General features: G+C 42.8%; 1 protein-coding gene across 1 annotated transcript; it reads right to left on the reverse strand.

The window, feature by feature from the left end:
• Window positions 1-35,074: 35,074 nt before the first annotated feature.
• Window positions 35,075-56,360, reverse strand: RUBCNL (rubicon like autophagy enhancer). The gene is made up of 15 exons (XM_080612742.1): window positions 55,488-56,360; window positions 53,291-53,399; window positions 50,420-51,088; window positions 46,879-46,964; window positions 43,510-43,729; window positions 42,594-42,689; window positions 41,094-41,136; window positions 40,568-40,700; window positions 39,893-40,038; window positions 39,108-39,172; window positions 37,792-38,030; window positions 37,188-37,249; window positions 36,333-36,486; window positions 36,121-36,211; window positions 35,075-35,625 (listed from the first exon to the last, which is right to left on the reverse strand). Exons 1-15 carry the CDS (start codon window positions 55,557-55,559, stop codon window positions 35,513-35,515), a joined length of 2,298 nt encoding a protein of 765 aa, XP_080468868.1. The 5' UTR covers window positions 55,560-56,360; the 3' UTR covers window positions 35,075-35,512.
• Window positions 56,361-72,089: the final 15,729 nt, after the last annotated feature.

Genomic DNA, 72,089 nt, shown 5'->3' on the forward strand with positions numbered 1-72,089 from the left:
CACTATAAAAAAGTTGTCCTTAGCGGGACCCTATGGGCCAAAGGGAGTTTAAAAAATAAATACTACGGTTAAATGTATCCACTAAGCAGTTTTTGACACAGAAAACGATGCTGAGTGATCAGAGACTGTGTAACACAGATACAGACTGCTCATCAGTCCCTAAATGCAACCTAATGAGACCATTTTCGGCTAACAGAGATGCTAAAACTGCCTCCAATTCGGTATCCCAGCCTTCCCCATCCCATCCAGTCCCTGCTCCACATTTCCAAGTCACTTCCAACAGACTTTATAAACAGGCGAGATTTCTACCACGCTTGATCAAACGGGGCTTGCTTGAACCAGGAGTGCAGCGCCGGGTCCACTGCTGAAATTAATTATACTTCCGCGATTAATTGGAGGAGGCTTGGCCCAGCTCGACCCCGCTCGGCACGAAGAATACCATGTTTGCGCCTTATCCCACCCGGGCTCCGGGCAGGGCGTATGACTCACAGCACCGGCGCCCCGCTTCCAGCCCCTCCGACGATGCACGATTGCCCCTGCGCGGCTCCACTCCCGCCCCCCAGCCCTCACACCGTCTCCGCGAGCCCCGAGAGAGGAAACCATCATCATCATCGCCACCATCACCAGTTAATTGCAATGAGAGTGTAGTTACCAGCGAGGAGCGGCGCCGCAACAGGCGATGCGGGGCAGCGGCCGGCGCGCTGCCGCAGACCCCTCGCGTGCTCCCGCCGGCCGTGCCCCGCCCACCCCCGTGGCCACGCCCCCTTCCAATGGTCTCTCGCGCTGCAGCAGCGGCCGGCTCTGAGGCGGTAGAGGGTTGCGGGGAGCTGGCATCCCGGGCCGCCGCCGGCTCTCTTCGGGCTGCACTGGCCTTACACCAGGGTGCGGGACGCCAGTCCGGTTAGGCCCGAGTGTCAGAGGTTTGTGGCTGAGCTGCTCATGTGGAGGGAGGAAGGTGAATCTGCTGTGGGCCACGGCCCAGAGAGCGGCTCGGCTCCCAGCCTGGGGGCCGGCAGCGGAGTGCCCGGGGCAGCCTGTGAGGGACGGGCAGCAATGACTGAATCAGAGAATCATAGAATCAAATAGGTTGGAAAAGACCTTTAAGACCATCAAGTCCAGCCATTACCTCAGGACTGCCAAGTCCACCACCAAACCATGTCACTAAAGGCCTCATCTACAGAGTTTCTGAACGCTTCCAGGGACAGTGATGCCACCACTGCCCTCGGTGGCCTGTTCCAATGCCTGAGCACCCTTTCGGTGAAGAAATTTTTCCTAACACCCACTCTAAACCTCCACTGGTGCAGCTTGAGGCTGTTAACTCTTTCTTGTTCTATCACTTGTTACTTGGGAGAAGAAACCAACCCTCATCTCACTACAAATTCCTTTCAGGCAGTTGTAAAGAGCGATAAGGTCCCCCCAAGCCTTCTCTTCTCCATACATCCCCAGGTCCCTCAGCCGTTCCTCATCACACTTGTGCTCCAGACCCTTCTTCACCAGCTTTGTTGCCCTTCTCTGGATGCACTCCAGCACCTCAGTGTCTCTCTTGTAGTGAGGGGCCCAGAACTGAACACAGGATTAGAGGTGCAGCCTCACCAGTGCCAGTACAGGGGAATGATCCCTGCCCTGGCCCTGCTGGCCACACTATTGCTGATACAGGGCAGGATGCCATTGGCCTTCTTGGCTGCCTGGGCACAAGCTGGCTCACGTTCAGCTGTCAATCAGCACCCCAGGTCCTTTTCGCTTGGGCAGCTTTCAGAGTGAGAAGTCCCCAGCGTGTGTGTACAGCGTTCACAGATGCTGTGGCTGAGCTACTGCACCTTAGATTAGAGGCAGAAGCCAAGTCTGGTCAAGGGTTCCTATGTTCTCTGTCAGACAGTGCTGTGCAAGGCACCTGTAAAGGTGTAAAAATGGTAATAAGGAGAACGGAAAATTTCATCTCAAAGATGGGAAAGATTTATGGTGAAGAACAAAACCAAGCGTGATGTTGTATCTTACTGGTATTTTGTACTGTACAGTTATTATACTGCTCAATAAAATAAATTTTTTAAGGGTATCTCTGTAAAGACTTTTGCTCAAAGCTAATATACAGAACAGATGCTTTTTCCTGATCAGCATTAACTTGGTTTTGATACCATACAGCAGAAAGTTCCTGATACTTGGCTGTGCTTAGAGCAGGATACAACTGTATCAAGGTTTATTTTGATCCATTCCTGAAGTTGCCCTGTGTCTTTCTTCCTCTTCATGATACGTTTGTTGCATATTGTTCCCTCCACCCCCCTTCTGCCCCTGACTTCATTCTTCTCCCCTAGCAAGGTCTCAGCCTGGAAGGGTTCATCATCTTCTTCACTACTATATCTTTCATTCTGTTCCTGCATATTCATCGGGCTGAACTTCCCCACTGCTCATTTTCTTCTTCCCTCCTTAAGCATTGATGAGTCTTGTTGGCTCAACTGTCTGGTGTCTTGAACTAAATTGCACCTACATTACTGACCACAGCCATGCTTCTGTGACCACAGCCTTTAGACTTCTCAGTTCTGCTTTCATTTTGATTTTTACATAGAACCTTACCAACTATAATTTACATAGAACCTTACCAACTATAATTAATAAACAAAAATTATAAACTATAATCTTATCTCATTGTCCTGGTTTAGCAGTAGCAGTCATTTTTTCTACTGGTGCAGTGCTGTGTTTTGACTTTTGGCCTGGGAATAATAATGATAAAGCCGATGTTTTCAGTTGCTGGTCAGAATGTTTACCCTGAGCAAGGACTTTGTGAGTCTCATGCTCGGCCAGGGAGGAGGAGAAGCCAGGAGGAAGCAGGGACAGGACACCTGACCCAAACTAGCCAAAGAGGTATTCCATACCACAGCACGTCATGCCGAGGATGTAGAACTGAGAGTTCCCGGAAGGGCTGGATCATGGCAGGGTGGGGGTGAGGTACCGGTTGGTGAGCGGTTGTATTCTCTTGCTTGTTATTTCCTTTATCATTATTACTATTAGTGGTAGCAGTAGTGATTTGCGTTATACCTTAGTTATTAAACTGTTCTTATCTCAACCCGTGGGAGCTGCATTCTTTCGATTCTCCTCCCCGTCCGTCCAGAAGCAGAGGGAAGAAAGGTGGGGGGGGAAGTGGACTGCATGGTTCTGATTTACGGCCTGGGCTTAAACCACGACACTCATGAGAAAATCATGTTCCCTCTCTCCTTGGCTTGCTTTTATCCTTCCTGTCTCTAGCAGCTTGAACAACTCTATCTTTCTCTCCTGCCAGAAACACTAGGGTTTCTTATCTGTGCTGCATTTGCACCAGTCTGCTTTCCTTCTTACCCACACTGCTCATTTTTGTAACTTCAAGTTTCCTCTGGTGCTTTTACCTCTTTCCCTGACTCGGAGCCAATTGAATGTGCTGTGTCCACTCAATGTCAGGAGTTCTTTCACTCCATTTTCATCCTAGTCCTTCATTTATTTACAGTCTATTCTACCCCCATGTAATTTGCAGGCAGTGGTCCTCAAGGCACTGATGATTTCCTCTTAACTGTATCTGTGAACATTTCTTACGATTCTTGATGTCAGCCAGTTTTCACACACATTATCTATAAATGAGAGAAAAAAAACCATTTATCTATCTTCAGATGTGTGCCCTAACCAGGTGTGCACTCTATGTTTTGATTTTTATCAATGTTGGAAGAAGGCCCAGAGGTTGCCCAGAGGGGTTGTGGGGTCTCCATCCTTGTGTAAAGCTCTAAGTAACCTGCTCAGACTTCATAGTCAACCCTGCTGTGAGCAGGAGGTTGGATTAGAGACCTCCTGAGGTATCCACCAAGATGAATTATTCACTATGCTGTTATCCATGTGTCAGGTGCCAGAACCCTTATCCTGAAGAGTGAAAGACTCTGATGATAAGATGCAATGAATCACCAGGGAAGTCCAGACATAGCTATAGAATGTTTTGTTCTTGTTCCTGAAACTCGACTTCTTTGCCTTTTTAAGAATTCCTTCATTGTGGTTTTATTGATGTTATTGGGGTTTCTATTTGTTTTGTTTTGTTTTTAATATTATATTCTTCCTCCTGTTCCTCCAGTTTATTGCAAGGATGTTGTCGCTAGCCCCTGGTTAACATCATTAATCATGCCAGATTCCAGTTATTTTCATGCAGTGGTCACTCATCTTGCTGCAATGTTTGACCATTTATTCAAACCCGGTATGGTTATAACTGAACTCCAGGCTTCCTTTTCAAACTTCCCCTGCTTCTTTTTTTCCCCATCCCCTTATTTAACTGTCATTCAAGCACGTTAGTGAAGTGTCAAATCAGAACTCGGCCCTGTTTACATAATTCAGGACTGTTTGTTCTTTTCATCACAGTATTTTTTTCTTTTCATCACAGTTTTACATAGTGCTACACTCATTTAAATTAATCTTGTCTACATGCAAAATTGCACTGAAGCTTCAAGTTTATCTACTTTAAATTACTGAAATATTTTTGCATAGAGAAGTCCTTGCTTCTAGCTGTATGTGACCATTTTTCAAACCTTAATAAATCTTCCTGTGAACCATTAGTTTCCTGATGGCACTTTCTCTTCAAAGTCACCTTCATCAGTGCTTTCCCTTCTGTGTTTTCCTTCTGATTTCCAGTTCTTTAGTACCAGATCTTTATACTGTGTGATGTCTTACATGTTTTTAGCCTTACAAAACAAAACAAAACAACTCCGCAATTTAGCATGTAGATAATCTTGAAAATTACTGTGAATCAGAGATTTGCTAAACTTGGCTACTAATAAGAGGATTTTTGAAACCAAATCAGGATTTTTTTGATTGAAACCATTATCATTGCACGTATTCATAAAATAAGAGGAAACCACAAAGAAGCATAAAATAGCTACTTGAAGAATCAGCCTTTACAGGGGTTAAACTGTTGCTCTTATTAAATCTGTTTATCCAGCAGAAAACTGTTTCTGGGAACTTTTAGAAAGCTTGACGTTGAGTATTTCTCTATTTTACTGTTCCTCCTTTAGATCAGAGACTAAAAACTCCAATTGCCCCACCTTTTCTGACAGAGGTACTGAAAAACATTCCTTACTGCAAGTAAAGCTAATTACTTTCTTTTTTAATCACAGATTTATTTCCTGAAACACTAATGATAACTAGAGAAACTGTTGAATTGGTTGTTAAGTGAACAAATGCTCTTTTTTGCTCTTTTTGTCCACTTCTCCACTTCTCCTGTTTTATAATTCTTTTATCACCTGGTTTATCTGAGCAGACATTTATAGCTCAACACCTTAAACTAGAGATGACTATTTCTTTTATTTGTCTTGTCAGATTCTTCTGATTTTTTGAAATATCTTCAGTCATCCATCAGGAACAAGGGCAAAGCAGAAAATGACTGAGCAAACTGCTTTGTAGACCTCTGCATCCTAAGCTGTCATCTGAATTGAGGGAGAATTTTGGTAAAGGTAAATTGTATAAAGACAATTCTTGTAGTGCATAGTTTCAAATTCCATGTGTTCTGTAAAATTTACATAGAAGATAGACTGGAAGTTAAGCTACTAGTGCAAATCAGTAAGAATAAGACTGTAGTGTGACCTGTGACCTGCATATCTTTGGGAGGCTCTTCATGTAAACAATGGAAAAGTCATCAAGGCAGGTTCTGGAACTTAGGTCTTCCACCTATCAAACTTGAACAGTATCTGCTGGATAAGAGAAGCATTCCCCCTCACTCATACATAGATATGAGAGAATGTGAAAAACTGGTGGCATCAAGAAAAATTAAATTAGATCACATGGAGTCACACCATAGGGGAAGTGAGATACAACTCAAATGAAGATGAAAAAATTAAATGAAAAAAATTAGGGTTTACTAAATACATAATCTATAAATAGCATCCATCACTAATAGGTACTGCTACAAGGAGAACCAGAACTTTGTTTCAGGATAAAAGGTTTATCTATCACTTTTGAAATGGTTGGGGAATGGTCCAGCTTTTCTTAGAATATACATCCATGAAAAAAGCCACATGTTGGTTTATATTATTTTAAAGGCATCAAGGCTTTCTAATTAAAACAAAGGACTCACAGTGTAGTATGGTTCATAAATAACTGGGCATTTTGTGAGCCTATATATGTGAATGAAAAGCTCTTTCCAGTTTATATAAAGTAGCTATTGCTTAAATATTTAAGGACTAACCTTTAAAAATGAAAGTGAAAAATAGTAACATGAGCTATAATAAAACATTTTAACTTAAGTAATAAAAAAATAAGCTAGAAACTAGGCACCAGTCCTGGAAACAGATCTGTAGAGAAGGATCCTGGCACCTGAAGTCAGGTTCACTGACTTCTGTCAAAAATGCCAAGCCCCAGAATCTGCTGTACAACTGCAGCATACAGAAATTTTACAGTGTTTTTTGTAAGATCAGCACAAAGTGGTAGCATGAAAAAACAATGCTGTTCCTACAAACTGGGTTAAAGACGCTGAAGCAAGCTTTTTTTCCATCTAGCCTCTGTAGTTGTGTTAAAAGTATCTAAATAGCTAAAACTCCTCAATTATGACATAGCCAATAAAGCAGGCAAACAGAAAGAAAAAAAAATGTTATGTTTGAAATAAATGGTAATTGATGTTTTGTTAGAATAATGTCATACTATATTTGTTATCATTATGTAATATTAATTTAAAAGGAAAAACAAGAATATACTAAAAGTAATACCTTTGTAACAGCATTTAAAATAGTAAAAAAGTTGCAGTTAGAGAAATAAGGTTGAAAAGTCAGGTGATATAGTTATTCCACCCTTGATATTAGTAAGCCCTTCCAAATATTATTTTGAAGGGCTGGTAAAATCTCCTTCTGTACAATACATTTCCAGTCTGGTGCTGCCTGAACAGATGTAAATATTTCTGACTCACTATCAGAGCTGTGCTTCAGTGATTTAAACCATTTTAAAAGTGATAGATAAACCTTTTATCTTGAAACAAAGTTCTGTTGTGATGCCTTTCCTTGTAGTAGTACATACTAGTGATGGATGCTATTTATAGATCATGTATTTAAATAGTAAACCTGACACAAATCTATGAGCTGCCCAGTAAATTTTGTTCCAGGATAGTTTCTCCAAGCGGAACCATTACACCTGAAAGATATTTATACAACAGCATGCCCATTGATCAGCAAGCAGTTCTTCAGCAGTGGTAGCTCGATCGTCTTGGTGGATGGAATTGTTTTGTGCTTCATGAAGTGTGAAACTGAGACCTGACAGTGGGAGCCCCAAGCTAGGAAAAGAAGATGGTGTGGTGTGGCATAGAAGTCCTTTTCTCTGCAGGGGAGTATACAAAGCGAGGATGTAACACAATGAAGCAGCTGGCTGAAAAGGCAGCAGAAATGTCAGGGTGAGGACTGTGCCCAGCACAGGGGTGGAAGCTGTTGAACACTGTGGTGGAGGGCAAGAAAGCCAGGGAGATAAGTCAATAGTCCCAGCTTTCTTTGAGAGCTGAGTTGTAGCAGAGAGCTATAAGGAGTAAACTACCCCCTCAGCAGGTCCCTGGAAATGAGTTTCCCTGACAAAGGGAACATCTCCCTAACAAAGGGAACAGAACATCAACCTTGTGGAAATACAGAAGCTGAATGCAGGATAATTTACTAAGCATTTCTTTGTTGATAAAAATGTTCAGAACTAAATGACCTCTAGCTGCAGTACTGTTTAGAAATTTGGGACCATCTAAGCAATCAGCGGAACTCTAGAATAAGGTCTTTGGGAATAGCCCAGGTAGCAAAGGCCAAGTCCAGTTCTAGTGGGAGGTGTATGAAATGAATCTCTACATCAGTGGTGTAGGACACTAGGGCTCAGTGCAATCCCACCACAGTCATTGAATGGAGGTGAATAAACTAAGTAAATGGAATTTATAAGCCTTTTGGTAATCAGCAAAGAGAGGTAAGCCATTTCACTGAGTTCAGCTGTCTGAAGATTTGATTCACCCTTTGAAGAGTCTTTCCCCTCTTCTGAAGAGAGGAGTCATATCTCCATGATCGGCTGCAAAACTGCATAAAGAGCATGATTCTGAGCCATATGTATAAAGGAACTTAGTTTTTGCACATGCAGCGTGTCTTCCACTATTATTTTGCACTTCTCTTTAGAAACAGTCTTGTGTGAGAAAAATATGGTTCACCAGAAGAACTTTTAGGAGATGAAAAGAAAGAAAAAGTATATACTAGGTATTACTAAAAGCTACCTGAACCTGAAAAGGAAGGACCCTTTACAGACAGGATCAAGCAGTATGTGTCACTTTTAAGAGAGAAACTAGGTGGATGACATTGTTTGACAGTCATAAAACTGCATTATGGGAAATATTACTCATGTTGCTGCGTGTAAGAGTCAGTAGCAGCTTTCATGCAAAGTATCTTTTGGCTTTGTAACCTCATCCATGGAAAAATTACCTTAAATTTCGTACTGTGCCACTGCATGAAAAAGAAGTGTTTAGAATGATTTAAAACTGTTTTGTTAACATTAGAGTAGCTGCAGGGATAACTGATTTACATGCTTTTCTTCTACAGTTCTCTTGCCTTAAATTCTTCATTGTTTATTTATTCTTTTCTCTTGTCTCACCTTCGTTTGCCATTTCCTCTGTACTTTTACTGTTACTAGTGTTCTTTCTGATGCAGCCTGCATAATTCTCTTGGCACTTGCTTAGCACTGTACCTATTGCCAAAGTGTAATTCAACCCAAGTTATGTCAGCATCATACAAAGTAGCTGTCAGATGCGGAAAATGAGAGAAGGTGCCTCTTGCTTTTGGTAAGGAACCAGAGATTTAATATTTCATGGTTTCTGGGAATTTGCCTGCTGGTCAAAACTTTGTCCATTGGTGGGTCTGAATCAGCAGTTTAGTCTTGCTAGCTGAACAAACCAGAGGAAGCGTCATTCAAACTCCCATGTGGGATCCTCTGCCAGAAGTTATGTTTTTGCCTTCATAGAGGACACAAATCCCTGGAAGCTGGCATGAGGAAATGGTTTTCTAAGCCACTCTGTTATAAATGGTTTCCAGGCTTCACCCAACTGTCTGCTGCAGGCTTCCATTAGAATAGCAGCTGTTATTTGGATAAGCAAGCTCCTCCTTAGAGGTACATACTACATTTCACATATTGATTTTAATAGCTCAGAGTAAATATACTGAGTGAGAGGGTGGATCAGGAATAACTGATTAGAGATTTTGGGAATAATTCTAGCTGAATACATTCTGCTTTAAATGAACCTCAATCTTATGCTCTGTGTAGATTAACTGTAAATATTCCATTCATTTTTCCGTAATCTTGAAAGAATTGTTGTTACTGCTCTCTTTCCTGTATCTATCATCTAGAAAACCTGTTGAAATGTCAATTTTCACAGTAAACTTTCTCAGTACCTGAAAATGTTATGCTGTGCTATGTCTGTATTTGTAAGCTGTGATAAGAAGTATTCCATGTTGTAGCAATTTGGTACAAATTTTGTCTGATACCTATTTATTTTGGGGTTCTCTGGAACAAGTCCAGAGGAGGGCCATGAGGATGATCAGGGGACTGGAGCACCTCCTGTATGAAGATAGGCTGAGAAAGTTTGGACTGTTCAGCCTGGAGAAGAGAAGGCTGCGTGGAGACCTCATAGCAGCCTTCCAGTATCTGAAGGGGGGCTACAAGGATGCTGGGGATGGAATTTTCATTAAGAACTGTAGTGACAGGACAAGGGGTAATGGGTTCAAACTTAAACAGGGGAAGTTTAGAAAATTTAGAAATTCTTTACTGAGAGGGTGGTGAGGCACTGGAATGGGTTGCCCTGGGAGACTGTGGATGCTCCATCCCTGGTGGTGTTCAAGGCCAGGCTGGATGAAGCCTTGGGTGGCATGGTTTAGTGTGGGGTGTCCCTGCCCATGGCAGGGGGGTTGGAACTAGATGATCTTAAGGTCCTTTCCAACCCTAACTATTCTATGATTCTATATGCAAAAGAAATTTAATTGTCAAAACAAAACAGGTTATGTCACTTTATTAACCATTTCTGCAAGTATGACCAAAATAGAAACTGGCAATGACAGAGATGGAAATACCAGAACCACCATCACATGCAAACAAACAGTGCTGGGAGTTCTCTTTCTGGTACTATAAAAACCACTTATTGACTTTTCACGTTCTTTCCAGTGATACGCTTATGTTGCTGTAGAGAAAAGTATTTATAGGTCTTTTTTATCTTTGCTGAAAAGTGTACAGTATATAAATTCCTCAGCTATACTAATAATCTCTAAAGCATCAAATCAATGAAGCTACTCCCCACTTTACCAGCTGAGATCTTCAAATGACCCCTCTCCTTATTTTATTCAACTTCTCTACACTTTGCCTGCTGTTTATTAAGAGAATTATTTGCTAACAGCACTATTGTTATTCTTTTTAGAGGGGAAAAACCAGTCTTGTCAAGTTATTTTTAGTAGACAATCAGGCCTTGCCACATACTAAAAAGATTCTTGGTTCATGGTTATCACTGATGAAGTCTTTGCTGTGCTGCATCCATTCTTTTTTTGAGGCAAGCTGCTTAAATTACATTAAATTATTTAAAAGTACTTAAGTACAGCAGCATTGTCCCAACCTTGTGAGGTCTTACTCATCTTTTGTATGTTGCAGAGAGCTCCAAGCTAGCCTTGAGTGGGCTGACAGATCCACACAGTGAGATGCAGCTACATGCAGGGACACAGATGGGTCTGCAGGACAGCAAGGTCAGTGCAGCCCTGCCTCTCAGCTCATGCAGAGCCCTACAATGCTGCGGTTGTGCTGTGTCCTCTTCTGGAGCAGGCTGACTTCCAGTTATTCCTAGAGTCTCTCCATTGCTACCTTATTAGACAGTCTGCACATCTTGTAACTTTATGCAGCATCTAAACACAATGATCTCTGCAGCTTTGCTGAGGCTTCCAATAAGGTAAATAAAGACCTGTCATATCGCATGATTTTTGTCTATGGGAGAACTGAGAGGCCTGATGCAGTGCTGAGGTTGGGGTTCTGTTCCTGAAAATCCAGGTTTCTGTCCAGAAACTCCAGAAATCTGTGTCACTGCATGCTGCAGTGAAGATCTGTGTGTACAGAAATTTCAGAGTCCTGTGTAAAGAAGCTGGCAGTCATGCCAGAGATTAATGGAAAAAACTGGGGAGGTACCTCATTTCAGAGTCAGTATTCTGGTGTTCCAGATGCTTCTTGGCCACCATTAAAAAATGGTCCAAAATTTTCCAATTTAGTTGAGTTATAGAAGTAGTCAACACTTTCAACTTTCTTTTAAATGTCTTTATTTCTGTTTTCAAAGTGTATTTTTTATTTGTCTAAGGCACATTGCCTTTGAAATGTCATCTTATTTATTAAACAGAAGTGTAGATTCATAAAAAGATTAAACAATAATACCTTCCTAAATTATCAAGACATTTCAATTTGCTCAGTACAAAACAATCCTACATGCTTTTGACATCGCTTTCTTTTGGGAATGGGAAATATATTTCAACATCTTAGAAATGTGTTAGATAGGAAGGCAGATTTTCATGCAGCTGTACAGTAAGTCTTGCTTTTGTGCTTGAAGGTGTAATTACAAACTCCAGCAAAAACAGTACTTTAAGTGAGCGATATATGATCTTAGTTTGTTGTTGCTAAAGAAACACCATCCTACATTTACCTTGCTTTTAAGCGTTCATAATCCTATCAGCAGACTAGGACCAAAGTATCCAGCACGCTATCTTGTCCTTGAAGAAATCAAATAAACGTATCTGTCTGAATGAGGAATAAGACCAAAGAGCCAAACTGTCCCTTGTACACAGGACCCAGAAGCTGTTGCCTCCAGAGCACATTCTGGATGGGGGAGGAGGGCCAGAGATGCAGGGGCTGCCAAAGGCATACCAAGGGCAACGCGACACTGCATCAACGTTTCTCTATAAAGACCTTTCTCATCTGGGACACCCATTTGGCTGGAGGACATCAGCCTCAAAACCAATGTGCAATACAAATTATGGTTCAGATTAGGGTTAGTGTTCAGATATCCACAAAGCCCACAGCATCATGGATACTGGGGCTGACAAAATCATTCCAAAAGAAGCATGGCACTGCACCTACATTGCTCCTTCAACAAGTTTATCATCTTTGACACCCATCTGGATGGAGAAAGTCAGCCTCAGATCCAGGATGCCATGTAAATTAGGCTTAGGGTTAGTGTTAGGGGTAGGGTTAGGGTGCAGAGAGGAAGAAAGCCTAAAGCTTCAGGGATACTGGTGCTGGCAAAGGCATTCCAAGGCAAGCACGGAACTGTACGAACATTGCTCCTTCAACACCTTTCTCATATGGCGCACCCATTTAGCTGGAAGACGTCAGCATCAGATCCAAGATGCCATGCAAATTAGGGTTAGGGTTCAGAGAGCCAGAAGGCCAACAGCTTCATGGATACTAGGGCTGAAAAAAGCCTGCAAAGGGGAGCATGGCGCAGCACCAATATTGCTTCTTTTTCATATGAGACACCCATTCGGCTGCAGGACGACAGCCACATATCCAAGATGCCATGCAAATCAGAGTTAGGATAAGATTAGAGTTCAAAAAGCCACAAAAGCCACAACTCCAGGGATACAGGGGCTACCAAAGGCATGCCAAGGGGATCACGGCACTGCATCAGTGTTTCTCTTTAGAGACCTTTCTCATATGGGACACCCATTTAGCCAGAGGACATTAGCCTTAGATCCAGTATGCCATGCAAATCAGATATAGGGTTAGGGTTAGCGTTATGGTTCAGAGAGCCAACGAGCCTAGAGCTTCAGGGATACTGATGCTGCCAAAGGCATGCCAAGGGAAGCATGGCACTGGACCAACATTAGTCTTTCAACACCTTTCCCATCTAGGACACACATAGAGCTAGAGGACATCAGCCTCAGATCCAGGATGCTATGCAAATTAGAGTTAGGGTTAGGGTTCAGAGAGACACAAAACCTACAACTCCAGGGATACTAGGGCTGCCAAAGGCATTCCAAGGAGAGCACAGCACTGCACCAACATTGCTCCTTCAACACCTTTCTCATCGGGGACACACATTCGTCTGGATTACATCAGTCTCAGATCCAGGATGCTATGCAAATTATGTTCAGGGTTATGGTTAGGGTTCAGATAGCTAAAAAGGCTAGATCTTCAGGATACTGATGCTGCCAAAGGCATGCCAAAGGAAGCACGGCACTGCACCAACATTAATCTTTCAACAGCTTTCTCATCTAGGACACACATGGAGCTGGAGGACATCAACCTCAGATCCAGGATGTCATGGAAATTATGTTTAGGGTTAGGGTTAGGGTTAGGGTTCAGAGAGACACAAAACCTACAACTCCAGGGATACTAGAGCTGCCAAAGGCATTCCAAGGGGAGTACGGCACTACACCAACATTGCTCCTTCAACACCTTTCTCATCTAGGACACCCATTCAGGTGGAGGACGTCAGCCTCAAATCCAAGATGCCATGCAAATTAGGGCTAGGAGAGGGTTAGGGTTCAGAGAAACACAAAGCCTACAACTCCAGTGATACTGGGGCTGGCAAGTCATTCCAAGGGGAGCATGGCACTGCACCAACATTGCTGCTTCAACTCTTTTCTCATCTGGGACACCCATTCGGCTGGAGGACATCAGCCTCAGATCCAGGATGCCATGCAGATTAGGGTTAGGAGATGGTTAGGGTTCAGAGAGACACAAAGCCTACAACTCTAGGGATACTGATACTGCCAAAGGCATTCCAAGGGGAGCACAGCACTGCATCAGTATTGCTCCTTCAATACCCTTCTCATCTGGGGCACCGATTTGTCTAGAGGATATCAGCCTCAGGTCCAGGATGCCATGCAAGCTAGGGTTATGGTTAGGGTTAGCATCAGGGTCCAGAGAGTCACAGGCTGAGGAAGTTGATGCCTTTCAGACTGGAGAAGAGGAGGCTGCGTGGATTCCTCATAGCAGCCTTCCAATATCTGCAGGGGGTTGACAGGGATGCTTGAGAGGGACTCTTCATGTTGGACTGTAGGAATAGGACAAGGGATAATGGGTTCACGCTTAAACATGTAAGCAGTCAGTGTGCACATATGCTACTCTTTTCCTCATGACCTGTAGCCAGGAATTTCTCCTTGAGTGGATAAATTTAAGAGAAAATCTAATGCTGGACTGTGTGCACCTTGAAAAAGAGAACAGGTTATCTGGATTTGATGGAAGGGAGTAGGAATGGCAGTGAAGTATTTTGTGGCATGGGGCAAGGTGGTCTGGGCTTTGAGATGCTAATGTGGCCTTCAGGCCAGGTATCTTTGACACTGCTTAAACTGACTCCATCCACAGGGGAGTCAAACTGTATTTCTGGCTTTGTTTCATGATACATCAGTGATTCCTGAGGATTTTTTCTTAAGGATCTTACTTTTTTGCATTTAAATGAAAAGTCTGAGAGGCTTCTTTAAGCAGCTGATCCTTTTTATGTATCTTTTAGGCCTTTTTTTGTTTCACCTTCGCACACTGACCCCTTTAATGGATACCCTGGTCTATCTTAACTTGTCATTCAATAATTTATTCTTTTTTCTATAACGGTATGTGCTGCTTATTTTCCATGACTTCACTAAAATGATGTAAGGCTTTAATTTTACAGTTTAGATATAAAAAATAACTTCCAAAGACTCACAATGTAATCAGTGAGGCAAATGGCATAGCACAGATACTTATAAGACATGAACAATAATAATTTACAATATTCAACTTCTTTACCTTTTTGATTATTTGGAATTTAGGAAGAATCACAGGAAGAATCAGAGGGGTCTTCATGGCTGCCCTCCCACGCTCCTGTCTGCTAGCATGGGTCTTCCTGTCCCTTATCTACCACCAGAAAATGAGCTACAGTTCCCAGTGTTCTGGTGCCCAGCTCACTAAGGTTCCCAGACATGATCTGCAGCAGCTAAACACCTGCAGTTGCTGGGGAGATCTAAATTAGAGCAGGCTTAGTGTAAACAGAATTAGGAACAAGTAGCTACTAAAATCTATAGGTGTGGCTGGATCCACTCCTAGTCCCAGACTTGGTCGATGGTTTATGTCTAATGGAATATATATATATATATATGCACACAATCAATCCTTTCTATCACTTAGTCAAGATTTCAAAGATTAACATGCTATTAGTCTCTGTTGTGGAGGCCCACAAAATTGACTTGGGTAGGTTACAAGCCCCAAAGGAAATTTATTCAATTCAAAACCCATTTAATACTCCAATAACATCAGTAAAATACACGTTCTAGATGCCAAGTGTAATCAAATACTATAAGACCAACTTAGGTTTGAGTTTTAAAGGGAATTAACTCAAAACACATTTCACTCGCCAGTCAAGGTGAGGGCTCTCAACCGCAAGGAGCTACCTCAGGCAGCGTCCTGACCCAAGAGGAGAGTCCTTGGCTGCAGACCTGCTGCTCTAAGGAGGACTGACTCAACTCTTGCCCTTTGGCAGGACCCCATTTATACCCTAGTCAAATCTGATCTGTGATCAAAAATATGGTCTGAGGGTTCTTGGCTTTCAAACAATGTGTGGGTTTAGCAATAACCAGTTGTGACCAAAATCAGCAGATGATTACCAAAATCTGAGACAGACAAAAGTCAGTGAATATCTGTTAGAACTAGCAGATATATTTTTACATTCCAGCAGAGACAAATCAGCACATGTATCTATTAGCAATTATTGTGGTTCAACAGCTCTTCATTCAGTGTGGGTACAGCTACCACACCTCTTAAGGGTTTTAACATTAAAACTTCACAAGTCTTGGTGCTCATGAACAACTTCATTAGAAAAATCCCTAATGACATTCACACACTGAAGACATTTACAGTTTCCTTCAATTTGCTATGAAGGAATGTATCACATTTGTTATGAAGGTATATCACACCTTACATCTGGGTAAGATATCTTGCCGTATTTAATCTTCACTGCATAAATGCATTAGTCAGCTGTGGCTTGTTTTCAGTAAATAGGCATTCTACCTGAACACATTTTGAGAAAGAATGCTCTTACGGCTTCCATTTTTAGCTCTACTGCCTGCCTTTGAGTAACAGTAAAAATAGGCAGCATTTTAAAACTCAGTCAATACACTAAATTTCTACTGACCTGTGTTGATTCTGGGGTATAGAAGTCCCTTTTTAGAATATTTTTGAATGCTGTACCCTACCTTCATCCTCTTGGCTTTAGATACTTAATTAAGGCACCCATCTCATCTGAGGGAAGAGAATACCTCTAGAGGTCATTTCAGCTCATGTAAGAGCTGAACCACAGTTTTGGATGCTGAAAGTAGGCTAAGCCACCATACTTTTCCATACTAGATAAAAACCATTCACACCTACATACTGTGTAGCAGTTAGAAATGGTTTGAGCTGCAGAGTTGGACTAGATGACCTCCAGAGGTCTCCTTCAGTCTAAATTATTCTACCTCCATGATTCTCTGTCATTTGTGTTTCTAATTCATTATTCTGTTTTCTTTCATTGTAGATTGCTTTTATTAGAAGATCTCTAGTATCCAGGTGTTGCCTGTAATGATATTAGCTTTATTCCTAACGAAATCAAGAACCTCAGGTGTATAAGCAACATAAAATGAAACCAGCTCTGTACATCATAATGCTGTGGACCATGCTTGGATATTAATTGTGTCACTGAATACAACAGGAAGATCCACTGCACCATCTCTCCCCCTTCTGAATCCTCTCTTATGTGAGAGGCTCATTTAAATAAAACCAGTAAATGGTAATGGCATACCTGAAATAGATGTGGATAGAGTAGAACCAGACATTATTTGCCAGCATCTTGATGATAGCTGTAATTCAAATATCCCTATGCAAAATACAGTCATTCTTTCATTTGGACCACGTATGTGTGCATAGACTTGATTTGCATGATAAAGAAAGAGAACATATTTCTAAACTATGTAGCGTTGTTTTCAAGCAGTGTGAAGTATTGGTGAGATAAGAATTAAAATGTGGTTCTGTGGAACCCACCCAATGGAAACAGTAGAAAATGAATTGTCCATACATAAGACTGTGTTGCTTTTTGTTGCCCTTAATGTTGGTGTTTTGTGTGTACGCATGTAATGCATTCAGATACACCTACCTCTGTCTTTCTAGATAATCCAGGTATTTAAATTATAGTTAGAAAACTGTTGCATGTACAATTGTGTCTAGAATGCAACATGCACCATGAGAAACACATAGAATGTGTTGCAGGGACCACGAGATGGTCAAATTCGAGATCCTCAGGACAGTGAGAAGAGCGTGCAGCAAGCTCACTGACCTGAACTTCAAGAGAGCAGACTTTGGCCTCTTCAGGAACCTGCTTAGTAAGGTTCCATGGGATACAGCCCTAGAGGGCAGGGGTGCCTGAGACTGTTGGTTGTTATTCAAGGATCACCTGCTCCAAGCTCAGGAGTGTTGCATCCCAACTAGAAGGAAGTGCAGCAGGAGGGCCAGGAGACCTCCTTGGATGGATAAGGAGCTGCTGAGGAAAATTCAAAGGAAAAAAGAGGCTTATAGAAGGTGGAAGCAGGGACAGGCAGCCTGGGAAGAATACAGGGATGTTGTCCAGGAAGCTAGGGACCAGGTGAGGAAAGCTAAGGCCCAGTTAGAATTGAACTTGGCTAGGGATGTTAAGGAAAACAGGAAAGGATTCTATAGGTACGTAGCGAGTAAAAGACAGACTGGGGACAACGTAAGCCCCCTCCGGAAGATATCGGAAGAACTGGCTACCCTGGATTTGGAGAAGGCTGAAGTTCTTAATGACTTCTTTGCCTCGGTCTTCACTGGCAAAGTCTCTGACCGCACCACCCAAGTCTTGGAAGGCGGACGCAGGGACTGTGAGAATGAAGACCCTAGGCCCACTGTAGGAGAGGATCTTTTTAAGATGTTTGAGACCGTCTTAAAAACCTGAATGTGCACAAGTCCATGGGACCTGACGAAATCCATCCACGGGTCCTGAAGGAGCTGGCGAATGAAGTTGCTAAGCCACTGGCCATCATATTTGAAAAATCATGGCAGTCAGGTGAAGTTCCCGACGACTGGAAAAAGGGAAATATAACCCCCATTTTCAAGAAGGGGAAAATGGATGACTCGGGGAATTACAGACCAGTCAGTCTCACCTCTGTGCCTGGCAAATTCTTGGAGCAGATTCTCCTGGAAGGCATGCTAAGGCACATGAAAAACAAGGAGGTGGTTGGTGACAGCCAGCATGGCTTCACTAAGGGGAAATCCTGCCTGAGCAATCTGGTGGCCTTCTATGATGGGGCTACAGAACTGATGGACAGGGGTAGAGCAGCTGACGTCATCTACCTGGACTTGTGCAGAGTGTTTGACACTGTCCTACATGACATCCTTGTCTCTAAATTGGAGAGACATCAATTTGATGGGTGGACCACTCGGTGGATAAAGAACTGGCTGGATGGCCACACGCAAAGAGTTGTGGTCAATGGCTCAATGTCCACTGGAGACCGGTAACGAGTGGTGTCCCTCAGGGATCGGTGTTGGGACCGGTCTTGTTCAACATCTTTGTCGGTGACATGGACAGTGGGATTGAGTGCGCCCTCAGCAAGTTTGCCGATGACACCAAGCTGTGTGGTTCGGTTGATATGCCGGAGGGAAGGGATGCCATCCAGAGGGACCTCGACACGCTTGTGAGGTGGGCTGATGCCAACCTTATGAAGTTTAACCATGCCACGTGCAAGGTCCTACACCTGGGTCAGAGCAATCCCAGGCACAGCTACAGGTTGGGCAGAGAAGAGATTCAGAGCAGCCCTGCAGAGAAGGACTTGGGGGTGTTGGGCCATGAGAAAATGAACATGAGCTGGCTTCAGTGTGCGCTCCCAGCCCAGAAAGCCAACCGTATCCTGGGCTGCATCAAAAGGAGCATGACCAGCAGGTCAAAGGAGGTGATCCTGCCCCTCTGCTCTGCTCTCGTGAGACCTCACTTGGAGTATTGTGTGCAATTCTGGTGTCCTCAACATAAAAAGGACATGGAAGTGTTGGAACAAGTCCAGAGGAGGGCCACGAGGATGATCAGGGAACTGGAGCACCTCCCGTATGAAGACAGGCTGAGAAAGTTGGGGCTGTTCAGCCTGGAGAAGAGAAGGCTGCGTGGAGACCTCATAGCAGCCTTCCAGTATCTGAAGGGGGCCTACAAGGATGCTGGGGAGGGACTCTTCATCAGGGACTGTAGTGACAGGACAAGGGGTAATGGGTTCAAACTTAAACAGGGGAAGTTTAGACTGGATATAAAGAAGAAATTCTTTACTGAGAGGGTGGTGAGGCACTGGAATGGGTTGCCCAAGGAAGTTGTGAATGCTCCATCCTTGGCGGTGTTCAAGGCCAGGTTGGATGAGGCCTTGGGTGACATGGTTTAGTGTGAGGTGCCCCTGCCCATGGCAGGTGAGTTGGAACTAGATGATCTTAAGGTCCTTTCTAACCCTAACTATTCTATGATTCTATGATTCTATGTTCTATATACATGCCATGGTTTCTTAATTCATCAAATGGGAATTAAGACATTATATAACTATGGTCAAAGTAGGTTACAGTGTTAACAGCCTATAAATGCCTGATGGTCCTTCAAAATACAGAAAGCTCAAATGTTTGGACATTGAAGTTAACCAGCTCTCTGCTTTGCCATCTGGGATTTTGACCTTCCACTAAACTTTCTCAAAATAGAAAATAAATTCATACATCCCTTCTTGTGGAATGAAAAGTTTCAGAACCAGCTTCGGAAGCTGACTCATCTGGCTGCCCTTTGCCTGTCCAGAAATAACCTAAAGGAAAGATACATAGATATCACAGAAGATATAAAGAAAACACTGGATGAGTAAGTAGTATAGAAATATGTCATGTTCTTTTGCCACCCCCTTAGGAGTATTGTGAGCAAGAAATAGGCATAGTCAGCCTCTGATCAGTAATTTTGCAAGTATTAGGAGAGTGAAAATTAATACTTGTCCACTTTTTCACATCAAATTAATGTTGATCAAAGGTTGCCATGGGGTGAAAAATGGTTTCCATGCAGGCATGCTCAGTTCAAATCTTGAATGTATCTGAGTGAACATTAAACTACTTTTAAGGGAGATTTGTCCATCATATCTGAAAAATCATGGCAGTCAGGTGAAGTTCCCGACAACTGGAAAAACGGAAATATAACCCCCATTTTCAAGAAGGGGAAAATGGATGACCTGGGGAACTACAGAGCAGTCAGTCTCACCTCTGTGCCTGGCAAAATCTTGGAGCAGATTCTCCTGGAAGGCATGCTAAGGCACATGAAAAACAAGGAGGTGTTTGGTGACAGCCAGCATGGCTTCACTAAGGGGAAATCCTGCCTGAGCAATCTGGTGGCCTTCTATGATGGGGCTACGGAACTGATGGACAGGGGTAGAGCAGCTGACGTCATCTACCTGGACTTGTGCAGAGTGTTTGACACTGTCCTACATGACATCCTGGTTTCTAAATTGGAGAGACATCAATTTGATGGGTGGACCACTCGGTGGATAAAGAACTGGCTGGATGGCCGCACACAAAGAGTTGTGGTCAATGGCTCGATGTCCACTGGAGACCGATAACGAGTGGTGTCCCTCAGGGATCGGTGTTGGGACCGGTCTTGTTCAACATCTTTGTCGGTGACATGGACAGTGGGATTGAGTGCACCCTCAGCAAGTTTGCCGATGCCACCAAGCTGTGTGGTTCGGTTGATACGCCGGAGGGAAGGGATGCCATCCAGAGGGACCTTGACACGCTTGTGAGGTGGGCTGATGCCAACCTTATGAAGTTTAACCATGCCACGTGCAAGTTCCTACACCTGGGTCAGAGCAATCCCAGGCACAGCTACAGGTTGGGCAGAGAATAGATTCAGAGCAGCTCTGTGGAGAAGGACTTGGGGGTGTTGGGCCATGAGAAAATGAACATGAGCTGGCTTCAGTGTGTGCTCGCAGCCCAGAAAGCCAACCGTATCCTGGGCTGCATCAAAAGGAGCATGACCAGCAGGTCAAAGGAGGTGATCCTGCCCCTCTACTCTGCTCTCGTGAGACCTCACTTGGAGTATTGTGTGCAGTTCTGGTGTCCTCAACATAAAAAGGACATGGAAGTGTTGGAACAAGCCCAGAGGAGGGCCACGAGGATGATCAGGGAACTGGAGCACCTCCCGTATGAAGACAGGCTGAGAAAGTTGGGGCTGTTCAGCCTGGAGAAGAGAAGGCTGCGTGGAGACCTCATAGCAGCCTTCCAGTATCTGAAGGGGGGCTATAGGGATGCTGGGGATGGACTTTTCATTAAGGACTGTAGTGACAGGACAAGGGGTAACGGGTTCAAACTTAAACAGGGGAAGTTTAGACTGGATATAAGGAAGAAATTCTTTACTGAGAGGGTGGTGAGGCACTGGAATGGGTTGCCCAGGGAGGTTGTGAATGCTCCATCCTTGGCGGTGTTCAAGGCCAGGTTGGATGAGGCCTTGGGTGACATGGTTTAGTGTGAGGTGCCCCTGCCCATGGCAGGTGAGTTGGAACTAGATGATCTTAAGGTCCTTTCCAACCCTAACTATTCTATGATTCTATGATCCTATGATTTATAAGGCATGCAAATACTTTCTTGTATTTAGGGTTCCTAGGGCTTTACACTGCCACCTCTTCTCCAGATAAAATATGTGTTGCAGCTTCACATTGTGTCTAATCAAGCCAGTCTGTTCAGAAGGGAGATGAACCTGTAGCTCACAGCTGAGACAAAAACGGTATTAGTTCCATTTCTGGGAATTGCAGAATCGTTTTCTTCCCTCTTTCTAAACCCCACTCCACTGTACAGTACATCATTCTATTTTTGATATGTCTGTCTCCTTCTTCCCCATGGGAGCCATGCAGACTGTGCATTAAGGCCAGAGTAATTACTCCTTTGCAACAGTGTAAGCCTCCACTAAAATAGAGCTGAGGAAGTTAAAGCACCTTCTCCAACAATGAACCATAGTCACTTGGAGGCCAGATGATTTCTTTAATTTGCATTTGTGAGTGACAGAGTTGAACTGCTGTGAGTGTGTATATAGTCTTAGAATGATGACACAAAGTTTTTGACCAGTTTCTTCCCCATTGTAGTTTTACTGTCTGTGATTGCTGCAGTGTACCTCTGTATGGCAAAGGACTTTAGCTCATTCAGCATTACAGAACATATTTAGCCTTGGAAGGCTTCCCTTTTACTTCCATGCCTGCTCATCATCATGCCATATAAGCTTCATGTCCCACACTGAGGCTTGACTTCAGTACTTTGTGGAAAGTGATCTGAATTGCAGCAGAGCAAATGAGATAAAATAGAAAAGAAAGACAAGATCTCATGTTATGCTATTCTGTTGGACAACCTGTGACTCAGCTGGAGCAATGGAAATCACTTGCTGTGTACTGTTAAAGTGCTTTCAGCTCTGAATGGTCTGTTTCATATCAATGAATATGTCATTGACTCAAAATGAAAGGCAGACGCAGCCCTATGTAAAATCAATGAATTTACGTGCTGACCCTGTGTTTCTTCCAGTAATACCTGGCGAGGGATCAGATTCTTCCCCACTGCTAGCAATATGTCACTTTACATCATAATACCTGTCGTCTAGGACTGATTTATCAAAACAGCAATATTATGCAAGCTATAGAAGATCTTGTAAAAACATTTGGTATTTCTTGTAAATATATTTTGTTTGCTATAGGAAAAAAAGAACATAATTCAGTGAGTTCCAGTTCCCAAATCTGAAATGCCTGATGTTTTCATAAACATAAAAACCAAACAAATAAAAAACCCTTGCCTAAGTGACTTGATGATGAAGACAGCCTGCAACAGAACTGGGATCATAGCTCCAGCTTCTGATTTGGTATCTCTTAAACCCCAATACTGTTCAATAGGGGCTTAGTTGATGCTTAGTATTGTTTCCCACATTGTAACAGTTTACTTCCTGGTAAGTGCTCCAACCTCTGCATGGTTGTGCAGGCAGTTTCCCTTCTACTCTTCTCCTCAGCAATTTTAAGTGAACTCATTGTTTTCTCTGTGTGGTTCCCACAGAACGGTAACCCACCCAAATGAATGCAGCAATGAGTCCTCAAGTGCCTCATGGAGCTAAAATGAGAATTTAGGTGCCTGTGGATGAAGGCCAAACCCAGGATGCAGCTCTGTTAGCTCCTGAAATCTGGTTTGTGCAGAGGGTGAAGGTACCTTTGTGACTTTCTCCACTTGCTATACATACTAATTGTCATAAAAAACTCAAACCACTATCTCTTTGCTGGGATTTTTACCGGGATCAGTTAATTCAGCAAGTACCTGGCTAGGGGCTGCCAGAAATGGGAATAGGCAGCAGTATGGACTGGGAGCGAAATCAGAGAAATTTAAATGCAGAAGCAGAAGTGGATATAGCAGAAAGAGAACTGAAAGAGGGGATTCAGAGGTTTAGTAGAACTCCTAGGCTTTACAGCGAAGAGAGAAGATCTGAAGGAGTTTATGCAAATGATAATGAGAACCATTCAAACACAGAAAACAGAGAAATGTGTCATTTGCATGAAGATTGCAATTTGCTAAGTGTTAAAGCTTAACATACAGAGTAGAAAATTGTTTTAGACACCACACCAGTTTCAATGCCTACTATAGAGTAGGTGGTCTGAACAACCACCCCATAATTCTGAGAGGAGCCGGGGAGCAGGAATGGAAAAGCTCCATGGTACCAAAGGAAGGGAGATTCTTATCATTCTTTAAAGTTGTTTGGGACTGATGTAGATTTTTGCAAGCTGAAGAGCTCATGGTTGAAATTCAAAATCATCATCAAATCCAGGAACTAGCAAGAACCCCAGTAAACTTGTCACCAGCCTTTGGCTTTGTCTTCCCTCTTCCTGGCTGCTCACAGCAAGGAAAATGACCTCAGAGTACAGTAGATGCTTCTGCAAGGAGGGTTGCAGGCTCAGATAAATATGGACATGTATAACCTCCTGTGTTCTGGTGAAGGAGGACCTGTGAGCTGCAGTTACATTGTCTTCCATGCAAACTGATAATATTATCATCATCATTGTCATTGTCATTAATCATCATCTTAAGTGCAGCACTGCTTAACTCTGGTTTCCAAGTGAGAGCTAGGCTGTGCTAGACTGGCATGGAGGAAGTGTTATGTGTCAGTTCCTGCCTGAATAGATAGACCTTTAAGGAACAGCAGTCCTGTGTATCCCTAAGAAAAAATGTTTTCCGACATTGAGCTGCTCAAGAGATAACTTTAAGCGGTTCCTTCCATTATTTCAGGAATGGCTGTGAAGCTTTCCAGGACTAATTAATAGAAAGCGTCTCCAGACTGAAAGAGCTCCAAATGTATTTAGGGTTTCTGGACCAGACTCAGAGTCTTCCACCAGGCAGGGGCAGAAGACTGTTCTCTCTGCATTGCTAACTTGGCAGCAGCAGAGTGAGTTGGCATTCAGTGTGTCTTTCACAAAATGGTAGCAGTAGGAGTTTAGGGAATATAGGAATAAAGGTGAGCAAGCTTGCAGATGTGAGAATGAGGATGCAGAGCCTGAAGTGAACACCTGGTGCAGCTGTGTTCTGCAGACACTGGAACTGCCACTGTGCGTGAGTGGCTCTGCAGGTGCACCTTCGGAGCAGAGAGCAGCACAGACAAAGTGATGTGACATTGCTGAGGTTAGCACTCTGGGCTCTGGTCCTGGCTCTGGGCAGGTTTTGCAGTTTATGTGGCTACAGCTACACTGAGGTATATTTGCACAGGCTGCTGCTGCCCCATCTCTGGCAGTGTTCAAGGCCAGGTTGGATGGGGTTTTGAGCAACCTGGTCTAGTGGAAGGTGTCCCTGCCCCTGGGAGGGGGTTGGAACTAAAGGATCTTTAAGGTCTCTTCCAACGCAAACTATTCTGTGATTCTATGATTTGGGCTGCATTTTGCAAATATCTGCAGTGGTATTGAGGCACCGAGACAGCAGTCCCGGTCCCTTATCCTGCAGTGCAGAAACCTGATTTGAGTTGTGTACAACCAGCCCCCTCTAGTGGTACTTTTCCAGTGAGGTTTTAATGCTTTGTGAAACTGCGTTGGTTTTTACATTTATATAATACATTTGGCACAGTGAGACGAGATAGTGATAAGATCGAGGTTTAAAATGTTTGAATTCCTCACAGTCTCTCTTACCCTGCAGAGCAAGGCATAGGGAGCAAGTCACCTTCTGAAGTTTCTGTTACAGAGTGAAATGAAAATGGTGATCAAACCATTCAAATGTGAATGCAGCTTTTCAGTTCAACACTAATGATTCTCCCTGTGAAAGTCTTCAAGCTTCCCCTGCTTTTCTTTTCACCAAGGCACTTCCAAACAAGCCTTTAAATGTAAAGTTAGTGTCAGAGGAGATCCACCCTCTAAAACTATGCTCGAGTATTTTACTGACAGTATTGTTGCAGTGGAACTTAAGACACCCAACCCACATGCTGGAGTACAAGGCGTCATATTTTACACGTGATGGCCAACATACAGAGCTCATGCTTACACAGTTTCTCAAAGAGAGGACTGGAAAAACTTAAAATTACAGTGAGCTTGTGCTGGAGGCCTCAGGTTCATCTTCCCACTGACCCTGGATTTTGAAATTGTGCGCCTTGGAGGCAGAGGACAAAGCTTCTGGTGAGGTTAGAACAAAAACCATTGCCTGTTTTATCAAAAGATCATTAAACATATGTCTCTGACTCTCACATCACATTTAGATAATGCAGCAATAGTGTGTTATTGGGTGATCAATACACAGCATTCCTGCTTCTCAGATGTGGCCCTATTTGGAAACAAGAGGTTGTAATTCAGCCAAAGTTAAACTTGGCGTTTCTTGGTGGGTTTGCATTGGTCCTTGCTCCCTACGTGTGCACGCGCACATGTGTGTGTGCATGCGTGTACAAGGAGATGTGTGTAGACATACCTGTACAGGCAGGCAGGTTTTGAGGTGAAGGAACCTTGTCATTGAAAGTTCTTTCTCAATTCACTGCTCCAGTCAACTGGAAGGTGGCTTAATGGTGCAGGTAATACGGATGATGGAGCGTGACACTCGAAGAGTGCTTCCCTTTTCATGCAGAGGATCAGGTAGCTGTGAGTGACATCTGCCCATGCAGTAAGTCGGGAGGATTTGGGCCACAGATAATAACTGCCAGGCGTGTCCTTTGCTATTGCTTACAGAGGAAAAGACAATGACTGAGGACTGTGTACTACATTCCTTGGTTATGTGACTACACCCGTCTCATTTTGTATCTGTAACATACAGATAGGTTTCTGGGCCAACACACAGGGCTGGCTGTTGACCCAGCTGCAGGATGTGGTGCAGTTGTCTAGTCCATTGAGGATTGTGTATCGTTCTCCCAGGAAGCAACTGCTTGCCACAGCGCAGTTGTACATTGGCAAGCACAGGAAAGATGTGTGTGCAGGAGGAGTGAAGTGAAGCTCAAAATAGGAACAACCACAGTGATCTGCACTTAACAGTACCACGCTGTTGCCCTGTTGGATTTACAAAACTCCCAACAGTCTTGCTCCTGCTCTTCTGAGCTTTTGCTTTTCACTCTTACCTGTTCCTCGTTTTGTCCTCTCTCTGAGCTCAGCACACTTAGATACTTTCTTGGCTATTTCTGTCACCTGCAACAGCCCCATCTCCTATGCCATCTACATTAAGCCATCTCCTGGAGTCCAGCTGAGCAAGCATCTTTCACCTCTCACAGTGAGAGGAAAACTGTGGTTTCTGCTTTACTGATTGAGACTTGGGGAAAGGGAGGTGGTGAACAGATGCAAGTCACTGCTCCCCTTGATCTTCCTGCCTGTGAACTGTGAAAAATCCTTTTAGAGCTCAAGGCACATCTTTCTGATCAAATACTAAAAACAACCCCCTTCATTCCTTTCTTGCCACTCGTCTTGGCTGAGGGCAGAGTCCTCAAAAAGACCTCAAAATTGAAGTGGTATCTTCTTTTTCAGGGTCCAGTGGCTTGCAGCTGAGCAGCCCAGGACCAGGCATGACAACATACTTCTTGTGCAGGCACATAGTGGGCCCTTAAATACCAGGCTGGCTGCGTGGGTTTTTTTACCAGCAGCTTATAACCAACACACTCATGGATATACTTCACAATTTCCTGCAGCCTCAGTGCCTGAACTGACATACGGTGAGTCATATGCCGTGCTTGAGTGGCACCTTGGCACCCTCTCCATTCAGCCTCAGCACAACCCTGGGACCTCTTTCTCAGTCTGTGACTCCCAGGTGCCAAACGCTGTAGTACTGCATGTCATGGTGCAAATGCAGGGATCAGAAACCTCCCCTCCCCTTTCTGATGCCTGCTTAGCAGAGAGGATGGAGGGGACAAAGATCTTTTTGCAAAATGCAGGAAATCCCTGGGTCAGCTCTTACTTCACTGGGGTAGAAAGAGAAATAATTCAGTGTCAGGAACTTCCCTCTTGTTCCTCCTTCCCCTGACTCAGGCAGAGCTCTGGGGAGAATTCTTGTGTAGCCACAGATATCTATTCATTAGACAAGGTTTTGTACAACATCCTTGGTCTGTCAGGATGAGCTAGCAGCAAACAGTAAATACCATCTACCCCTTGTCCCTGCATGAGCAGTGCTCGACATGATCTATGACATAGCAATGGCAGGGCGGCAGATAAGTTTTATGCCATCTGCTTTCCAATTTTTGTTTGAGAAATCTGCCCTTAGGCACTGGCATGGTTTCAGCATTTGTTTTCCTGGTAAGACCCAGTGCACATAAGACTAGAAGACTTGTCGACTTGGCAAACAGCACCCTATGGACAGTCAGATACTACAGCACATGTGGTCACAGGCCACCTTTAAAGACAAAGAAGTGTCATGTTTTTATGACCCATGGTAAATGACATTTCTAGATCTAGAGCAGGTGTGATTCCCTGGATTATAAAAACTGAGGATTTACAATCAATTCCTTTTTCTGAGATGAAAGCATGTGCTTGTAGTCTGTCCTCAGGACAACGTGAGAAGCAAAAATGTGCACCAGCTCAGTTTTACACCATCAGAAAGAGGGCTTTTTCCTGTAAGCTTGGTTGGAATACTGAACTCCTTGGACTGGGAAGTTACATAGGTGAACAACGGTCAAAGGGAAAGAGAGTCATAGTTAAGTTGTTGAAAGGTGTTTCAGGCTTTACTGGAAGTCAGGTCAAGTTGGAAGAAAGGGCAAGTGGTGAAAAGGTGCTTGGGAGAGAGCAGTGTGGGTTTCAGACCTAGGGAAAGTGAAGTCTCTTAGTAACAGTCAAAGGCTGATTCACGTGCTAGGTGCTGGAAAATTAGTTTTAACTAAATCAAGTTGCTCCTCTGGAGGAGGGACAGGAATAAGAGAGCAGGGGAGTACTCGGTCCAGAGATGAGTGCCCAGGAAAGACAGTGGCTGGAGGCACCAGGCTGGAGGCACCAAGGTGCACCTTCTTGGCAGGTAAGGTGTGAAGGAAAGAATGCTTAAGACTGCCAACCACTGCTGGCAGGTGCTGGAGGAAGAAGGGAGGAAAAGTTAGCAAGAAAAGGTGTGGCTGTGGAAGCTAAGAACCCTTGGGAAGGTAGGAGTAAATGAGGTGTCCACAGGAACTCAGAGACAAAAGGATGGGGTAGGATGGCCTGAAGAGTTTCTCCATGGAAAGGAGATATGGGAAGACAAAAATATGAGGAAAATTGCTGGGACAATATGAGAGTATGGTCACCGTATTCCTTTGGTGAGCACTCAGCACATCACTGGGAAAAGACCATCATGGAGACAGGTCCTGGACCCAGCATTAGAGGCCAGATCCAGAACCATCAGATGGGTTGTTTATGGATTTCACTACCTTCTGGCAGGAGCAACTGAAAGGCTGACCTGGGGGAGTTTCATGGCCATCTCCAGTCAGCTCCTCCTGGAGCAGCAGCTGTGCACATTTCCTGTGTAAAAGGGGAAGCATATGTGTTCACTAGCCAGAAAGTGCTCCTGAAATCAGAGGCGTATACAATATACTGGTAGTTATTTCTGCTTTCCCATCAGCCTGTCAAATACAGAAACCCTGGGGATTGAGGCTTAAGGGGTCCAGCCCCTCTAACTCTGGTTCAGGCCCGTGCCTGTGCTATTGCAGCCAGAAGTTACTAGGTTCTGAGTTAGCTTAGGAAATCTCTGCTACAGGAGAAGCATGGATATATCCTCAGTGCTGTGTTTGCACATAAACTACTACTCACATTCTTTTGTCTCAGCCATGAAACATGTAGGAGGCCTGAAAACATACTCTATTCCAGTAAAACCATTCCTGCTTTGATTTAGTTTCACCTTCTGAAAAGCCAGGGAGGGGGAACTTGATGTATAGAAACTGTTGGCCCAAGCTGAGAACACAGTAAAATGTCTCCCAGTTCCAGGTGAGGCAAATAAATTCTCCTTTCCTGCACCATGCTCCTTGATGCACAACAGCAGCATTTCAGCAGTCAGTGACTTGCTTTGAAGTGACCACAACACCACATTCCTTTTGCTTTATGCAAGGCACTGTTATTCCTTCTGGGGAATGCTGCTTGGTGTCGTCTCCTAAGGCAGCAGGCAGGCCTTTCCAAGGATCTGTCTGTGCTACTCTGCAACACTTCTTCAGGCTGACACCACCTCAATGAATTTGCTTCCTTTTGTTTTGGTGGTGTTTTTTTTTTGTTTGTTTGTTTTTGCTAACGTCTTCCTCAGTCATCCTTAGGTTATGGAATAACAAAAGTATTTGACTATATTATTTATTATAGGGAGCACATCTCATGAAGAAATTCATGTGGGCTGTCAAGAGGTAAGAATGGTTTAGAAAGTGAATAAAAGAGGCCTAGGAGAAGAGGGGCTGGTACTGCTGGAGCTTTACCTCTCAGTTTCATTTTCCCTTCTATTTTAATCAAGAACCTTCCAGTTGTCTATAGAGGCAAAAGAATCCAAGAGGAACTGATGCTGAGGGTGCTGCTTGGGGAAGAAAGGTGAGTTAGATCATTTCAGGTAAGTGACACAGGGACAGCAGGAGCAGCTGTCAAGTGAGTCCAGCTCGGCTCCTACAAACATCCATTGTCCAAACAGCTCTGGGTGCATCCAGATCCTGCACTATTCACACCATCAGCAACACAGTGCTGGGGCACAAGACAGGCACTTGAATAAAATTATGTTTTCAGCTAAGAGCTGACACTGAAAGATGCTCCACAAGCATTTCATCCTGTTCCCTGAGCTCTCTTACTGCAAGCATCTGTCTGTCACTCAGGCACAATTTCCCATTTCCAAATCCCAGGCAGGCATACACAGGAAACTCGAATCAGACTAGGTAAATTCTGGGTCTGATGAGGAGGAGACTTCCAGGGAATGGAAAACTTTTTACTTGAAAGGATTGAATCAAGGCCCCCATAAGATGCCAATATTTACTCAGTTCCTCCCTCATCCCTATTTCAGCACTTTTTATGGGATCCAGGCCATTGGCATCTGGATCCTTTTCAATGCACCAATATTCAAGTGTCCACCCCAGGTCCAGAGAAAGAGCACTGTCATCACAAAACTCTGTGCCATGGATATAGCTCCTATAGCAGGACACTCAGTTACTTTGGTGTCTATGTCTTGCTGCCTTCTTGTGTCAGATTTCCCTGTCTGTGTGGCAACCTGCTCATACATGTGTGCCTGCACCTACACAGATACTCCATTCTATTTCCACAGATACTCACCCTTAGGCCTGTGAAAGTCATTGAGAATCTGGCTCTTGTTTGCCAGAAACAGCTGGACAGTTCCTCAACTGTTTATGATTCTTCCGTATAAACCAGCTGGTTTTTTCAGGCAGAAGGTGCTGTATATCCAGCAATCAGGGAACCCATTTGGCCCCCAGATCCTGCTGCTATCCAGCCCCACCCTTGGAGCAGCCCTTATTAGGCTGGCACTGGGTTTGGTATTGTTGCAAATACATGAACCTGAAATGATACACTGAGGGGAAATCTGCACACCAAGGAGAAAAAAATTACTTCCTTGTTCTTCTGCCTTCAGCTATACTCTATCAAACCCCCCCAAAATAACAAACCTGCAGAAGTCTGCTGGGGAAAAACAAATTTAGGAAGATGCCGCCATTTTATGGAAGGTGAGCAACTGGCAGCTACCAAGCTGTAACCTTTCTGAGCATACAAGCAGTCACACTAACCAATGACAGCCTAACTAAACCATGGACATCTACACTGGCAAACTGTAAACACTAAACAGCACAATCCTGGCCCATGACAGCAAACAAATACCAGGAGTTGGCATGGACATGGGCCATTCAGAACAGGCATGTTGGATTAGGTGAACAAAACCATGGAATATTTGAGCTCGGCCCATCTCCACCATTTGCTTTCAGTACCCAAGACCAGCCCCGGGCAAGTTTAACTTCACTGGTAACAGATTTAACCTAGATTTTTATTTTCAATGTAGTCAAATGTATTGTCATCCTTTGTAGACAGAATGGATTATTATATGATGCAGAACTTCTTTTGCTGCTGCCAGTCTTGCTCAGGTCTCTCCACAATCCACTAAAGTGTATGCAATCCAAGCCTTTCTTGTAAATCCATCCCCTAAGCTCTCCTTTCCCTCCTTTACTGATTAGATTTCCCTTAATGATCTCCTGGCTTTGCAACCTTCAAAAGACATTTCAGTCTGCGATGAGACAGATACACAACGTGTGTTCTAACCTGGCATTCACATCTAGAGTGAAAGGGTCTTGTCGCTTTATTCTGAATCACGAGGGAAGGCAAATACTCAGGACCAAAGGATACTGATGATTGTGTTAATAGCGAACCACACAACTGATACCCTAGAGAGAAGACTTCAGGTGGTTTTGAGAGTATTCAGATTGCTGGCCAAAACCAAACCTGTGTCAAGCAGCAGTCATAGAGCAAATATGGTGAAATAGTGGTAAATTGCCTTTTTAAAAAATTAAAAGCATGAAAATAGGCACATCAATAGGTGAAAGGGTTCTGCTGAAGAAGTTCGTGTACTCTGTGTGCAAAACCAGATAAAACATCATTTCTCATAAAACACATGTTTTCTTCAAGTGAATGGGTGTGACAAACATCCTTGGAATTATATGGGCCCATAAAGCTACCTAATTACTTCACATACGTGCTTACAGTTGCAACAAGTCCTGTATTTGTGAGTCAATACTACACCTGGCAATTAGTATTATTCTATTATTTACAGTAACAGTTGTATGATGTATCGTGAAGGATCCTGGCTGCAATGTACCATACACAGACAACTCACAAGTGAAACTAAGAGGGGAAAATACAACAAATCAGTATAAAGAAATAACTAGTGGAAAAGAAGGTGAAATTGTTAGCAGCAAGAGTGAAGTACTGTCTTGTGTTCCTTTGAAAACCTTCTCCTATGGAAATTTCTAATAAAAGTGCTTTGACCTGAATTCTGCCTGCTGAGTGAGGCAGGCAGTTAACTAGGAGTAGGTTTCTTGGCTTCTTATGTCCTTCAGTGCTCCTCCAGGAGGGTCCTCAGGTGCTCCTATTGCATCCACATGGCATCATGGAAACCTGCTGTCAAGAATAAGCATTGGTCCTCATTGCTTAGGCAAACAGAAAGGTGCATGAGGTCTCTAATCACTGTTCTCTGTGTAAGGATAGTGCTTTCTAGCTAGCGGTCACCTTATTTGGAACTGGCCCAGCTCCTTGGTAAGAGAGTCTAACCCTTCCATACCTTCTCCTCTCAAAAAAATTCAGAGCTTCCACATGTTGGATTTTACTTCCTGTGAAGTTCATTGTAGTTACATAGCTTTTCTTTCTTAGAAAGTTCTTACCTTGGATCTGCCTTGTCATCCAGTGTAACGTTGGAAATGGTCAAACTGAGTACTTATCCATTGAGTTATGCATAGATTGCATATAGATATGCATTGATTTAAGAAGCTTAATCAAAACTTGATTCAAGGAACATGGCTACACCCTAGACACCTAGAGGTTTGTAGCACAGAAGTCACCCTTCCTGTCCAAGCCACTTTATCACCAACAACAGAAAGACACAGCACATGCTTTCAGTTTTATTGTGGTTGTTTTATGCTATTCCCAGGATAGCAGCTGATAAGAAGAAACTCATCTCAGCAACACTGAGAACACCTCGTGGCCACAGGTCTAGTCACCAATGCCTTCCTTCTCACCAGAGAAGAGCTCCAGGGTGTTCACCCCATTCACCTCAGCATGTTCCCGTGGTTTCTTGTGCTGGCTCATCTCACAAGAATGTGGTTTTGGTCTGACCCTCCTCCAGATCTAACAGTCAAGAGCACCACCCCCTCAAAAGCAACAAATAGCAGTTTCCTTCCAACTTGTGACCAACCTCACAACTTGGCACCTCACAACTTGGTCCTCCTTACTTTACTTGCAGCAGCAGAACATTTTAACTAGTTTTACTTGGATTATAGGCATGCTGGTCCTCTTGAGTCTTCTGCTTTCCACCAGCTACTCAAACTCACTAAGAGTCTTCTCTTGCTGCGATATACATTGTGGTACGTAGCAGTAACAGTCAGGATAGGCCGTACGGGCTCTATGGAGGCCTGGACTGAACTGAGTGGATGTAAAGTATCAACACTTGATGCATGAAACTCACTGCCTGATACTCCCCCTTTCCTGCTTACGACTATTGTTTAGTGAGACTTGAACATTTGTGAAAGACACAGCCAGAATCCAGATCACCTTTTCTAAATTCATGAGTAAGATGTATTCAGTTGCCCTACAAGTTTTATCCCACAGGATTATTCAAGTGAGCTCTTTTGTAAGCAGAAAATCCCTACAGCAAGGTCTTTCATGTGATTCAGTTTTAGTCGTGCACCCAACTTGAGAATTTACTCTTGCATAACATTAATTACAGTCAGCTGCATAAGCAGGCTCTTTCTCACCAATGTCATACCCAGCATCAGTATCCATTTGGGGACTTGAGTAAGAGATGATAATCTCACTTCCAAGCAGTAAGTAGGTAAGCTGTTTCAGCCACTGGAAAAATAGCTAAGTGGAAGAGCAAGTGAGCTTACAACTACTGTGAGCATTAGTGTGGAGGTGAATTTACACAGACCCTGGTAACACCCAGCCAATCTTTTCTGTGCTAAAAGCTGGATCTAGCAGGTGAGGAGAGGAAGAACAAAGCACAAAATGAGAACAACAGCTCAAAATATTAAGAGCACTCCACTGGAGAGATGAGAACTTTGGTATGTGATTTCAAGTTCTGGGGTGCCACTGTTCATTGGTACTTCATATGTGGTACAAACAAAAAATGGCTTTAGAGATTCAACAGCTGCTCTGGGTTTCTGAAGGCATGGGTGCTTCCTCAGCTAGTTCCATCAGAAATAACCAACCAGGCAAGAAAAGAAAACTGTTTTCAACCTCCAGCACTTCACCTTTAGGCAAGGACTCAGTCTGCAAGTGTGAGGGTGGATTTAAAAAGAAGCATCTCTCCTGCTCACTCACTGACTCTCCTCATGGTTTTGAGTGCTCTGGAAAGAAACTTCTTGAGCAATGTACTGGGTGTAGGTGGCAAGGGGTTGGCAGTGGGGTGAACTGAAGGGTGGCCTCCACTGGAAGTAGCCAGGACTGCCCCACATCAAATACAACTGCTTCTAGCCAGCTCTAATGGACCAACTGCATGACACAGCTGAGCACCTCAGCCAAGATGGTGGTACCTCTTCAAAAATGTATTTAAGAATAGAGAAACATCATGGGGGGAAAGGGGAGTGAGAAACTGCAGTACAAATGCCAGTCAGTGAAGGCAGAGGGGAAAGAAGTGCTTCGGGCACCAGAGCAGAGATTCCCCTGCAGCCCATGGGAAGCAACCCACTGAATATGTAGATGTTTCCTAAAGGAACTGCTTCTCCTGGACAGACCGTACAGGAGCTTTATTTTCTCCCCATCCTCCTTAGGAGGGGGAGTGAGAGAGTCACTAGCAGCAGTGAGGTGGGCATCTAGGAGGAGGCCAAGGTCAACCCACAACAAGTTGTTTCATACATATGTTTAAAAGAAACTTACAATTCACCAGTTCACATTAAGCATTTGCCAGAACAGAATTTCAGACCTGGATCTGCCTAAAGGTTGCAGAGAAGCTTAAGAGCTTCTGAGAGAATGACTTCATATTTTACCACTTCTTCCTATTTCCAAAATGCGACACAGGCAAGGCTTTTGAACACTCATTTACTATCTATATGTTGTTTGCAGAATTACAGGGAAGAATAATTTTGAATGCAAAAATATAATATCAAAAATCTTACATACAAGAACAAAACACACCAACAAAAGCCTGCTCACAGAATTAAAGTCCAGTCCTTCGGTCACCAGCTAAGAGGAAACTCCTTTAGGGTGAGTTTTCAATGACGATATTAAAGTCCTTTTTTCTTTTTTTTATTTTTTTTTTTTTACCCTTACCCCCCAAAAAGGAGACAACCATTAAAAATAGTAATGTCTAAAACAACATTATTTAATTCTTAGCCAGGCACCTGAAGATTCGGCTTTGAGCATATTCTGAAATCAGCAGTTCTCAGAGGAATCCAGCTTCATGGAGGCACCAGTGATGGAGTTTCTGAAAGCGTCCTCCGAGCTGCAATCCGCAGACATCTGGGGCAGCCTCCAGACTTAAAGCATGCTTTGTGAAAGCATGTTTTGCACTCTGTTCATACATACAGCAGTTCAACATTCAGGAAAAATGAATAAAAATAAAAGGAGAATCAATGGCTGAGTTCCTTGCAGGATGTTCTATATAGTTAACCCCAGTATAAAAAGTATACCAGGGACAACCACCACCACTGCAGTATCTATGATTAAACATTTTTGCAAGATTCACAGGATTTACAATGAACAACATCTGATACAGCAGCAGTATAGCACTGTCCCATACTCTCCCTCATGCACAGACCCAAAAATATTAGCCTCCCCCTGAAGCCATAGTTATGTTCAGGCAAGTCCCTGGCTTTGCCCTCTGAATGCACTGATGCAAGACAGCTGCCACAGCCTGGTTTTCAAAGATACATGCTACCCATGGTTTTCAAATACACATGCTTTCAGTGAAGCAAGTTCTCAATTTTTTCCTTGAATAAGTCTGAACAGTTTTACACACCAACATCCTCCCTAAGGAAGAAAGAAAAAGGTTTGGTCTGGAACATACCTGTGCATCTTTTGCATTTGGCAATCTGATGTGGAAAGAGCAGGTCTGCGCTCTGACAGAACTCACAGATAAACCCCTTCGCTTGACAGAGCTACAGGGACAGCAAAAGAGTTGATTTACTTTTAATCTAAGAGAAAAATTATTTGGGAATGTCAGCAGGAATATTCCTCACACTAGCAGCTGCAAGGACATCAAGAGCCTTGGCTTCTTACCTCACAGCCGTCCACATGGGAGGTGGAGCTCTTCAGAATGTCTTTGAGAAGAGGCAGCAACTGCCCTCGTTTGATCTTCACCAGATCATCCAGTGAGAAGAGATGCAGCTCCTCTGTCAGATGGCTGGGAACCTGTTCAAATTCTTTCAGTACACTGCAAAGAGAAAGGAAAATTGAGTCACAAGAAGTTGCTTTTCTAGTATATTTGAAGAATAAGCCTCTTCTGCTTCTCTAGTCACCCAAGGATCACACAAGGTAAGCTCATGCTAAAGCCTACCTCACCTCCCAGTTTGAGACCACACATCTACCTACTAGTTACGCCCATAGTTTGGGGAGGTGAATACCACAAACCTTTAATTTACAGCAACAAGCATGGTCATGTTTTGGTATTTCCCACTTCTGGTCCCTACTTTCATCTGAGTGTGTTTATAAAACAAACTGAACCGAGCATTATGATTGATTTCTGGAAGAAATCTTTAAACCCTCAAGGAACACATTGGTTAATTTTCTTATTTTTTAAGACAAATCATCTTGCAGATATACAGGAGTATCTCTGACCTTTTAAGAATGAATGAAAACCTAAAAGAGACAGAGCAGAAAAGAAAATGCACTTAATGAAAAACCATTTAACATTTAAACCCAGATGTCTAAATATGGTACAAGAAACAAAGCCACCACATACAACATGTTCTTCACTCAACATCTGCATGTAATAGAAGAAAGTTTTAATATCATTAGAGAAAATTCTGATAACTCATTTAAATCTGCACTCAAATGTGTCTAGAGAAGAAGGCTCTATAAGAAGGCTCCACATGCATTCTAATGAACTTTTTCATGCACAGTCATGGCCCATACCTTTCTCCAAACCTGCAGGTTTTCAAAAGCTTTTTTAAATGCAAAAGCTGTTCTTGCACCTCCTACAAGGGGGAAAACAAAACAATTTTTAAATTACCAATGGCTCCATGTCAGCACACCAAGATGCTAGACATAAACCTGTGTAAGAACAGGTAAGTGTCTCCTCAGCCAAAAAGAGAGCACATGACAACTTTTAATCTTCAACAGAAACCCTTCCTCAGTTAGGAGGTACAATTCTTAGGTGAGCCAAGGGTGTTTTCTCTAAAGGCCCAAAAACTTAAGAAGTCAATCAGAAGTTCTGGAGCTTCCCAACAGCCAATTGCCAAGTAAATATTTATTGCAGAAGCCCAGCTTCCCTCCATGAACTCAAATAGAAAACCAACAAGGAAACATCTCCCAACCTCTGACATAAGTTGGAAACTTCTCCCTCCTCCTTCTTAATCTAAGGGGAGAGAGGGCAAATCCCAGCAGCTGTGACAGGACAAGTCTAAGTGCAGAGAAATCAACTTTGCATCTTTCCCACATACACGCATGGCAAAGGACAACCTGCCCTAAGGAGTTCTTTCCACAGACCCACAAATTCCCAATAAAAGGCCACACTTACCCTCACCCTGTCCATTTCTTTACTTTTTGTGTAGAGGGCTTTGTTAATACATGACACATTGAAAACTGGGTGCTGCCATATGCTGTCCAGGAGATGTTTGGAGAAGTTGCATACATAGTATTTTTTGAAGTCCCACTTCAAAAGTATTCGGGCAGGAATGGAAGACTGGGCATAGCTGTGGCAGCAGTCACAGAAGTATTTCCCCAGGTAGTCACAATAGCGGAGTCTCCTGATATATTCTGCAGGTAAAGAGCAATGAAATTGTGAATATTTCTAATACTTACAGGACATACCTCTTGTCTGTATGCCTATTCTGCCTAAATGACTCTGATATACTGGAGTGAGTGGCTAAGGATTATTTTTATAAGTAGGGGATTTTAATATAGTGATAAACACATGCACATGTACTGTGCATTAGAAGAGAAAGCTTTCCTCATTTCCACATCTGTCAAACTGATTATCAACACGAGATGAGAGAAACCACTGTCGCTTTACCTGCAAAATGGAGGTAAGAGATAAAACACACAACAAAACACTTCCACCAAATGGAAAGACAAGCTGATCCTGGAGTCACACTTGTGTAATACTTTTCATATAAAGAGTTTGTGGATTTTTCCCAGCAATATCAGCATCCAAGGTTGCTGACACTTTACAGGCCATCACAAATGCTGCTTTTTTGTGAGCAGCAGCACAAGGAGTGTTGAAAGCCACTTCAAAGATTTCTTAGGTAAGATCTGGCTGTCAGACCTGTAAGTCATCATGCTTTCAAGCAGTTCTCACAAAGTATCACACAAATAAAACGTGATTAGAATTTTGTGATCAAGATCTAAGGGAAAAAAAAAACAACCCAATGCTTTTTAAAAGAGCAAAAGCACATATCCCATAAGCTTGCATAAAACTCCTTAAAGTCTCTCAAAAGAGATTTTTGGAAATGTGTAAATTGGCACAGAGAGGAATTATAAAAAGAAAACATTAGAAGATGTAACATCAGCACTATCCAGCCTGGAAGCTTGATTTCTTTTTTTTTTTTAATAACTTTTCCTGTTTTGTTGTCAACTGTCCTGAATTTTCACTGTGTATGAGAAGGACATCTATCAAGTACTGCATTCTGTCCGCCAAGAGAAATTCCAGGCAGTGGTAAGATCCCACTGCCTGTTTTATTGCAGGCACATCTAACAATGAGATTTTCCCTTAGCTCAGATAATATGGTGATACATCTGGTGATACAATGGTGATACATCTGTTGGTGAAGATTACAGCCTGATTAATAGCAATGGATTTATTAGGGGGTTTTAATTCCTTTCAATAATACTTACTGCTTTCTATTGGGGTTCCACAGCCAACACACGTGAAATTTTGGGCAGCCACTACTGCATCTCTCCTGAATATAGAGGCAAATAGTTACACCTTTCAGCATGCAAAACACAGTTCAGTTAACATTCTCCCAAAGTGCAAGAGAACTAAACTGGCACCAGTGAAAGTGTCTAAATTATCATCAATTACTGCTTCTAAATATGGCTTCTTGCAAGAATTAAGATTATTTTCCATTTCTTAAGTTGGTGTCCAAACCAAGGAGGGGGTAGGAGGGGGAAATCCACCTCTGCAACTGAAAAAGCAACTTGACCTGCAGCAACAGGGAATTAGCCAGTTTGCCTACTGTGTGCATTCAACAGCACTATGTGGCGAGACAGTAGTTTCCCCAAACATGACCCGTTTTCTCCTCACTTTCTGAAAACCAACTACCCATAAAATATCAGCAGGCAAGTGGGGAAACTCTTAAGAATATTCTCCAGATAGTCTCACACAATGAGGTTTTTTAGGAGTCCAACTAAGCATGCTGCCACTGTAACACCACAGAGTATGTACTACCACATGTAAAAGTGCACATGCCACATTAATCAGGACATGTCAAGAGAAGGAAAAAAAGATGCCATCTGCTTTCTAGCGAAGCTGGTGACAGACACTGCAGAAGGCTGTGCCATGCACTAGTTCTAATCTTAGGTTCTATTCAACCACCCAGGCTCCCTCCATCAACTTCAGCAGATTTCAGACAAATCCCCATGCTGTACTAAATGATAATGCTCAGATGCCCTAGACTTACTTGACTGAAGGGTGAATATTAAATATAATCTGTGATCTTGGTGGGGCCCAGCCAGAAGATCCTCTTAATTTGGATACAATCTTTATTTCTTCAGCCAGATTCAAACTGGACTCAAGCTCTCTTGGAATCTCTTCTTTCAGCATAGACTGTTGGAAGAGACAGATTGGTGAAGGTGAGCAGCCCATCAGTTGCACATGTGTTAAATGTTTAATACCCCAAGATTTTAAAGTTCAGGTTTCACCTGCACGTAGTCTCTTGTCAGTTAAACCCCCTTGTATCATAGAATGGTTAGGGTTGGAAAGGATCTTAAGATCATCTAGTTCCAACCTCCTTGCAATGGGCAGGGACGCCTTACACTAGACCATGTCACTCAAGGCTCTGTCCAACCTGGCACTGAACATTGCCAGGGATGGAGCATTTACCACTTTCTCTGGGCAACCCATTCCAGTGCCTCACCACCCCCTTCACAGTAAAGAAATATTCTAAAAATGTAGCTAAAGTAAATGAATAAACTGTAAGTTCTCGAGGGTTTCGGGGTGTGTGTGTGTGTGTGTGTGTGTTTATTTAGGTTTTAAATGGAGCTTCCCCCTTTCCCTAACAGTGAAGCAGCTGCAGTGAGACAATGATTATTTGGAGAACCAAATAAAGAGCCTGCTGTTTTCAGCTCAGACTCACTCTCTGCTTCAATGAGCTCAGGCAACCAGATAGTTGAACTGCAGAGTCTGTCTGCAACCAGTGTCTTCTGAAAGCTCTGCACAACTCCTGGGCTGTTGCTTCAGCAGAATTGCTGACTGGTTCAAAAGATGATCTGAAAGTGAAGCAATACAGACAACACAGTGAAATACAATACAAGCAATACAGTGAAAAATAGCAGCATGTCATCAGCAGCTCCGCTGCCTCTTCTGCATCCCTGAAGAGTTTTCTCCCATCCCTTCACTCCTGTGCTCTTGCTTTGATACACCCACATGCTCGCAGAGCCACAGCCACCAGCCTCCAGGGAGACCCAGGGACCAGAGAAATGCTCTGCTAAGCCAAGCACCACAGACATTTGCTGTTAAGCAGAATTTCTTCCCCTTCCTTGGGAGGGTCAAATTTACCACTCCCACACATTCACCACCCCAGCCAGAAGAGTCACCAGGAAGCTGGTGCAGCAGAAAAGGTAGTGCCACGAGGCTATTACAGAAAAGATACACAGCAGTACCTTTCATCTGGGGTGACAGACAGATTTTCAAGGTCTTCAAGTTCTGTGATAAAGGAGAAAATTTTATCAAGCCATCTAAGAAACAAAGCTTCTGTTACTCAGTATTGTTTTACATCTACCTTCCGTGTTACCACCGTGTCAGCTTCAAATATATTCAGCTTTACAATACTCTTGCTGGCTATGGGAAATAACCTCAGCCCTAGTTGTAAACAGGCATAAGAAGTCTCTCGCCTCTGCAGATCTCTGACATCTGCTATGAAGAGTACTCCCTGACAGCTATGCATCATATCATCACCTTAGCCTCCCTTCAAGAGCAGGAGAAATGGTAAGGAGAGGTTAAGTGCCTGCTAGTCTAGGTCCAACCAGAAGGCACTCAATATAAGTAATCATACAGAGAACTAGCAGAGTGCACATTGATTTTTTTCAGGCACTGATGGATATTTGGAGACACCAATCACAAACATGCCAGCTAATGCTAGAAACAAGTTAATAACAGGTGAGATGAATGGAATTAAAGCACACACCTCTTAATTATGTTTATAAAGACAAAATAATGCTTGCTACTGGAAATGCAGTTTTGGGACCTAGTTATTCATTATTAGAGTGGGAAATAAGGAGGTGAAAAAAACCCAACCCTCAAAAAAACCCACAACAACAAAAGCCCCTCAACCTCTAAAACCAAAGAGAGCAATAAGAACGCAATTGTTAACAGGACAAAATAAGACGGAGGTTAAATGTTGCTCAAGCTACTTTAAACAGTTTCTATTTCTGTAATATGCAAAAACCGCAAGCTAACCAAAGAAACTCAGGACTGTCCTGCACAGAAGCAGACTGTAAGGGGACAGAGACATTCTGCTCTAGTCTCAAAGCAGAGGTAGGGCTGCCTAAAACCTAACCAACCTGTTTAATTTGGAAATAATCATGTCCTAAATTCTCTCAAACAATGCTGCTGTAGTTGGCTGAAGTTGTGCCTGTTTCACACTTTGCTCACCCACATTCACTGGGTTTAATCCTTAAACATAATTTCAGTCCCTACACTGAGTTTGCATGACAAGGTTTGGCAGTGGGGGGCAACAATGGTGGCTTCTGTGAGAAGATGCCAGAAACTTCCCCTATGCCCCAAGTCAAATCTGTTTTGCCCATGACAGTAATTGGTGAGTGATCTCTCCCTGTCCTTATCTCAACCCACAAGCTTTTCGTCATGTTTTCTCTCCCCTGTCCAGCTGAGGGCGGCAGTGACAGAGCAGCTCTGGTGGCCACCTGGCATCCAGCCAGGGTCAACCCAAAACACCCTCAAACCAGCAAAGATATTCTTTTATAGAAAGGAAATCCTGCACTAGTCTGGTATTTCTGTATGTGTTCTAGTAAGGAGTCACGCATACGTTGCTCTGTCCATTTTCTCATGTTATTTCTCCTGCAGTAACATCTGCTAAGTCAACAGATTTTTCCAAACAATGAAATAGATTCAGTTGAACAATAGAGTTATAATTTTAGTCTTACCAATAATTACATATTCATCCTCTGAGTCACTGTGGCAATGATACCTGTGATGTGATGGTAGATGCACTGGGGAGGTGATAGGCAGCAGAGCACAGCCTATCCAGAACAAAGACAACACCAGTTAAACTTCTCCAGCATTTACAGAGTAGCTGCCTCAAGTTATATTTGTATTTTACTGCACTTAACAAAACTTTAGCACGCAGCCTGTATTTACAGAGCCATTTTTACATACACACAGAAAGCCAATTCTGTCATACAGCATATCCCTCAGTTTCTTAAGCTAAGAAGCTCCTAGAGACTAAACCAAAGCTTTTATATTATCAATGATCTCTCCCCTTCCACATACAAGCACACCACTCTCTTTTGCCCAGAAGTTATGTCACTTCAACTTCAGACTTAAGTTCCATCGCAAAGATCCATATTACTCATGTACTGACTGAAGCATTACACTGCCAGGAGCATTTACCATTTTGCTTCAAACTACATGTGAATGAATACTCCAGGCAGTTTCACTCAAATCAGTTACATAGCCTGATCTGCATACTGCAGAAGTAAGCATAGAAAGAAAGAGCCAAGCTTCAAATCCTGCAAAAAGAGATTTAAGCAGGAAGAAAATCAGCCAACTACAGGAACTTTTATATGGAAAGTTGTGCTTGGCATGTGGCACTTAAACCTTACATCTATGTTTTATTTATTACAATTAGGATTTTTTGTAACACGAAAAAGAACATGTGAGCATTCAACAGGAAGAATCTGACATACAGGGAAAACTCTTGTGGCATAACGATCTCCAGGGCACAGAGCTCTCAAGAGACTCAAAGGTAACAGAGGATTTGGTTCCAAGCAACGCCCAAAATCATTTATTTTTTTCTTGCACAAAAATAAATGGCAAAGGCTGTCAGACAAGACTACACACTAAGTAACTTGCCTTCATAACCACTGTCTGAAGAAGCAATAGAGGAATCGGACTTCTTCACTCCAGGGTAAGACGTGAACTCTGAATCAGTGTGATAGCTGCCATCTGATCCACTTGCTTCCTCCACACCCCAGGACTCTGCTTGTTGGCTTAGGATATTACATTTCATTTTTTCTAATGATGCTATAATCATATCTGCAACAAAAAAGTGTGCGTTTTCCTGGACGCAGGATTGGAACCCTCATTAGTACACAGCATATTTTATACTTGTTTAAGACAAAGTGAAATATGCTTTTTCAACTCAAGAAACAAAAAGGTAAGGCTATCTCACCTTTCATGTAAACACCAACAAACCCCAACCAACCAACCAACCATTGCTCCAAGTGCAATTCAGAGACAACATGCAAAAGGCCCAGATAAAAGTAAATTGTGTTTTCTAATCAAGGGCGAGATAATTATCTTACTCATCTATTAGATAAAAAGAAACTTGATTACATGCCTAATTGATGAATATGCATGCATTTTGGAGACAGTCTTCTAGTTACACTGCATTATTTAGCATGCAAGTGTGAATCCTGTTAATAGGATTTAATTTCAAGTCAGTGTGTATGAGCAGTTTTGCACGCATGCTTAACATGGATGGGGCCGGAAGTGGCAGGTTTTGGAAAGACTGTAGATCTTCAGGTGTTGGGTACTAGACAAGTTAGTAAAATGCTTTCATGTGCTAAGAGTTAAGGCAGAGAAGTAGGGAATACGCAGTGAAATAGCTTACACTGTCAACTCAAGGCTGCACAGAAAGTCTGTAACAAAGGTAAACAGAAGCAGAGCTCCCCTGGGATTCATACTGCACTAAATATGTAGTGCTTTCAAAGCTACACTTCCCTACTGGAAAACTCCTTCCCATGGCATCCCTTTCTATGTTGCCTGCCTGGGTCACCCATTCTCCAGGAAAAGGGAATTAGTAAAAACCTACCTCTGGTACCACTGAGACATCCAGGCAAACCTGGGGTCCCTGCTCCGATCCCTGGCTTCCTGTGATCTAACACAGCATCCCACCAGCTCCACCTGAGCTACTGCTCCTGGCCTGGGCACATCTTCCCAGCCCAGCCTCAGCTCAAAAGTGGATGCACCTTGGAGAGATAGGTGCACTCAAGTGCGTGGATGGAAACCCTGAGAGGGCCAGGATACTCTCCCACTCTCCCCTCAACTGCATGTGTTTGCATTGTGCAAAGCTAAACCTCCATCTAAAAAAACCTACAGTACTTAAGGCTAGAGATTCTAAATGCAGAATAATTAAGGCTTTCTATAAAGTGGCCTACCCTCAGAAAATTGTACCACGCAACATCAGTATCCATGACACCCTACAAGCACGAAGCTTGTAGAAGAGAAGCATGAAGACAGACATCAGGATTTAGAAATAGCTAAAACTTAAAAAGCACAACAGACATCACTGCTTTCTTATCACTGTTTTATTTTTCTCAAAGCAGAAATGTATAGTGTTCTGGTTTTGTCCACAGCCAAATGCATTTAGAAGAGATTAATCTCAACATTAGAGAGATCCCACAAGTCCCTGTGGGTATTCCAGGAGACTTTTTATCTTTCCCTTAACACTGACTAACAGCACTTGCTTGGTGCACAGTTTCTCCAGAGACAACTTTCATTAAACTTCAGGACACACTATTAGAAAAGTAAGGAATTAAGGAGCCTTTTTACTTTTGGCAGATAAAGAAGACACATCCTACCCTGAAGATTAAAAAAAAGCCCGTGTGGCACTGGTTAACCCCAAGATAGTGGCAGAGCCCAGCATATCCTGCTGATAGAAGCAATTATAAGCATATCTGAGTGCGCTGCACTGCAAAAAGATGGAACAGGATACAGGCACTCCTGTACGTAGCATGATTATCAGCTTTCAGGTCTGCCTGCTGGTATGCCTGTCACCCTAGGAAGCAGTCCCACTGTGAAGCTCAGCTGTGACACACCAACCTTCTCACCTCTCTTCCCTCCCACTCACATCAGTGGGAAGTCCCTCCTGGTTATCTGGCCCATCTCCTTCCTGGCACACAACTACAATTCTCAGGCTTGCTGACACTACTTTATCTTAAATTTTCAGCCTTATAAATTTCAAAGAGATTATTTTACAACCCAAAAGTGGTTTGGGTTTGGTTTTCTGTTTCGGATGGTTGGTTTTGTTTTTTTAAAAAGGTAGCCTCACTCATAATGCACTGAGCTCTTGGTGCCTCTTAACCTGTAATCATGTCAGTCCCCAGTCATCTGCACAAGAGAGGTAGCTAATATGAACTTGCCTCACTCAGTAGTTCTCACTCTGTGGTTTCTAGTACACCTAGACCTAGACTTTCATTGGTCTCCTGGGGCTGAAAGCATATTATTTTTGGTTCACACATTATAGAGAAACATCAACTCCTTTTTGAAACACCTTTTCACAAAAAGCAATATCTAAAGCTAGTTTACAAATTTGTTTGGTTTTGGTGTGTGATTTACTGGGTGTTTTTTGTTTTAAAATGCACTTTAGGGACACCGAGAGCTTCGTATCAAACGCAGAACTTCCCATTCCAACAAAACGAGTGCTGTGCACATTTTTAAAGCTCTTTTGTATTAAATGCTACTCTTTGCAAGAACTATAATAACTCCTCTTTTCAAACTCTTCAAAAAGATTAACATTTAGCACACACAGTTATGCGTGACAGCATTATCTTCTCAACTTTATCTTTGTTTATAAGCTCAAGTGGGCTGCCTATCTGGCCACACACCTAATACCATGTGGGTGCCTTCTCCAACTTAAAAACCATGAGAAACTGCTTAAATCACTGCAGATGTTACAGTTCCTGCGCTTGTTATGTATATTGTCTTTTTTTTTTTTTTACAGCAAACTCACAGGATCATAAGTACACACACACAAAAACCCAACACCTCTCCCTATCTCCTGATAGTAAAAGTGTGAGATAAATCCCATCCATAAGCATGTAGTTGCAACAACTTCTACGTAAATTCTAATGTAACTTTAAAGTGACTATAATGACTGTAAAGTTTGGTCTCAAAGAACATGTTGGAAAATGACGGAATGAACAGTGGAAGTGTAGCGTTCTAAAATATTTCCATTATTTTAAAATAATTAAAATATTTAACTAATGGATTAAGACTCAACGTAAGTGAAGCAGTAGGCATTTTAGGTTTGTAGGTTCACCCACAGAGGGGAAGAAGAGGGGAAATACAGTATTTCTAAAGATTTTTAAAGATAGATCTAAAGATCTATCGGAAATTTCTGTTATTGAGAAACACCTCCTGTCATTTGGCTTTGCCACTATAAAATGGAAAAAATGACATTATGGCAATAGTCTTTGCTGTCCTCACCTTCTCCACATCTTCTGGAAGCATGCACATGTCCTGCAACGAACGATTAAAGGGTATAACACTTATGTTCAAAAGTGAAGTAGAACCTGTGGATATAACAAGAACTTTTATTAGTTATTTCTTTTTCTTCAGATTCCAGGATTTGAACAGGGCCATTTCCAGAAATTCTTTCACAAAACTTAACACCATTGGGCCTGGAGGTTGTAGTGGGGGTTAAGGAGAGCAATATCTGGGAAACACGTTGGCATTTGAACTACTCTGGCAGCCTGAAGCATGAGTAACCACCAGGGAAGCATGGTTTAAATGCCGTGTTGTGACACCACCATTGTGCTCCCAACACCAGCCTTCTCCCCACTACAGCCTGGACTGCTTCTGACAAGCAGTCAGAACCTCAGGCTGGGATTACAGCGATGCTATGTAGTTTGCAACAGAGCCAACTAACACTGCTTTCTGCTCATTCACAATTGCTGGAAGAAAAAAAGAGCCGTCTGGGCTTGCAGAGAGATGCTTGAGCCTTAAAGGATTCCCTGAATCACTGCTGGTATCATGTGACTATAGCAAGTTTGGAAAAAACTTTGCCATTCTGTTTCCATACCTCTAGAAAATCTCTCTCCTGCATCCAAATGAATCCCATACTGCACAGCAATATGTACAACTGGGGCAGACATTAGCCATAGTACTCCCAGCTTCCCAGAATAGTACTTTTCTTTTCCTGGCATTCGCTGCCAAGTAGGATGAGCATATGAAACAAAAGTCAGGTCTGGGTCTGATGCAAAAATGGTCTGGTTTCCCTTCTGCTCCAGAGCACTGTTGCCTGGAGGCTGCTGAGGCAGGGGAAAGAACTCTCAAGAGCGACAGAAAGAGGTGACCTTGATGCACACGCCGATTAAAAGCAAGAACAAACCTTACAAACTGCCAGTGACACACCAGCCACAACAAAACCTCCAGAAAACATCCAATTCAGCCACAGGCTCTTCATTAACAATAACGAAAGCATTTCCAGAAGGTTGCATGAGGCCACTGGAGAAAGGTCTTTTTTCATACTTTTAAAGGTCAAACAGGAGCTCACAGGACCACCAGAAAATCCCATTTAAAAAAAAAAAAAAAAAAAAAAAAAAAAAACACAACCAAAACAACAACAAAAACAAACCAAACTATTAAATGCCGCTGAAAAAATTATTTCTTCTGATTTAAGTCATTTTATGTTATTTTCTTATGTCTCACCAATTTTCTGCGAGAAACAAAAGTGAGAAACCACCATCTCTGAGACAGCAATGGAAAGGATGACAAGTCAAAAGGTGCTCTTGTATAATTCCTGCCTTAAAATGAAGCATTTTATTTCTTCTTTTTCAGTTTGCCATTTGCTTTTCCCATCCTCATAGTCCTGCACAATGAGACCTCACTCCCCTTTGCTCCAGGCTAAGCAGTGGTGAGTTAAACGGTTGGAAGGAAGAAGGAATGATGAAATGCATTAATTTTCACTTTGTACAGAACAGACCAAAGTCTAATGCAGACAGAGCCCACCACACAGCAGCGTCTAACAGGATCCTGGCTTGTGTGAAGAGTATTTTTAGTAAAAGGAAGGGCAAGACTTCTTCAGTCATCTGGCCGCCATATTCCTCCATTTGCTTCCTGAAGAGCCAGCAGCATTGCTGACCCAATGCAAGCCAGAAGGTCGAGTCATGCACAATTTATTTGTTCTTACACACGTGCCTCAGGTTCTTCTCTGACACTGGGAGCTTGGTCTATGTTCTCCGGACCTGGCTAACCAAACCTGTGTGACTGGCCCCAGCCAGCTCCAACTGTCAGGTGTGGCTTCCTTCTCCCTGATGGGCACCTCTTAAATGCAGGGGACCTGACAAAACACCCAGCATAATGAAATCACTATAATCATCACCATAGTAACTGCCTATCCCAGATGACAAAGTTGTTGTTATTAAGAGCTCCCAGTTCTGCAATAGCACGTGCCTATTTGAGATATTGTAGCCAACATGAAGTACTGGAGGAGCTCTGAGTAAAGAAGGAAGGACCAGAGCTTGGAAGTGGAGCTCACTGGGGTGTCACCACTAGGACTACACTTGACCAAAGGAGGAAGACAAAACAAAAAACCAAAACAAATGAAAACAAACCAACTACCCAGGCTTTGCCATTTTCATTTATAATACAAAGGACAGGCTAACTATTCTCTGCTGTTTGCCTTCTTTCCAGTAGAAAATCAACTGAACCATCCCTCCAAGGCTCAGTATCTAGGAAGAGTATCAGCTTTCCAATACCTGAAGGGGATCTACAGGAAATCAGAAAAGGGTCTTTTTACAAAAGCATGTAGTGACAGAACAAGGGGGAATGACTTTAAGCTGAGAAGTAGATTTAGATTACATACTCAGAAAAAATTCTTCACTATGAGGGTGGTGAGGCACTGGCACAGGCTGCCCAGAGAAGCTATGGATGCCCCATCCCTGGCAGTGTTTGAGGTCAGGCTGGACTGGGCTTTGAGCAACCTGGTTTAGCAGAAGGGGGGTTGGAAATAAATGATCTTTCAGGTAGGTCCCTTTCAACCCAAACCATTCTGTAATTCTATGAATAATCCCTTAGGTACAGATAACACCCTTTACAAAACAGAGATGCTTCATCTCACTGTAGCAAAGGCTGTTAGGTATTAAATGTGACAGGATTGTTCCCTTATCCTAGCCAAGGAGCAAGGGCCCTGCCCTGCAGCCCAGAAAAGCCGGCACACCTCATGGAGACACACACAGCCCCAGGGCCCAGCCAGCTGCTCCAGGCCATCTTGGGGGCACCATGCTGAACATCCCCACTGAACATGGCCTCCGCCACCCTGAGCCACCTGCCACTGCATCAACAGAAGGCACTCTTTGCCAGAAGCCCCCCAGTTTGTGTCTCTTTACCAAGAACATGTGGGTTATCCATATGGCTGGTAAAAGATCCTGACCTGTATTGGATGGAGCTATGTGTCTCCGAGACTCTGGATACACTTGGAAAGGGGAAAAGGAAAAATAGTCCTGCACTGGCACAAGCCAGTTTAATACTAATGAGAATGGATGTTAATGCCCTGCCTCCAAATTCCCAGAATCAAAGGATCCCCTCTCCTTCAAATCAGATCAAACTAGATGTCCCAGGGAGCCCACACACCCCAATTAATCACTAGTGAGCACCCAGATCCACGCTGTGTGCTTTTGGGAGAAGGGTAATAGCGAAGACAAGATGAAGCTGATGCAAGCCTCATCCAGTGGATGTTCTACATTGCTCACAGCTCAGCAATATTTACATTTCACCAAAGATTCCATATTACAGAAGCATTTCTACATCATGAGACAGACTACTGCAAGCATGAGTGTTTCCTGTTTCAGGAACCACAGTCCAACTCTCTGGTTCTCCTTTGGTTTTTAAGCTCTTTCTCCCTTCTCTTCCCTCTTGAATGACAGCACTTATCTAATTCGCAATCATTATAAACAAAGCCCGTTTCAGTTACAGTTGTCTTTCCTAGCACAGAAATCTTAAAACAAAAATGGACTTGTAAAGTTACCTGTTTGATTGACTGGCTCTGACTGGGAATGTCTACTGGGAGAATTGCTGTCACTGTTGCTGACAGACACAGGCTCCAAAGCATCAGGGTACGTCAACAGATCTGCTGGCTTATCAACAGTTGAATCAGAAAGAAACCTTGTGAAAGTCAGCTCCTGTTTGGGGGAGGTATAACATTCTCTGCCAGAGTGCAAAACAGCCGATGTGACAGTGCCTCCTGTTAACGTCACCTGGGTAAAGCAGTCCTGCCTCAGAGGGGACATGTCCGAAAGACTGAAACTATTCAAGGAGGAAGCAGCAGGATTATCACCAGAGGAACGGGAACTAAAGAAAGTATCCAGTGAAGGTTTAGAGGAATCACAACACGTGTTGTCCCAACATGCCTGGTGCCTTGTAAACCGAATGTCTGTTTGTGTACAGGCAGCGCTGTAATGTGCAGAATCGCTGTCACTGTCATCATGGCTATCCCCAGCACTGCTTTCTTCCCAGTGTTCCACATCACTGTCTGGATGTTTGGCTCCTTGCATTGTGGTCTGCTCCAGCACCACAGAGGGCTTCAAACCAGATGCAGTTAAAACAGACACTAGAATGTCTTTGATAGCTTCAGCACTGTTTGGGTATGATCCAAAATTTCCAGCATGTCCAATTACTGCTGGCCTTGAATATTTGTCTGTTCAGGAAAGGGAAGAACAGCGAGATGAGGAAACAATCCTAAGAAAAGGTTAATTTAAAACATAAAATACACATTATTTTTGACATACGTGAGGAGACCGGAAAGAGCTGAATTCAAACACTATTCTCTGCTGCCTCTTCGTGCAAGAAAGCTCTTGTTTTCTGCAGCCTGGAAGCAATTCTGTCATTGATAAGGCTAGGCAATAAACAAACAGTAAAGTATGCTGCTGCTAGCCAAACACAATTAGTTAAGCTTTAATGGTGCCTGATAGTCAGCATGCTCAAAAACACCATTGTTCTACAAAACTGGATGAGGTACAGCCACTGGTACTCGTTCCACCGCCAGTAAAAGAGAAGGTCACATTATAGCAAGAGATATAGAGGATCAATATATCAGAAAGAAAAAAAATAGACACTTAGGAATTAAATGTCATGCGCTTGCATGTTTTAGTTCAGTCAGACACTCCTCCTCACATAGAAAAGGCTAAAGTAACTTTCAGTCCACTATTCATAGGGGTGGCAACATCTACATGAACCCATAAAGAAAAATAGCTGTCAAAACGATTTCGTTGTAATATAATGGCTCTGAAGGAATCAAAAGTACCACCTGCCAAGATTCTGTGACCTACTACAAAACTGTAGTTCAGCTGAAAAGGAACAAACTGCTTTTAGTGGCAAACATAGCAACATTAGTGTTATGTAGAAGTGGGCACTGTCACCAGTAGCTATTCAAGAATAAATTGAAGTCCTATACCTTGAACAAAAAGCCTCACAGGAACTGCCATCATCCAAACAATGGAGAGATTAGACACAAAGTCTATGTTCAAGAAGAAGCTATTGACCACATAACAATGAAGTTAACAACTGTCTGGGGAAGATAAGCAGGTTGTAAAACTCTAAGAATAGATACAATCAAGAAGATGCATTTCCAGGGCAAAGAACTCCTAGTTAGGTCCAGGAGGAACGATAAACACTGCTGGTGAAAAAAAAAAAAAAAAAAAAGCCAGCAAGTCTTGCAGCCTAAAGACTTTGCCCACAGGTTGCTCTCCCTGGACATCTCTCAATGGAAATCAGTAAACCTCTAAACAAGTTACTCATCTGGAAGCCAGCATGCACTCAAATTACATGATAAGAAAGTTCACTAATGAAGATATCAAAACAAAAAAAAACAAAAAAAAAACCCAAACAAACAAAAAAAAAAGAAACCCAACCCCCCCCCCCAAAAAAAAAAAAAAAAAAAAAACAAAAAACCCACACAAAACAAAACAAACACATACTTTGGAAAAGCTCTATATAAAGAGCAGTCCCTGTCAACAGGCAGCTGAAAAAGTTATTACCATCATCACACATCAGCTATACTGCACAACCTGCTAGCAATTCTGTCGTAGTAAAGCCAAGCCAAAATAAGCTGAGCTCATCAGCAACTGGGACCAGCCACCTGCCATATCACGACAAAGCTCTTGCAGAAATAGCAACAAAACTGCATATTTCACTGGCTGCATTTGCAAAGAAACACCTTGCCAAAATAGCCAGCCATAGCAGTGTAATGGCAAGAATAGGAAAATAAGAGCTAGCTGACTTTAAAACATATTTTGATGTTTTCATTAAAATAAAGCAATTTTGGTAGCTATTGATATTTAAATTTCAGAGGAATACCTTAACCTGGGCTGCAGACTGCATGTTTTCTGTGCAAGGCAAAACATTTAGTCTTACTGTCTTCAACTCTTCTGCTCTGCTCTCCTATTGCAAAGTCAAATCCACCAAAACCCACATTTTAAGCTACCTTCAGAAATAGGTTAGTTCCAACAAAGAAATTAAAAAAAAAAAAATCTTAAATTGTTTTGTAACTGATATTCACGTGAGTAACTGCCGTAATCTATCAAAATCTGAGAAACTACTCACTGAATGAACAAAGATTTAAACTGCTAAGAATCATCTGAATGGTTCAAGTATTTTACTCTTGAGCATGCAAAATGCCAACATAACTAAAATGGCCTAACTACCATATGAGAGGCAAAAACATACTTTCAAATTGTATAAATACACCTTGATGTTGCCCCATCTTCAAAGCCAGTGAGCACGGTTCTCTCTCCAACCAGACTATACTTGTTTAGTAATACAACCATTGATAGCTTTTGCTACCACTACAAGTACCAGCAAAGCTCCCCAGAGGGAGGCATTTTAGAACAAACTGGCATACCTGAGAGAACAGATATTTGAGGTGTTGGAGCGAGGCAGCTAATCCTTGCTGAGGAATTTGAAGAATATGTTGTCTCAGCGAAAGGCACCTTTAGGCTTTCGTGGTTTAACTGGAACAGGAACACACAGGCAGACAATTTGGTTATAAAACAGCAGTACTCTGGTAATGACACTCACAGTCGTCCCAGCAGGAAGAACACCATGCTAAGGCCTGCTGACAGTCACCTAAACACTGCCTGTATTTCTCATTGTCTGCAAACTCCCCCAGAAGCATGCACCATCTGAAAGAGCACTGGCATCTCAACTCTGCATTTCACTTCAGAAGGCAGGTGACCAAACAAAGTCTCCACCATAGAAGAGCCATGCATATGTTTAAGGCATATAGGAGATATGAATGCTGAATCATATGCCTATATATCTGTCAAAACAGCAACAATGAATTGGAAGAATTCAAGGAAACACCAATTTGCAGCTGGAAAAAAGGGCCCATTTAGATGTATGCAAACCTAAACCTGTGAGGCCCAGACTCCACAAACACCTGATGCATGTGCTACTTGATCTCCCTGCTGTATCGACTGGTGCAAGTGTGGTCACATAATTACATCTGCCTAATTTGGTAGCACATAGCTACATGATGGTTCACCTCAGCAACGCAGCTGACCCAGAACAAAGCAAGAAGTGACACAAATAGATAATACTTGACCTGGCATAGAGCCTGACAGTAGAAGCTGACAAAAATTCTCAATGCATTTGAACTGACTGAGCAGGTTTATATCAGATCAGCATTTCACTTAGTACGGACACGACGCTTACGGCTTGGTATTTCTAACCCCAAAGCTGGATTTATCATATTGTCAAACCAGGTTAAGCTGAACTAGGGCAAGCAGTTTAGCACAGATACCAAGGGGCTAATTCCAGCAAGGGAGTAAGATACACTCAGGACAGCGAAGCAACAGGTCTCCTCCCCAAGCTCACAAAACCTTGTGAGGGTCACATATTTGTTGGGCACGCCATCGAAAGGTGCATTAACTAAGGTGTACCTCCTGCCTTCTCCCCACTCATGACATGGATGAGATGTCTCCATGCAGAAGCATCTCGAGGATACCTCTCACTGTCCCCTGCACCCTGTGGTCCCACGCAAAGAGAAGGGAGTTAAAAGGTGTGCTGTCCTCTGCCACCCTGTGTTCATCTACACTCCACCCGTGGGAGAGTGAGGAGACTCAGCAAGCAGATCTAGTCCAGATACCCTTCAGACTCATGGAAAGCAGAAGAAATTAAAACCCACAAAGAATTTCCTTTTTAACTGAAAAACAACATTTCGTGCCAAAAATAGTATACTGAATTTCAAATATTTAGTGTTTGATTATGCCAGGACTTAGAAAATACACTCTTCAGTATCAGTGCTTTCTTTTTCTCCCCCTCCATGCATTCGTTTGGAGAAATGGCTTTATATATATAAATATAATATAGTTAGCATCACTGGGTAAAGTAATTCTTACAGGAACTCGATTTTTATCCATTACTTCTATTTTCTTTTTAATGGTCTTAATACCAGTTATTAACAAACTCTACTTCTTAGGACATATGAAGTATCACAACTTGACACCAGGGTACATTGTAACTACTTTATCAGTAAATGTTAAGAGTCTTAAGATTTTATCTTTTTTTTTTTTTTCTTTTTAAAACAGTGCTCCCACCCCTTAGATCTTAGCAGAAGCAATTAGTGTTCTGAGAACTTGGATAGAAAGATTCCCATTTACTTTCAAGATTGGAACTAGATGATCTTTAAGGTCCCTTCCAACATAAATCTCTCTATGATTCTATGTTACAAGTTCAACGATATCACAGATTAGGAAAGAGCTCCTCTAGTATTTAATTATCAAAATATATATTAAAAAAATCACAAACCAAGAAATTAAGGAGCACTTATAAGTAAATATTACAACAAAGGTGAGTGAAAAGTACCACAACATGCTGCTGTAACTAATAAACCCCACTTTGACGTCCTTCATAGCACAAACGAGTCAGCCTTTCCTCCCCTCAACATTGGGAATATATTTCCAACATTAACTCTATAATGAAACCTCCAGCATTTAAAGTATTTACCACAACCCCTGACAAGTAAAAGCTCTTTCTTGAAAGAAGCTCCCGCAGCTAAGGGAAACACTGAGCCTCCACTGCGTTGCCCTCTTCCTTACCTTTTCAGTGCTGGGGTGCTTGAAGACTCCCGGTCTGCTATAGCTGGCCAGAGATACCGCATGGAGAGACATGATGGGGCAGCATTCCTGGTTTGTTTTTGGTTTTCAGCACCTGGAAGCGATAAAGAATTACAATCGCCGCCACGTTAACCTCGATTCTCCATGTGTTTTCCAGGCTGTACATTTCATACTGGGAACTGTTTGCGGTCTTGGCTTTGGCACGCTTATAAGCTTACAGAAAAGCAGAGCTCAGCAGCAATGGAATTCAGTGTTAAAGAGACAAGAATTTCAAAGGAAAAAAAAAAAAAAAAACAAAACCAAACCAAAAAACACAAACAAACGGGAGTGTCTACCACAGGCATCAAGGAAGGTATTGATCCGTTTGCTGTGAAAGGAGGAAGAGACGGAGCGGATTTGGCAGCGCCGGGCTCCGTAGCAGCAAGGCTGCTCCCCACCTCCATCGGTGACTGGGCAAGGGAAGGCACCAGCGGTGAACGAAACCCGGCTCCGTCGTCCCGGCACGGCACTGGGAAGCCGCGTATCCCTTACCACGGAAGCGCCCAGCCCGCCGGGCAGCTTCGGAGAGCATTAAACCCTGAGAGAAGCACCCCAACACTAACACCCCACCGCCCGCACCTAGCTCCCTGCCAGGTACCGGACCCCCACCCGCAGCCGCCGTACCTGGCTCCTCCAATCTGCAGACAGATCTCCCGTAACAACCGCTACCGCCACCGCGGCAGCCAGCCGCCCTCTCAGGGTGAGAAACAGGGCCAGGCCCCTGGGCGGGGCTCCCGAGGGAAGGCGGGGCTCTGCCCGCAGCCCCGACAGTGGTGAGGGGCGGTGCGGCCTGGCCGGGGGTGGGTGGCTCAGCTGGCCCGCCCCTTTGGGGCGATGCTTTTGGTTTTGGTTTTTTTGCTTTTGGCCGATGCTCCGAGAACTGTTAGTGTTTAAGAGGTACCTGAACATGCTTTAACTTTTGGTCAGCCCTAACGTAGTCAAGCAGTTGGACTAGGTGATCCTCATAGGCCCTTTCCAACTAAATAGTATATTCTACTCTATTCTAAACTCAAACAAGTCAAAGATAAGTCAATTGGGAGTGAATGGAGGGTGTTTCCTCAAGCTGGCAAGGGATAGAGGCCCGCAGGCAACATGTGTAGGCACACCTCAAGGATCAGCTGTACATGACGATTTGCAACCAGCTGGCATATTAGAAATGACAGATCTAGTCTCACTTAGCTTTTAGAAAGGAATTGAGCCACCTGCCAGGCCTGTCTGTGAGTCAGCTGCCTTAGAGGGCTCACAGTGAGTAAGCTTCAGTTCCTAGTACTCAGTTCGGGCTAAAAATAAAGTGAAAGAATGCTGAGCTGTATTTGTAGAGCTAAAAAAATTGTTGATTGTCCATAAAATGGAATATATATATATATATACACACACATGTGCAGGAACTTAGGAAGCTGCAAACCATGAGGAAGTAAAAAGGAGGTAGAGTCCAGATGGTGCTATGCAGAAATAAATAGAAGCAGTAAACAGAATGCAAAGCAGAGCTGCAGCTGACAATCTGGCTTTCAGATGCTCTGGAGTAACTGCCTACCTTTTTAAGCACCAATGATGACTTAGCCAGTAAATGGGGCAGTGGATTTGGACTGTGGAAAGCTAGAGATAGCTGCTGGCCAAGCTGTACAGTTGTTGTCTGAACTTGGTCTGGATTGGACTCTAAGCAACCTGATCAAGTTGAAGATGTCCCTCCTCCTTGCAGGGAGGTTGGACTAGATGACCTTTTAAGGTCTCTGCCAACCAAACCTATTCTATGATTTTGTGTTATCCTATGATGTGTGTTTCTAATTCCCAGCTATGTAATGGTAATTTGTGAAAACAAACTCTACTTTTGGGACATACTTTCATGTGGGGAAGAGCAGGCAGTAAGGTGGAAAAGCCTATAGGTTTATCTGTAGTACTTACTAAAGCCTGGCAAAAATCCAGCTAGGGAATTCGTGCTTTATTCCCATAAAGTTTTCAAAAATCCTTACGTGAGAAGAATTATACAAATGGAAAATACTAAACATGTCGAAAATGCTGCATAAAAAGAACATTTTCATTTCTGCTTAGTGCTTTTCTGTCTCCATGCTGTGCTCTTTGTGTATATGTGTATTGTCAGAAACCCTCATATTGTGTCAGCCTCTTTGCCTGGGATGTGATTAAAAACCTCTCTACTTTTTGCAGGTATCACCAACAGAAATCCTAGAAAACTGGACAGATACAGAATGACAAGGGAAAAGAGGAAAGAAATGCTGGACTGTTTTTAAAGTTGAAAAGGGGGAAAACTCAACCAGGCCAGGGTGCACCAAACTGGTATCTTGCCCTAATACCTGAATAACCCACACTGACTTAGGAAGACCGAGCCATTTTGTCTAGTGTATGCCAAAACAAAAAGCATCACCAAAAACCTGCCCAAAACCTTCCAGCAGAATGTCAAAAAACAGAAGAGAGATGTTGGGAGAAGAAAAGATTAAAAGCTCACATCATTGGGCTTCTGTAGAGGAATCTTCCTACTTCCCATATCTTGGGCACGGAAGTAGCTTGGAAACTTCAGCAGTAGCCAAGATATACACCACAGTGAGATCTTAGAGCTATAAAAGAATAACTGAGGAGAACTGAAAGCAGAGATCCCTGGTTTCTCTAATACAGATAATTTAAACATGTTTAAGACATTGTTCCTGACAGAGGGCCAAGACTTCGTAACGTTTGCATCAGACTGCCTGAAGGTAAGAGGCCGTCTTTTTAAATCAAGGAGAGGAGTATTTTTTTATCACACAATTAAAATATTTCAACTTGGCAATTATTTAGAAAACTTTCTACAGAGAAGCCCCCCAGAATGCATTTCTGGTTGGTTGTTTTTTAAGTTTTAAGGCCAATGTTGCATAATGACTGAATTTTACCATTTGAAAGGAGTCATTATTCCTAATTCTCCAGGAAAGAGCTACTGGGAATGGGCTCAAAGTTAAAAATATCATGAATATGCTAAAAGAAGGAAGTCTAAAATAATTACATGTAAAACCAAAATAATTACAAGGATAGGATCATTATTGCAAGCCAAAAATATACCCAGGAAATGGGTGGTCAGCTGACCCTCTAAAGAATTCCAGACATGCATCCAGTCAAAATACAAAACATGTCTGAAGATGCTGGAACCCTGTCAGAGGATGACAGCTTGTGACAGTGTCCTCAGCGTTCCACACAGCTACTGGGCTGCTGGCCGTGCTGCTTCTGAGTGAGCTACCATAGCCTCAGTTTGCTGGTCAACCTTACAGTGCTGAGGCACATCTCCATCAGAGCAATGCACATCCTGGGTATTTCTTTACATTATTAAGTTACATTAGTAAATGCTACTACAGCCAAAGACCATAGTATCTTTGACAACTCATTTAATCCTAGTAGTCTGATAACTTTTTTTTATGGGGGGGAGAGGGAAGTGAGTAGTGGCTACTTAGTAGCCAGATGAGGTTAAACCATGACATAGTGGTACTATGCAGCTGCCATAATTAACACCCATTCATGGTTTAGATGAGATTAAGCCTTTTTTAAAAAAGTGAGTGAAATGATTGTCATTAGAAGACAGAATCAAGTGTGCATCCACACATTCTTTTAACCAGTGGAAATTGTGAAGTGGAGAAAGGGACAGAATGGAGCTGATCTCAGGAGAAGTATAGCTGGGCTGGGGAGGTTAAGGAAAGAAAAATTAAAAGACCTTGCAGTTTTCCATTAAAATCAGACTCAAAGGCTTTCTAGTACTGTCCATTTCAAGGCAGATGGGAAAACTTGGCATCTTGGGAAAAGGCTAATCCTTACAGCTATGAACCGAACATGAGAAACAGTTAAAAACCCATCACTTTTGGATGTTTTTAATAGTAAACTCTGTACCAGTATAACTGCTGAGGCAAGGATTATACAGGGTCTTTAAAGTCAGTAAAATACCATATGAACATGTATATTTCAGTAACTTCTGGTTTTAACCTGTTGTGTAGCTCAGAATACAACTATTCCCTATGTACAGCTAAACCCCCCTGCCTCCCCCTCAAAAAAACCAAACCCAAACCAAAACAAACAAAAAAAACCCACCCCCACAAAAAAAACCAAGGCAAACAAAACAACAACCAAACAAACAAAAAAAGCACACACACACAAAAACCAAACACAGACAAAACAAAAACAGACCCCACAATAACTTGGAAACACAATTTGCAGAGCAATTTCCAAAGTGAAGTGTGTGTGGAAGGGTGGATTATGTAGAAAAAGGGAGAAGGGTGAATCGCACAGGAGATTAAAGACAGAGGAAATGGAGACACTTAAGAGCTAACTCTCAAATGTGCAAAGTCCTCTTTATGTGGGGTAGAGAGCCAAGCTCATACCCTGCTTGCCAATGACGGTGGTTTCCTCGCACAAATGTGTGACAGAGAACAGACACTTAACACCGAATGTACTGCTCCATATCCTAGCTGAGAGATACGTCGTGTATTGTCTTGGATGGCAAAACTGGCTTAAGAAGTCCTTGCCCTTGCTGCCAGCTATCATGTCTCATAATCATGTGTTCCCACATTTGCACTGCAGCTTATTGCTCCTTCAGTTGCCAGTGCCACTGTAATTCAGACTATACATTAATTTTTTTTTTTAAAAAAAAGGTATTATAGCTTATTATTAAATTACATTACTTGGCAATCCAGTGTACAGCATAGCTCCACAAGACTGAGACAGATGAGGAAGTGTGTATGTGAGAAGGAGCAGCAGACGGGGCAAAATATGGGGCTGGTTGCTTGTTAAACCAACTTTGTCATAAAAGAAAATGGATCAAGAAGCTACAGCTGGATCACTAGACTAGTCACTTCTAGAAAGAAGTTTTTTCCTTCTTTGTTTTGCCCATCACAGATACTGACTGACAGTACTGAGAAATAATTTACTCTTCTGACAAAACTTAAGTAGCAAATCAAATTATTTCACCTACACTAAATAATGCAGGAAGTCACCCTAAGTAAAAACACTAAGAACAGTAGCTGCAAATAGAGAAAGTAAAAGATCAAGCAGGATTAGTCACTGCAAGTCATTAAAGTAGGCAAGCCTGATAGACACAGCTTCTTTTCCTCCAGTCTTTGCTGGGAGAACTATGTGAATCAAAGGAAAATGTGAAGTCAGCGCACCAAACTTACATTAAGGTCTCTCCTTCATTTAAACAGCACAAAAGGACAGACATAGCTCTTTTTGATTCAAATGTTCAGCACTCAACAGGTAAGTGACAAATGTTTTATTGCCAGTCACAAGTTTGACTTCTGACGTCTGAACTGTGTAACGGCTGCATCGAATAGCTGCATGATGAGGAAGTGACACTTCATCTGTTCTAGTGAGAAGCAGTTTCTAGGCAACGTGCCGGAAGAACTGAGTATTTTCACAGGATCTCTTACCCTGCGAAATGTTAGAACGGCTGCTGAGAGAGTCCACTTGTCAGAGGCAAACCCTTAAAAGCTTCTGTATCATAATGCTGGAAAGCATGCTGTAGAGTCTTCTCATGCCATTTCCTAAGCCTGCAGGGCTGCTGCTAGAAAAATCAGTTTCTAAGATATGTCCTGGTGACATCTGCTGTTCGTTATGGAAAAAAAAAAAAAAAAAAAAAAAAAGAAAAAAAAAAAAAGAAAAAAAAAAAAAGGTAGGTAGGAAAGAGGCTGCTGAATGATGGAGCAGAAGCAAGAAAAGTGACATCAGACTGCAAAATATTTTCAGTTGCTTCAGCTTACTTGGTGTTGCCTCTGTCATCAAGCTTCTAGGTCATTATCTACATGGATAAGTACACAAAATATGTAGTAGTTCAAGAAAATGTTCTTTTTTTCCTCCAGGCATTTTAGCCTCCAGACTATTCTTCACAGTAGATGGTAAAGTAATTACAGTCTGTACATTTTATTTTGGTTAGCAATGTTGATGGAAATGCAGATGTTCACAGTTCAGTTCTTTGAAACAGATGACTAGTCATTTGCTTACTTCTCCCTTCCATTTTTAAACAGGAGTTCTGCTATTTAGACATCTACTGTCCTTTCAAATGTAACATGGACCAATCTGTGTGTCAAGCTTATTTTATTAACTTCTGCTTTTCAGTATTTGCACCATTAAATTGTTTAACTAACCAAGTCTTTCAAAAGCAGATGAAATTTTCTGCAGGACAGTTGTGCATTTGTTTAATTAGACTGGCTTTACAAGCTGATGTGGTGTTTGTATTGCAGGCAGAGTCAAGAAGTCTTACTTTTGTAACAGTGTTCACACACATAGAGACCCCCAGAAATTGTGAGGAGTGTATGGAGATATGGCTGTCCACCCAGACAAACCCAGTGGGAACAATCCAGTCAAAGGCTCCTTCCCAGATAAGTTTTCCTGTTGTGATAGAGCTGTCTCATTTATGTAATGGACATACTCTGCTCACACAATATTCTGGTGCTAAAGAGAACATAGAAATGTCAAGAAGCTTTTTCAGAGAGGGAAACTTTTGAACTGTCAAGTGCTTAAAAAAGAGGCAGTGCCTACAGTGAGAGGTAATATCTGTTATTAGACCAGATGATGCATTGGTGAAGAACAGGTGGCTTTTCATGGACACAAGAAGCCCTTCATCTTATTGACATGGTGGCCCAATTCACAGAGCCTGAATTTCTTCCAAGGCTATGATTGCACAAGATGAAAACTGGGTCTAAAGCCCAAAGTACAGGATCAAAACCACTGCAGTTACTTGACACAAAGTGGTACAAACTCATAATCCCAGCTGAAGTGTAATACATATTTACAGAGACAATTTTGCCCAAGCAGATTTTATGGTCTGTCAGATACCAACTCTCAGCCCCCAGGGACCACAGCACTGGAATAAACACCATCTCCTATGCTCTAACATAGTAGAAGTGGTAATGTGTGTTTGCATTTCATGTGGATGAAGTTTGTACTCTTGGGTGATACTGCAGCACAAATCCTGTACCAATGAATGAGAAAACAAAGCCTAACACCAAAGTGCTTGTGGTATTTATGAAAGGTTTTTCATTCTAAACAAAGATGAATTGTGCACATACACACACTGAAATCCTGTGCTACTTCTCAATGAAGTGCTGGTTTTAAAAAAGGTAAACGAACCTGGCAGTAGTATGCTGAAACTTTGTACTTTTGACTAGAGATGGAAAAACAGCCTTATGACCATCACTGAATTTAGTAATAACAGAGAACGCAGTTTTGGGTGTGAAACAAAACAAACACATTTAGTGAAGCTCACATCTGACAATGATACTTTTCTACACAGCGAAATTTATCGGAACATCCAAACAGGCCTTGCTGTATTTTTACAAATACTGGGGTAAATGCAATAGAAGAGTATTATCAATATTGCTATGGAGCTAAATTCCTCCCACATAGATGCATTTGCATGATCTAGGCTAATGAATATGCTCCTGTCTGCCTTGAATGGCAGTGAAATGCTGCTCAAGGAGGAGAAGAACTAAAATCCAGAATTATTAAGGAATTCAGAATTCCTGGACGTTTGTCTCAGGGAAGAACTGTATGAATACACCTGCATTTAAGGTCTGTATTTTTGCCAGTGGGAGAAAGGTAGAATTTGCTAGCTCCCATCACAGCAAAAATCTGCTCAACCCACAAGGTTTCACTCACAGGGATTCATTAACAGTTGGCCAATGATTTATTAATGTCACTTAATCACCTGACAATCAGTGTACTTACACATTCAGGATCAGTATCAGCAATACAACAGATAACCCAGAATGTTAACAAATACCTGCAAATGCCTGAACACGCTTCTATGAACAATCCCCCAAGTTTCAACCCCCTCCCAATTTCACAGAGCTACAGGCACCCATCACTCACACACCCCATGCTGATGATGTCTCTTGTTGTCAGGCCAGGTTTCTCTTCCCTCGCCATGAACTTGCATGCTTTGTTTAGACTTCTTTTTGAAGCTGACTCCATTTGTTGGGGTTTTTTTTCCTCCATAAATCTCTTGGTAATTTCCTGGTTACTATTTAATCCAGCTGATGGCCCTCTCTTAAGCAAACTTGATTATTGTTATTTTCCTCCAGCACAACTTGCTTTGAGGCAAACTCCCCTTGCAGGTGTTTTAAGGGACTCTGTTCATGCACATTTTTCCCACTCGCATCCTGTATCACTTCAGCAGCTGTTACCCACCTCATGGCATTGAGATGGGGGCCATGCACATTGGCCCCACCTCCCAGATGAGGAGCCACACATTTCACCCAGCACCTCCATCACCATTTCTGAGCCAGTTGTCCCCAGCCAAGCTGGAACTCATAGGTGCTCATAGCTGCACACATAGGATGCAATTCTGTTCCCCCTAAGAGGAAATAGCTAAAAGACATCAGAAACCTACACTGTAGGCATCTAAATTAGGCTTCCAGTTCTAGCCTTTAAAGAATGAATACTTTGTTTAAAACATTTTACTAAACGGGAAAGCAGAAATGAGGCTGGCCTGGTTTGTCATGCATGGATAAAGCTAATTGCAAGAAGTGTGTGAGCTACATACTTCATGCTGTCTCTCCCTTATCAAGATGCATCATGAGAACTTTCTTTCCTGAAGTGGCTTATATAGTGATCTAACTTCATTGAATTTAGTTCCAGCTCTGATTTCCTCCCACTTTTCATTGTGTGCCCCAAGAACTTCTGTAACAGCTATTTGAGGGATTTGAGGTTTGGTCTTAAAGCATCCTGCACACGGTTGAGTCTGTGCCAGGGGTTTGTAAGCCAGTGTTTGCTTGCATTGTATTGGGCTCCCTTAATTTCCTTGCGACACATACAGCCTCAGACCCTAGTTTCACATTTGGTGGTAGCACTGCCTAAGCTGCTTTACCAGCTTGGTTCTTGCCTCTCTGTTCATGAGTACTCGTTCCCATCTCCTCCCCGAACTACTTTTTTAGCAGGTTGCACAGCTAGGTAGTGAACCAAGTGGTGGAATGCAGACAGCTTGGAATGATTCATGAAAATGGGGTTGTTTTCCAGCCAGATCAGTTTACCATGTGGCTGCACACACACGCCTGATTTGGCTCAGTAAAGGAATAACATGTGTGAGAATTTGCAAGGTGAACAGGAGATCCATAAGGCACTATTACCATTCAAAACAGTGTCTTCAGAACCATGTCCTCTGAGGCCATAAATTTACTTAAATGAATGAGAAAATCTTGCTAGGGATATCTCTCAGGTCTTGCACCCCTGCTAGTGAAGCTCCAGCCATGCCTGTGGGATGAACTGCACAGGATTTTTCAACTCCCAAACATTTGGAAGGGCCACTGGAGAGGTCTGGCCCTGCACAGCTCTTGAGCTTCTCAGTCCTGCTGCCTTCAGGAGGAGCTGAGATCTGGCAGTACTTCATGGGTGGTCACTATCTTCTCAGGGCTCAAATGCTAAAAGTAATTCCTGGGAGCGCACAGCCACCGGGTAGCATGCTGCAAACCTAGTTCATGTGCTCTGGTAAAAAAGGATGTAGTGGTATATAGCAAATGACCATTGCAGCAGCCACACGCTTACATAAGCAGCCCAATGCCTGAGCATTTACTGTTTAACAGCTTCTTCCAAGATATATTTTATAACAGTTGCCTCAGCATTTACTCTCGTTTAATCCCACTACGTCCACTGGAGAGCTGAGCTGTAACTCCAAATTGTCATAAGCCCTGTAAAAGGTAGATCACTTTTTTTTTTATGTATCACTGACATTTCCACTTAAATTCAGAGCTAAACGTTAGAGAATAAATATTTAGCAGCAGCAGCCTTCTGCTTTCCTCCCTTAAATATTGATACTGTTTTCTTGCTAATTTGAGCAGGTCATAGTGATTTTCCATACATACTATTTTCTTTCAAAACTGCCCTCTGTCGAAAGAAAAACATTTCCATGAAATCATGGCAATTTTGCTAACAAATTAGTTGCCTCTTTTCTTGCTTGTTGAAGGAAAAAGAATAACAAAGAATGTCCAAATTTCAATTTAATTTTAATTTCATTGAATTGAGATAGTATATTAGGCACTATTGTTCTTAGTACCACATCAAATAATTTTCTTTTTCTTCTACTAAACAAATGAGAATATCAGCTGCTTCTAATATTGCTGCATGAGGCTACATTGCTTTTCCAAGATATTAAAACCAGCTGGTTTTCAAGCCAGGTCTGTAGTTGAAAAATTCTGCTGATATTAGGTGGATACAGCTAAACTGAAAAAAAAAAAAAAATCCTACTGTGCATGCAGCTTATACCAGTGAAACCAAACCCTGGAACCCACCACCTATTTCAGACCCTAAAAATTACAGAACCATTTGCATACTGACCTGGTATAAACTAAATTTAAGAAATCAGGTTTCAGACTGTCCCACCCTGGTGTAGTTTTTTACTCTGTGCATTAAACTGTGTGAGTCTCACTAGATATCACTGCCACATCTTCTGTCTTCACTCTCCATGGCTGCTTCAAGATCCCTTTCTGGGCAGCTTTTCAAAACCAGGAAACCTGTGCTAGCAGGACTTCAGCTGGCAAAATCCTTCAGTCCAGATAAAATCTAAAGTGCCTGTAAGATGTAGGACAACCAGTTAGGAGAGAGGTTCTTTCACAACACAGAAAAGGGAATCCGGGTGTCTACTTAGTTATCTGCCAATTAGACATCAATTTGTAAATCCACAGTGGGTGGTGTGTGGCAGAAGTTGGAGGAGTAAAATACCGGGTGTGCCCAGGTTGCCAGATGAGTTTGGCTTTGAAGTTGTTCTACAAGTACAGGCTTGTCACTGAGCTTCACTGTGTGTGCACAAGTAGGGTTTATCCTGGCTGTGGAGTCTGCTGGAAACAGAATTTAAATACATCCAAAGTCTCATTAATGAGACCTATGCAAATGGCCAAAAGCCAAACCAAATCGGCTCTTCACTTCAGAGCGCCAACCAGCACAGAAAAATGGATGAGGGGAAGCTGATAGCTCTTGAGGGGAAACTTCATTCAAAATATGTGTCTTGCAGCCTGGTTGTCTCCTTATTTACACTAGCTGGATGCATGTAGGGATTCACTGGAACAGCTAGACCTGTGTGGGTTGTAGCACTGCAAAGCAACACCAGTAAATAGGGAAGAAAGCTTTGTGAAGGAGGGCTTGAGATTGTGTTATTTTCAGAGCATTTAACATTTAGAGTGTGTGAATTATGTTGAAGATTGGATTGGACTACTGGTAGGATTTTGTAGAATCACAGAATGTTTGGTGTCAGAAGTGACTTTTAAAGAACGTTTAGTCCAATCAGCTCCAGTTTTTGGAAAGGGCAGGGTTGAAGGGAGTGGTATATTTCCTTGAGCTTAGGACAACTGGCATTAGCTGGAGAGAAAACAGGCCACCTTTGGCATTTGCAGTCTTTTAGCAGTTCTTAGAAATGTACTGCAGCACATTATTAAATACATTAACCACAAGTGGGTTTTGTCAATAACTAAAACCTTTGAATCTGCAAATTCACAGCTAATTGACACCTGGGTAGGACTACTTGAAAAAGTCATATTTGCATTTGGCTGCCCATCTGAACAGCTGAAAAAACAAGAGCAACAGTCATACCTTGTTTGTCAAAATATTAAATGTTAATAGTTTTGCTTTGCCTTTCTCCCCTCCCTGGGAATTGGAGAAAATGCTACCTTTCAGTTACAAGGAAGCAAAGAGCCAGGCTCTCTGAAAGAGGCCATGTTCTCAGGTATGGATCTTACCGAGAAGGCTCCGGGTTTGGTGAATGCAGTTCCTTCCTCCTTGTACAAGGTCTCACACACTGTGCTTAGCTTGGAGTGGAAGGCTGGGTTGCTCTCGCCTGTGTGTGCTCGATCTCCTTCAAATGAAGAAGTAATGTGAAACAAAAATTCATTGAAAACTCCAAAACACAACAAGTCGAGTTTGTAGCTTAGCTGTCAGGGACTTCACACATGGGAGGGGATATTGGGAGTCAGTCCTTGCTCTTAAGGAGCAAGGATACACAATCTAAAATACTTTTAGCAAGAAATCCTCTGTCAAGGATGTGTTTGCCTCTGCTGCATTAATGGCTGAACAGAGGAGAGACAAAAGACATCCTCGATTACTTGAGAGGGTATTAATCTGTTAATGAAGAATCCAACATTCAACAATGAATTTGGTGAAATCCAGTGACAGGACTCGTTTCAGTGTATTGTACCCTTGTCTTATTTATAATGCTGACCTGCTAGGACAGCTGCCTCTCCTCATACATCCTTCCCTCTCTCTCTCATTCCAGTTTAGTTTTGATTTGATTTTCTTCCCGGTTATGTCTGCAGTGCTTTTGAACAGTTCTGATGTGCAGGCATCCTACGCTTCTTTCAAAGGAGGAGTAATTTTATGTGGTGCATGGAAGGAAGCCTGCTCTTCATACGCTTGCTTTTCCTAGTTACCTCTTAAGGCTAAAACACTCTACAGACTCCTCAAAGAAAACTAATGATCTAGTTTGAATCTTAATATTCATAAATAAGCCTAAAGACTTTATTCAGCTGGGAAAAGAGAAGCTACCTGGTTTTGATATGACTTCTGTGACCACTGAAGTCCTTGAAGCTGGAGGAAGTCCTGGCAGATGGCTGTGTTGCTTGAAGAGACCTGCACTGTGATAGTGTCAGAAACATGGAAGGGTTTCATAGGTCACCAAACATCCCTGAAGTACAATTCAGAAACCACAAATCCCTCCATATGATAGAAAAAAATTGTTGGCAGTCAGGAGCTACGAAAGTGAAAAATAGTGAATTTTCAGTATGCAGGGGTTATTTCAGGCAGAAAACCTATCTTTTCTTGCAATCTCACAGGCATCAAGCCAAGGTATGGTTCTGCTCTCAATGAAATCAGTGGAATTCTTTTCTGTATTTGAATACCACAAGTAAATGCAGGGTTTGTTCTTTTGCCTCAGCCATACCATGTTTGTTACATCCTCTTTTGCCTATTTTTTCTGTTCACTTTCTATTTATTTAAATTATTTATATTTGTTTTCTTTCTTCCCTTTGCTTGACATTTTGATTCCTTTTTATAATCGTAGAATAAACCAGGTTGGAAAAGACCATTAAGATCATCCAGTCCAACCCTTACCCCAGCACTGCCAAGGCCACCACTAACCGATGGCACTGAGGGCCTCATCTACATGGTGTGTGATAACTAATGACATATGGGTGCACACAAAAGAGTCATTCTGACTTCATGGGATCCAAGCCCTGAGTTACACATCTTGATGTACGGAATGAAATAACTATTCTGCAGCATGCTGCCAAGGCCAGCGTTGTGGGGAGGTTTGGTAACCTCACTCTTGGCCAAGGCTTCCTGCTATTTTGGTACTTTATCTGTGGTGAACCATCCTCAGCAGACCAATATTTCAGAGAATGAGGTTGATGTGTATTAAGATAAGAGCTCGGCCTCATGGCTGGCCTGCCTGTGCAAATGTTACCTCTCAGTCCTACCTCATATCCTGTGGAAAACCCCAACTCTTGTGGCTCCGTGATAGATACGTCAGGTCACCTCCAGACCTGCTGGTGTCTCTGATAACTCTATCAGTTGTCACTGATGGCCAAAGACAGAAAGGCTCATAGGCTTATGGGAACAAAAGCCATCCCACAATACTGAATGGTTTGCATTATCAGCTGAGATCCTGAATGAAACAAATCACTGGGCATAATTAATATTGGAGCCAGTAGCAGCAGTATGGGCTTCCTGTTGCGGAGGCATATGAGCGGAGAGTTCCCCCACCAGTTTTAAGCACTGCTTAGCAGCAGTGAGATACATGTTAATAGCTGAGAAAGAATGTGCTAGATTTAAGGAGCTGATAACTAAGGTAGTTTAGGCATTTATAGCAGTGAAAGGAGGAATTCATATTTGAATATTAAAATGAACTAGGTAGCTATTTAAAATAGCATTTCCAATTACTGCTTTCCCAGAGAGGGTAATGAGTTCTCCAAAAGCCTTTCTGTTCTATTTTTGACAAACCCCACTTTGTACAGGTCAATTGACTTAGGTATCTAATCAATCTGTCCAATAAAATGCACCAGCATCCTGAGAATAGAAAGTATGCCAGTGTTTCCAATTTTATTTAGGCAAAGCACTAATTTAATCAGAAAGAACACAAAGGGAGCATTATGCAATGCTTTACTGGCTGTTGCAGATAAGTTGGTTGTAGTTGCAGAACAGCTGATGTCAGTGGGGTTAGTGTGAGATCATTAGACTGTTCATGTAAAAAAGCATACCCAAAAGCTGTTCCACGGCCATGTCTAAACTAAACTGATATCCTCCTCAGACTCAGCTGGGTGATGGAGGGAAGGAGGAAAATGACCATGGCAGCCTCAGATGAGACCAATTTAAGCCATAGTGGAAAGGTCACTTTTTATTTCATGCTGTGTCCCCTTGCTTTGATGGGTAAGTGGTTGGGAGTGCACAGCTCTGGGTTCTAGCCCCATGTCATGTCTGTGCATGGACTTCCCCAAATTGGAATTTTGAGGTTGAGAAAGGGGAAACATCTAAGGAGGAATCCTCATACAGACATCCTGACTTGTAGGTCATTAATAACATATGCTTTCAATTCCAGCAGCACAAGCAGAGTCTGCAAATACTGCCCTCTGATGCTGATACAACATTTTATTTATTGTCCTACATTTCATACATTGCATTTTGCTTTCATCAAAAATATTGTTCTTTGCTTTTTCTAAAGCGGACATTGGATATTTATTTTCCCTAGAGAGGCTACTGAAATTGAGATCCTGATGGTAGCTGGTTTGGTGTCATGTAGGCTGGTGAGTACATGGGTGGACAACCCATGTTTGGTGGGGCGTTGGAGACTCCAGTTCCGCCCCGATTAGTTACAGAAGAGTCAGAGGCGGTGCAATGACCCGGGCCATCTAAACCAGCCCAGCTCACGCTGCTGTCCGGTGCTTGTGGCGCCACCGCATGTGTCACAAACCAGGACATTTCACTGTGCTCCAGACATCCTGTTAGGACACCCTGAGCACGCGCACCCGGCGCGTGACCGCCACCCTCCCCTCACCGCGCGGCTGCAGGGGGAACCCCGAAAGCTTTAGCGAGCCCTAAAGACACCCGCCGTGCCTGACGGCCGTGACGTAGTTATAACGTCAGGGGAAGAGGCACCTCGTCGGGCGGCCGCGCTTGCAGCGGGGGAGCGCCCAGCAGAGGGAGGCAGAGCCCGGCCCTGGGGCGGCGCGGCGCGGGGGTGGGTGTACACAACTCGTCAGTGCTCTGCAGGGAAGAGCTTCAGTCTCCAGAGCAGCCCCAGCTACCGTCGGAATCCATCAGCTCTGGCGTTCTGAGGCAGGCCCTTCCCTCGGGAGCCCGGGTGGCGGAAGCGTGCGGAGGTGCCGGGGTTGGCGATGCTCCTACATGTCCAGCAAACCAGCCTGTCCTCAGCATGTAGCGTTTGAACTCAAGTCTCCTGCAGTGGCCCTCAACGTTACTTCAAACCATCACTGAGATTGTTTCTGACCGGTGAGAAAGAGGAATATGTTTGCCAAACCTCAGTATTACCAGCTGCTCACATAGACCACGGTGTCTCATGCCAGCTTGGGTTATTTCATTATAGACAAAGATCTGCAAAAAGCCATTCGCCTTCAGAAGTTTTGAATCTGAGTACTGACATCTGCAAGATAAGGGGAGGGAGTCTTGTAATAACTGCTTTTTAAAGGCCAGCTAATAGCCTTTTTCCACTTTATGTCAGAGGAGGAGGTACGGAGATCAAGACTCAGTACTGTTATGGCCTGATATTGCAAGGGTGAATATGCAGAAGCCAATGCAAGGGTGAATATCCAAAAGCCCATAAGTAAGCAGAGGAATAATGAGCCATTGTGCTGATATTACTGGCAGGCAGGAGAGAAATGAGGTCACCTGTTTCTCGTACCTCAGCTGCTCTGGCATAGTTTGCTGGAATCATTGCCAGTTCCCAATTAAAACTGTAATTCACATATGAAACTGGGATGTTTGCAGAAAATGTTACTCCCTCCATTTAATTTAGACTCCATTTAATTTAGACTTCATCTACATCCTACCTAGACATTTTGTTTCAGTCGCAAGTATGTTAAACTACATCATGATGTCAGCCTTATCAATACTGAATTTCAGGAGAAAAAAGTTTAAGAGGAATTCAGATGGAGTAAAGAAGAATATCCATAGGGAACAATACTTTTCTGAGCTGACAATGGTGTAATAAGGAGATTTGACATTTGTAATGTCAAATAAGGAGAGTTTTATGGGGAGTTATAAGGACAAAAGCGGCATTCAGATCATCCAAATCTGGTGCTTGCAGTAAGCCCAAGGCTTAAAAATAATGCACTTGGCCCCAGCAGGAAGATCTGGAACTCCTTATTTAGACTTACAGGGTCTCTTTTCCTGTTAATGGAAGATAACAGGTACCTCAGAAGCAATATCTAGAATGCTCATGTGCAGGGAAGGCCCAAGGAAAAAGAATAGCTGGTAGGAAACACTCATCACATCCCCTTTCTGCAATGTAAGAATCAAGCTCTTGGTGTCCTTTTGAGGAAGGTTTTCCCAGTTTTAAAAACAGAATGAGATAACTAGAGAGGTGCAGGT

This window comes from Psittacula echo (assembly GCF_963264785.1).
Source record: "Psittacula echo genome assembly, chromosome: 3".
In the NCBI taxonomy this organism is placed as follows: Eukaryota; Metazoa; Chordata; class Aves; order Psittaciformes; family Psittacidae; genus Psittacula; species Psittacula echo.

Bases quoted from the DNA above. Each gene is read 5' to 3' on its own strand.
- RUBCNL (XM_080612742.1), bottom strand. From the start codon at position 55,559: ATGTCTCTCCATGCGGTATCTCTGGCCAGCTATAGCAGACCGGGAGTC. The intron at 39,173-39,892 runs GTAAGTCTAGGG...CTCTATATTCAG, and splicing joins AATATTCACCCTTCAGTCAA to GAGAGATGCAGTAGTGGCTG. The intron at 38,031-39,107 runs GTAAGTATTATT...CTTTACCTGCAG, and splicing joins TGGAACCCCAATAGAAAGCA to AATATATCAGGAGACTCCGC.